The 72,089-nt window shown below is 32.1% G+C and overlaps 2 protein-coding genes and 1 long non-coding RNA gene across 3 annotated transcripts; all 3 read left to right on the top strand.

The window, feature by feature from the left end:
• Positions 1 to 42,175: 42,175 nt before the first annotated feature.
• On the top strand, positions 42,176 to 42,590 carry LOC114581359. The gene is made up of 2 exons (XR_003703280.1): positions 42,176 to 42,277; positions 42,356 to 42,590. It is a non-coding gene; the product is annotated as an uncharacterized LOC114581359 (long non-coding RNA).
• A 5,256-nt stretch (positions 42,591 to 47,846) lies between these two features.
• Positions 47,847 to 48,296, top strand: LOC110096822 (B3 domain-containing protein At1g05920-like). The gene has a single exon (XM_020822945.1). It carries the CDS (start codon positions 47,847 to 47,849, stop codon positions 48,294 to 48,296), a length of 450 nt encoding a protein of 149 aa, XP_020678604.1.
• An 11,454-nt stretch (positions 48,297 to 59,750) lies between these two features.
• Positions 59,751 to 60,218, top strand: LOC110096821 (B3 domain-containing protein At1g05920-like). Its single transcript, XM_020822944.1, has one exon. It carries the CDS (start codon positions 59,751 to 59,753, stop codon positions 60,216 to 60,218), a length of 468 nt encoding a protein of 155 aa, XP_020678603.1.
• The last annotated feature ends 11,871 nt before the right edge of the window (positions 60,219 to 72,089 follow it).

Here is a 72,089-nt window from a genome sequence, read left to right as displayed (position 1 = left end):
ACTTGTCGCCAATAAAATTTAGGTAAGTATTTTAATATTTTATTTTTAACAGATCATATTGTATGAACATATTTATATTGTATGATATTTAAATGTTACTAAATTTAATCCACGTGATTAGTAAATCAAATCAAGGTTAAATAAATATGGAAGATTGTACAATACAATGTAGATTACATTTGATGATTGTCAGAGATGTAGAACTATTATCCCAAGGATTGTCCTAGATGAAACCTTAATTTTTGAACTAATAATGCCATGCAATATATATCGTCTTGATGATTAGTAGAGACAATTTATAATCATCCTAGAGTTCATCTTGTATGATCTTATGATGAATGTCTAATTATATTATACGATCCAATGATTATATTGTATGATTGGTATGTAATTTACAAATATAAATGATATATTTAAGCTGTGCTAGATGAAATAAGTTTTTGACCTAATTATACTATATAAACCCAGAACGTACTATACAAACAAAAATGATAGAATAAAAAATTAAGATTTTTTGAAAGCCTCATATTTAAACAATGTTATTAGACTTTGAAGAAGTCTTTGACTATTGAGAGAGTTCTATATGAGTCCCTTCAGAGGTCTTAAAACTTGAAGAGGGAAAATGAGAAGTAGTGAGGGGGTTCACATGGCTGCTCCAAGCAAGCTTCAATATTAGTTCCTCCAAGTGTCTTTATCATTCTTTTTAATAGCTATGGGGAAAAATCTTCAAGGCTAAAGATCTCAGCTCTCTGCCTCACAAGAAGGGACAAAAATGTTCCAGGTTCCCTGCCTCATCAGAAGGGTGAAAAGGATTGCAGGTTCTTTGTCTCACCTGGAGGATGGAAAGGATTTAGGTTCTCAGTTGAATTGTGGAAGGGTGGAAGTAATATTATAAGGGCTTCTTCACCTTGTTGTGTGAGCTAAAGGAGAGACACTAAGGATTTAGTGCAATACCCAAAGATGAGTACTCCGAGGAGTGGACGTTGGTCAAAGTTTAAACGAACCACTATTAAATTTTTGTTGTGTTTGTTATTATTTTTACTTTATATTTTAATATTTTCATTTCTTATTTTAATTATTAAAAATATGTGATATATGATTTTTACTTTGCATAAATTTAATATCTGGGTGTTAGGTCAAAAAGAAAAACAAAAAAAAATTAACTTTGCAAGTTTTTGCTTAAAATCTAAAAATTAAATAAAAAAAATTCTTATGAGTTATTCTTTAAAATAAAACCTAAATTACTTATGAAAATCGAGTTGGTAAATTAGAATCACCAATTCACCCCCCCCTATTGGTGTGCCTAGGGTAGTAAAAAATCTTTAACAACTTCTCTTAAACTTTCACATCAAATTCAGTAACTCATCACAAGAGGTTGACAATAGAACACTAACTTCAACATCAGCCTCTAATCCCTCGATCTCACACATTGATGAGTGTGAAGAGTGCAACCTACTAGCATGTTAAGTTAGAGGACCCTAACCTAAATTGGCCAATTCCTTCTTTAGGGAGATAATAGAAGCCGGGCAGCCTCTCAGGTACAAGAGAATACATTTGGAAACCTAAAGAGACACGACTAATCTAGTGGACCATATAGTCATTTTTTATTCAATGAACTCTCTACTAGACAAGGATTATGCCCTCAAGAGCTTCCAACATGACACTCATGGAATCTACATTGAAATTTCCTCTTGATTTTGCAATTGAAAGAGACTCACTTTAGCATTATTAAGACTAGTAAGACTGTCAATAATAGGAATATCTAAATACACCTTATCCAACTCAATCACCTTATTTTCAACCTTCTTAATATTAGTAAAAATGTTTTTGAAAATATTTTTATTCCACCACCTTCGGACCTACAACCTACTCATTTTGACCCATAATCTAGACATACCATTAATATTTTTATTAGGAAAAATAGGAGCTTGCTAGTTAGTATGAATTACATTCATAAAATTATTATGAGATAACCACATATTTTGAAATCTGAATGTAGGAGTAGGAGCTAGATCTATTAGCATTAATAGTCAAAAGTAAGGGAGCATGATCAGAACTAGTTCTACTCAAATGTTCCACATGAGTCATAGCAAAATTAGCAATCCAGTCATTATTGAATAAGATTCTATCTAGTTTTTTCCACAAAGTGGCTCTACTCCAAGTAAATATACCCCCAGAAAAACCAATGTCATGTAAATTGCAATCAGTAATCATGGAGTTGAAGTCCTCCATGGCATTAATGTTGGGGGGATTACCCCCCAATCTCTTAAAAGCATTAGAAATAATATTAAAATCTCCACACATGCACCATGGACCATTAGTGTTCAGAGCAAAATAAGTTAAGTTCTCCCAAAGGGGAAGCCGACCCAACCTAGATTACACGACATACATAAAAGAGGCATTACACTTGAAATTAAGGAAAGATAGTTGAACATGAACAACTTGATATAAGTCAGAAATAATATTCACATTAATATCACTATTCAACATAATCCAAATTTTATTAGAATAGTTAACATACTTCATGAAAAAATCCAAACGAGAGACAACAAAATTAAGCTTATCAAAGGATATAAAAGGCTTAATCAAAACCAACAACTGGATATTATGCACTCTACATAAATTTATAACTCTAACTCTAGAATCTACTCCCCCAATACCCCTCACATTCCATATAAGAGCATTAACTATTACAATCATTAGAAGTAGTTTGAACTTTAGTAGAACATGGCGTAGAAGGTAATGGAGCTTTCATATTTTTCCTTTCTTTTTACTAACCTTAGCAAAACCATCTTCATCATTAGTTTTAGAAGCAGTGTCAATATGATTGGAAGAAATATAATCCACTTTTTCAATAATATTTATATGATCCTCCCTCATAGGATTCGGTATAGATTTAGGAATAAATTCCCCTTCTTCACAATCCTCATTAGGAACATCCCTGATTCCAAAATTCTTTTAGTATTATCCACTTCTTTATTAGGATCAAGAAGTGATTGAGAATGGGGCTATAAAGGATTATTAGCATTTTGAAGCATCGAATCAATTGAAACATAAATGTTAGGGACTTTCTCACCCTCATTACAAACATTCATGCTAGAAGAACACTTCTCAGCTATAACAATTTCTCTATTTTATGGAAGGTCTGATTTGAAATTAACATCATTCTCATGAATTTCCTTAGGAGAATGAGGCTATACATGATCCAAAACAATTAGATTGTTATCATTCCCCTTGGAAAAAATATCTCTCAAATTAGAATCAGCCTTCCCCATTGACTAGTTTGATGTTTTTTTTTTTCAAATTTGGATTTAATTTAAAGCATTAAGATAAAGAATGACCATGAACCTTATAATGAGAACAAAAATTAGACACTTTTTCATATTCCACTTTTTGTAAATAACCAAAACGCTTAGGATCCAACCCAAATCTCCTTCGTATACTTTTTTATAATATCGACATCTACTAGTAAAACCCTAGCCACAGAAGGTCGGATCCTAGAAGAGGTCGCCTGGTCGGTCTGCAACAGATGACCAAATAATTGAGTCGAGAGCATGTAAAACCTTCATATTGAAAAAATATAAACACAAATTATGAAAGAAAATCCAAATCGGCACTATGGGAGATTCCTCTCTAGTGTCAAAAAATGGAGTCCATTTAAGAATACACATTTGACAATTCTTGATAAAGTAAGCTCTTCTCTAAAAAATCTCACTGTAATCCAAATCGTTCGAAAGCTGAATCGCAATATATCGAGAGTCTAACAAACCTTAGAGTAAAAACTAGACAATTTTAGGCTACCAAGAAAATGACGAATTGTATAAAAGTTCGGGCGACACAAGCCAAATTTACCAACTAATGTAAATTTAAATGGAGAGGCAAGTTTAAGAACCTCTTCATCAGATAGAAGCATAGATGGCACACCATTGAAAACATATTGGGTTAAAGTTGGAAGAGTATCATCTACCAAAGAATTTCAAGAGAGAACATCTTTGAAGGAGCGAGAACGAGACGGAGATTTCTCGTCACCCTCCAAGCTAAAAAAATTCTTGTTATTACCCCGAGCCGGGATGGATGCCTTTCCCCATGAAGTGGAAGACCAGGCACCCGCCATTGAAAAATAGCTCTAGCAGGTCAACAACACAAAAGAAATGCCAAAACACAATTTGGAAGGAGATCTGAATGAACACATGCAAAAGAAGGAAAGACGAGGCAAGGATCGACAGAGGAAAAAGAGGAACCCTAAAATCGCTAGAAACAGCACATTATATGATGATGACGACGACGACGATGACGACGACGACGACGACGATGATGATGATGATTTGATCCTTTCCTCCTTACACATTACTTTATGATTGAAATATATTTATTGATGTTTAATCTTATCCTCGAGTTTTTTATGTATGACTGTAGGGTCGAGAAAAATATTTAAAGATATCCCTATACAACTAGGAATGTCTTCTAATGTGTGACTACCACATAATTGTACTATTTTTTATTAGCTTCTTGATTAACTTTTGGATATTAATAGTATAATTGTACCTTATTTCTTCTAACGATATTAATTTGTGGTTACACGTATATTTAAATTTTCATATAATCTACTATCGATCATTGGAGAATTATTTGCATAATGTTAGTAATGTTTTCTTGTAAAGTGAGCCAAATTATTACATATTGTAAAATTTATAACAAATAAAGAGTTTATCATCTTGACAAAAGTTTTACATGAAAAACATTAAAAATAAGAAAGAAGTCGCAAATAATTATAGTGAATTCCTACATTTAAATTTCAATTCAAGAAATTCTCTATTAAAATGCTTAATTGAATATCCATCTATTCTTTCTCTAAGTATAGCTATGCAAGTTCTCTTCATCTGAATATATTTGAATATTAATATTGAAAATATTATCAATTTTCTATTCTGCATGCACATATTTATGTTTGACAATAATTCTTCAATAATGGAAAATTAATAATCATTAATTACAAATTAATTTTAGAAAGTTAAAAAAATTTACTTTTCTTTCTATATAAAATTTTCTAGATGCTCGTATGAAGATTCACCCTTTGATTTTCTCTCTATATATTCTCCACATGCATGCATGCATTTCCGCACCATTAAATGAGAACACGCTCATTTTGGAAAATAATTAGCATCTTACAAATTTAGGCTTCGTTTGGAACAGTTTCTTACTGTTTTCTAAAATAACTTTTTAGTATAAATTTTTTTTTGAACTGAAAATTTTTATATTAAAAAACTGCTTTAAAAATTAATAAAAAAGCTATCCCAAACGAAACCTTAATAAACAGCAGTATTTCTTCTCCATTATATACACAAACCACCCCACATGGTGAGTTAAGAAAACTTAACAAAAAATTAATGGAGATCCCAGAATTCCCACCTTGGGCTCAAAGAGTGGCTGAAGATAACCAAGCTATTGGGATCAAGTTTTTAACAGTGAAGACATTAGATGTTTCAGACGCTCTAAGCGACCTTCCCCGCATCCTAATCCCCCTGGAGGCTAGTGCAGTCCTCCGTAATTACCTTACCCTTAAAGAGATTAAGATAGTAGATCATATGGCGACCATGGAAACTTCAGCCTCGATAGCAAAATGGGTGATTAAAGGACTGCATGTGTTTGTTTTCGTCCCTGAAGGGAAGTTGGAGCTGCGACTAACAAGTTGGGATGGACATGTATTTGCCACCAATATTAAAGGGCTTGAATGGAAGGAACCTTTTTGGAACCTCAAAGTGGGAGACAATGTGGCTATTTGGATGTTTCGGTGTCCTTACAATGAAAACAATGAAAAGCTTTGCTTCATTTTTCATAATCTGTCGTGAATGTTTCGATGATTGGGGAAGCATAAACTTATCACTACAAGCAAAATTGTTATTCTATTGTAATAGTATATTTCAAAATATTTATGGGTTTGTTAAGAACTGTTGTAAAGAGTCAGTTATAAACTAAAATATGTGGCAATATCTTTATAATTTAATTAAAATTAATATTAAATGCAATGTATCTTTAAACTAAAATATTAAATGCAATTAATATTATTAAATGCAATGTAACATATATATATATATATATATGGTTATTTTTATCCTATAAAAAAAAGGGTACAAAGTCCAAATATAAATAAGCCACGAGCATAGACCAATCAACAAGCCGCAGCAATCCAGCAGCAAGATAAGAAGAGATAGAAATATAAGATGCAGGCAAGAAAACACAGGTATACAGAAAAGAGAGAAAAGAATAGTAAGTAAATCACCAATCTAAATAGAATGGTAAACCTGCACAAAATATAAGAAATAATGATTGATGTGAAAACCAAAATGACACAATAAATATTCTCCATTCAAACCAGAAAAGCTAATCCCAAAATGGCAAAAAATATATTCTCCATTTCAACCAAAAAAGCTAATCTCCACTCGAGACAACAAAAAAGGATAGACCAAAAGAAAAAATTTCCTCCCCCTATAAAGCCAAATAAATTACATACAAAATGATCAACATGATAAGATGAAAATAAAAGCTCAAAGGGAAAACCAAAGGTGCCAGAAGAGAACCCAAAACAGTAATAAGAATAACCAAATGTAGAGCAAACGACAATAGAAGATTGCCTCTTGAGATTATGGGCCCCAAGGCAGATGAGTTTGTAGATAAGACACTACCCAGAGTACCCTCATTTTGCGAGGACTTTATGATCTGAGTTCTGGTTTCCTATAGGCGCATGCTGCTATAGCTAATTACCCCTCTGGATCATAAGAAATAACTTTCAATTAAGGCTAGTCGTTGAAGAATACGTCGTACCCGTAGATACATGATATCTGACATATAGTAGTAGCATGGATTTGAGTATTTAAAAAGTTTGATATTTAAAATTTGAAAATTTCACCATCTTGTACTTAACGCGGATGGTGGGGGGAGTGATGATGAGCCCGATCAAGATCCCATGGATCCGTCGTCCCGGGCCATCATGGTCCCTGGTCTACTTAGTCAGAGGAGGTAGTTGACCGAACCTGACAAAAGGATCCTTGTCATCATCTATGAGTTGCTTTGTTAAAGGGTAAATACCTTATAGACGTGGGGTGGATATTTGTCTAAGGGGATAAATTTTAATCCACCTTAACTACTAGAGGGCTTTGTGCCCTAACAATTATATCATATTTATTCATTGCTCATTGATTTGATGCCATTGGGGAGCATGCGGGCGTTGACCATGACCATAATTTAATGGTGCCATTTCGTGGCAAATCACCTATTTCAGAGGGTCTCGGTCATAACCCTTTAACTACTATGCAACTTGATGACAAAACCGTAGGTGCATGTGGTGCCATTTGATGGCGAAATCACCGGCTAGAGGAGACATATCACGTCCTTACTAGCAAGAGACATATTAAGAATGGATCCTAGTAATATTTTCAAATAGACATTAGCTCTGTTGTGTGCTGGGATAGTTTTTAGATTTGTCCACCTCACAAACAACTGTGGAGGATGGATGAGTGTTTTCTTTAAGTATTTGATGATTTAATTTTAATTTTAAATATTTGGATTTTAGTATTTTAAAAATTTTGAATTTTATGAGCATTTGACGACCTTTTGAAATATTATAAATTAACCCTTCCGATTGAGTTATGCATTCAACATGGCCACCATCAGGGTGTACGAGCATTTTAATTTGTGAACCGAACATTGTCAACTCTTTTGAGCTATCGATAAAGGATCGAGTTTCATAGGCTTTATGCATTTGTTGATGAATTTCTCTTATCATCGACCTTGAAGGAATTATATGAATTATAAAATGTTCAGAAAGAGAGAGGAGGTCGAAGGTCGACAACTTCCTCTCTTCAGCCCTTTGAGGAGAAGGATGCAACACAGTCATTGTCAGTAGTTAACTGATATAATAAGCGTAGATTAAAAGAAAGATTTTCTACATGAAGAATTTTATGAAGATAATGGTTACCTGTTGGGGTAGGTAGGAGTCCTTTACTTATATTTTGAATTGGCAGTTGTTGTCCATTGCCAAGAATAACTTGAGATGAACATGTATATAGTTTAGTTGCACTTAATTGGGATGAGTCAAATTTAAGATGTGTGGAAGCACCACTATCAAGATACCAATCCGCTTGGTAAAACATATACGGTGATTTGAAAAATAAATTATGTGAGTTCTCTATATATGTTGGATTAGTCTGATACCAATAGTGAAGAGCAGAGTGACTTATTTTGGTGCAAATTTGACATATAGTATTAAAATGAGCATTTTTATCTCTGCATCCAGCTTGTGGGGATGATCTTCGACCGTGGTTTCCACAGTGATTGTTGAATCGCCCATGACCTTGACTACGAGATGTTGTGAATGCCATATAGTTATCCGTCAAATGTAAAGATTGAAGATCTTTTGTTGCTTCATTTGTTGGGTTATGTTCTTCACTGCACAATAGACTATAAAGTTAATCCAGGTTTAAAGGTTGCAGATTTGTGCGGATTGCCATCTTGAACTACTAATAGGAGGGAAGCGTGTTTAGCATATAAAGAATCACATCTTCAGGATCAATCATGTTACCAGCTGTTGTAATAGCATCAACTTTAGATTTTACATTTAGGAGATATTGTGTCATGGTTTTGTCTCCCTTTGACAAGTGATATAATTCATTTTTCACTTGATGATCCTGAAACATATCGTAGCTTGAAGACGATGTGCAAGAGTCATCCAAATTTCATGGAAATGTGTCAAAGTGAGCACATACTATAAAATTGAAGGCAAAATTACCGAATATTGTGCAGCTGCAAGATTTTGATCCATGAGTAGTGGGTAGTGAAGATTCCTCTGTAGTAGAGAGATGCTGAGAGCACATAAACGTGCCATCAAGATATCCTTTAAACCTATTGGCATTAACACTTTTTCAACTTGGGAATGCCAGATCAGGTAATTATTAGCAGCTAAAGAGTTAGGAACCAGGTTCTTTATATTGCTTGTCAAATAATTGAGTTGCGGTAAGAAGGTGATATAGTTAAACAAAGAAGTTAAATCCACCATGGGTGGGGAGGCAGAGGATCCAGCCATGACCTCGAAGGAACGGAACTGAGAGATTTGAGTGACGAGTGAGAAAAAAATGCTATCCATCGTTGTTAAGCTATGATACCATGTTAACCTACAAATGTGATTAATCTAACATGGAAGTAGGGATAGAGAAATAAAATAGATAATAGAGAGAAGATTAGAAATATTTCATTAAGATTAACTCCTTGTTTAGAGAGATACAACCAGTATTTATAGATTCTTACAACAGGTTGTCCATACATGTTATAGAAAAAATAATGGCTATACTCGACCTTTCTTATTAGGTTACCATTTACTTATCTTTGTCTATTATCACTAATGATCTCCCAATGCTTTGCATCGAAAACATTGACGTATCCAAACTTGAGCTAGCCGAGTATGGTCTCCCTCTACCTACTTGTTCAAATTCCACCATGGTTGCTTATGTTCTCCATGGTAAGAAATGAACTAGGTTCAGTGATGATGACTGAGTAATTTTATTTTTTGAAGGAATAAAGCTATGCTATTGATGAAGAAGTAAAATTTTTTATAATCTTAATTCATTTATTATTTGCTCCGTCGTATGCTTCAGGGTTTTGAAATGAAAAGAATTGGTTTGTTTTGATTTAGGGATTTTGGATCAACCAAACCCAAGAATTAGCGATTTAGTGGTGTATCGAGCTGGTAATGTCTCTGCCAAATTTTTGGATCAACTTTTGTTTTTTTATTGTGTAATGTCTCAGCAAGCTAATTTTAGATACTACATGTTGTTGAAAAAATGTCTCTTTATTGCAGGGAATCCAATTAGTGTTATTTGGGAGTTACATAAATTAGAAAATTAGGATCAACACTAATAATTTTAAACATTATTTTTTTGTAATGTGTCTTCAATTAATATTCAAATGTAAACAGTTGGTTTTAAGTGATACTGATAACTTCCTATTATCATTATAATTTGCATTTATAGATATGAATTTGAATAAATTTTGCTTTGTTGTGTTCAAATTTGGTGGATATTGGAGTGTGGTGAAGGGCCATAATAAAATGAAGTATATTGGTGGAAGTCAAAAAACTATAAATCTTAAGAGATTTGAGATTAGTTTATTGTTCTTGAAAGAACAAACTCATTTACTTTGTCCATGGCTTAGGGGTCTCACCTTTGAGTTACAGTATCATATCAATGGAACATCTCCTAAATTTTACATGTCAATAATAAGTGATACCAATGTACTTGAAATGCTTTAAAAATTCTTCTAAAGGAGGTATAGTTGAGGTGGTGGTTGCATTAGATCGATTTGCAAAATTGCATCAGACATAAGTTGAAATTGTCAATCAATTCATGGAAGTGCATCATTCAATTCGATAGAGTAGTGAGTCAATGACATAATGTTATATGGTTTCTATAATGACTTATTTCCAACTCAAACTAAAGATGCAAATTCTTTGTTTCGATTTATGTTATGAAGATGTAGTAAGTTTTAAACAAGCAATCGATCTAATGCAATTTTGCATAACTTTACTGTTAACATAAAGGCTAGTGATAAATCCATAGTAATTATTACTTGTACATATTATGGTTGTCCGTGGAGAATACATGCTTCATTATGTGTAAATGGTCGTTCCTTTGAAATTAGAAAGTTTCTCCCCATGCATTTGTGTCAAGGAGTTAGTCAGGCTAGAAACAAACACGCTACTAAAAGTTGGGTAGCTCATAAAAAATTAAGGACATTGTGAAGAAGAATCCTAATATTATAACAAGGGACATCAACAATAACTTGGAGAGTATTTTTGGATTGTCATTTCCATACATAAGATATGGTGATCTAGAGAGTTGGAAAGAGATCTCATGTTCAACTTGGTAAATGATAACCTACATGTGGGTGGTGCCATGAGGTCAGAATTAATCAACAGAAATTCATGCTCATACATAACATACATGTGTGACACTCATAATAACTCATTCAAATGATTCATTGATAATTTCAAGGTTTTTATTGATGGTTTCCTTGATGGATGCAGATAGCTTGTTGGTATTGATCCATGTCTCCTAAAGTTTAAGTATTTAGGTTTACTGCTTGTTATAAATTATTTGGATGCAATAATGGTCTCTTTACAATAGCATGTGCCATAGATGAAAGTGAATCCAAAAAATATATGGGAGTGGTACATGAGAAATTTGGCTGAAGCTTTTAATGGTGATATCGAACATCTGACATTCATATCAGATATGGAGAAGGGACTAGGTGAGGCTGTAAAGAGTATTTTTTCTAGAGCTGAACATAGGATCTGCATGAGACACCTTTGAAAGAATATGAAGAAATAATTCCACTTTAATGATAGATAGAAGCTACAAAATTTGGTGTGGAGAGTAGCAAATTATTATAATATATTTGAATTTAATGTTAAAATGCAAGAGATATTCAGTACTAGTCTAGAATGAAAGTCTGAATAGGTTGTTAGACATATTACTATTGTCCCAATGCTAACCGAGAGGGGGGGGGGGGGAAGGGATGGGGGGGGGGTGGGAAGTGATAATTTAAAAACTTGTAAATTATAGAAAACTGATTTATAATTTTAACACAATTTGATTTTTTTTCAAAATAAACTTTTCAACCACAAAATAAAAAGTGAAAAAAAAAAATAAAATGTAGTAGAAACAAAAAACTAAAGAATACAAAAATTTATAGTGGTTCGGTCCAACTAGACTCTCGTCCACTCCCTGAAGACTCTCTCTTCAGGTATTGCACTATACCAAAGTGACTCTCATTTTGCTCCCATGACAAGGAGGTTACACTTAACATTTCTTCCACCAATCCCCTGTGTGGCAGAGTACCATCATCCTTTCACACCCTTTTGGTGTTGGCAGAGAATCGTCATTCTTTTACACCCTCCTGGTGTCGGCAGAGAATTATAGTCCTTTCACACCCTCCTGGTGTCGGTAGAGAACTATCATCCTTTCACACCCTCTTGGCATCGACAGACAACCATATCTCCTATAGAGCATCTTTAAAGAAGTATGGAAGAGATTTGACAAACATACAAAGAGATCCTTAACTTTGGACAACATTATGAACCTTTCACAAATTCCATATGCAAGATGTCTCTATCCACACTCTCCCAAAGCACTCTCATTCTTTCTATTAAAGAAAATATGAAGAAGCATTCCTTGACAGTGAGTTTTTAGGACCTTATATATGAAAGACACGAAAAACTATCCAAAAAACTGAAAATTTCAATTTGACTGTCCATGATCATATAATATCATTGTACATCATACGTACAATCAGTTTAAAAATTGCTTGTACGATCCTGTATGAACTTGTTTCGTACCCTGGCAGTCATATGTATGAGTCACCATCATACAATATGATTAGTTCAAAATTGAACCAGATCATCCAGTATGATTATGTACGAACAGTTTCGTACTATGGATAACATACTGTACGAACCCCATATCTTACAGTACAATCTGTTTTAACCAAATCATGCTTCATTCAGTATGAAAATGGATAAGTCCATTTTATACTCTTGAAGTCGTCTTTACAAACCTAAGATCGTAAAGTACGATCAATTCAAAAAAATTACCTGTTCGTATGGACGAATTTGAACACACCCATTTCGTATTATGGATGTCGTCTATATGAACATATGTTCGTACATCACGATTAGTTTAGAAAAAATTTAAGTTCGTTTGGTATGAACTTGTACGTGTCCATTTCGTACTATGGATATCATATGTATAAATATAACTTCGTACAATACATATAAGACTTAGAAAATTTTCCATACATGATTTAATTAACTCCGTTCTAGAGGAACACTCTGGACAAATCATCCTGTATAAACTTAAGATCGTACAATACAATTAGTTTAAAAAAATTTTATACTCCCCCAGTGTGTGTGTATATGATTACTCAATTACAATCACACTCTCTCAGACTCAAGAAAAATATAAAAAATATAGACTCCAATTATAATAAATCCTAATCTAATCTATCTTGAAGTCTTTAGTAGTTTAGAGTATAATTTTCCTGAAACTTTAGTACAGACAAACAACAAAAGCAATATTTTTAATCCATGTTAAGAGAAATAGTAATCAATACAATAAGATTTTGGAATCATAAAAAATACACATGATATAAAAGCATAATTATGAAAACTAAGTTACAATAATCTCCCCCTTTTTTATGATAACAAAATAATTATTTTTGAGTTAACATTTATAGCATATTTTCTTCTTAGCTCCCCCTAAATGAATGACCAATTTAAATCAAGAGATTCTCATAAAGATAAAAAAAAACTAAAATTGAAACTAAAACAATAAACAACAACTACTACAATAAGAAATAGCTAAAAAAAAAAAAATATACATGCTAGACAGATTTAACATAAAGGAAAGTACATCAATCATTAAACAATATTATGACTCCCCACACGAACATTCAAAACATACACACATTCACAATACAACTTGTAGTTACACATAACAAACATACATCAATCATTAAACAATATTATGACTCCCCTTTTGACAATAGTAAAAAGGAAAGTACATCTTAAAATGAAATATTTCTATAGAAAAACCAAAAGAGTTGAAGAAGAAAAGGATTTTAAACCAATTACAAATATAATATTAACTTCGTAATACTAAAAGAAATTTTTTAATATTTTAAATTAAAAAATAACTAAGATAAAAAAAGTCAACCAGGTTCATGATTCATGCTAGACAGATTAAAGAAAGAATGTTATTGTAAAAATGACAAAATAAAGATTAATTCATTTTGAATTCAATAGTGAATATGATTGTTAAATAGATGGATTTGGATTAAATATAGAATGATAAAAGTAAAAAATAATATAAATATTTTCAATTGGCGACATTGCATATCTTTTCAAATATTTGTGGCATACTTTGTGCATATTTTCTTTTTAGTCTAATTTTGTGCATCTTTTACCTTTGTAAACCATTGTGCATCTTTTTTTTTCGCACGCTTTATACATTTTTTTTTTAATTTTTTTTAACTTTTAGGGACTTTCCAATACCAGTAATCTAAATTCAAATTTCACTAATAATAAAAGTAAGCATATTAAAAAAGAAATAAAAATAATAAGACATCAATCTTATAATAATTATGGCTTAGATATGCTTGTCTATAAAAACATGAAATTTATCTCCTTTCTACATCCAATAAGAATTTAATTTAAATTTTTGAAAAATTTAATTTTGTAAGGAAATTATTTTGTAGAGCAAAGTAATTGAGAATCCATTCCAATAATCAACTACAAAAAATTTTCCATTAAAAATATAAACATTTCAAGAAATGAAATTCAATGCAAGTGAACAAAATATTCCATCATTTCATTGATATCAAGGAGCACAAATAAACATATTTCTCATTTCATATCATTCAACATAATATCATCCAACTAACATTAACTCAAAAATTTAAAATAACACATGATAACACTAAACTCATAAGAGAAACATCACAACATCAAACACAAAAACTCATAAGTAACAATAACATAAAGTACATCTAGTAATTAGAGGGCCTTGATCTGGAGGAGGAGGTGGATTGAACATTGAAAAATAACTACTGATTGTAGCTACATTCATGTTCATTGATTCAAACTACCCTCGGATCCATCCCATGTCTTCATTATACTTAGCATCCTACTAATTAAGATGATTCTTAATTTGATCAAAATGAGTTTCCATTTTATCAAAGCACTAGACAATTTCCTGATAGAAGTTTTGGTCAGGTGCAGGTGCTGAAGCAGGAGCTTCCCCTTCTTTCTCAAAATCATCTCCCATAGAGCTTTGATCCCTCCCAAAGTGTGCCTGAAAAGAGGCATTAATAAAGTTAACAAGGAGTTCAATGGGAGGTTCATGATGAATAAGATTGTACTTCTTGTCTAGGATATAAGAAACTAGATGTCCTAAAGCCACATTTTTCTTTCTCTTATGATGAGAAAGTCCAACTTTAGAAATATTATAAATATAATCCATGATCTGTTGGGCTTCATCAAATGATTTTTCAGTCATTATCAAATAGGTGACTGTGGATAAAAGATGAGTCGTGTTTATATAATCACAAGCTTTTGAAATAATAAAAGTTCTCAAAACATATTGGATGATCTAAGAATTTTGATTCAAAGTGTAAACATGATCCAAATGACACACTTGGGAGACACCTCTAAGAGTTTGATTCATTTTGGACCAATCAAAGTTGGCTCCAGAGGTTAAATTTTTCACCTAATCCCTTGGGTTCTTAGATGGAGAAAGTTGTCAAGATCATCCTTTGTGATTTCGACATGGTGCATAAAGACATAGGAAGTAATTCTAGTGTGATCCTGTTTAACTTTCATGTTGGCGAAAAAAGTTTGGAATGTTTCTTTATGGTAGGCGTAAATAACAATTAGGATAAACGACAACTGAGTTGAAGTGAATAAGGGCATGAAAGATAAATGGATGTCGCCCTAAATGAGAAGTTAGGAAGCGATAATTTTAGCTGAGAATATCTAAAGAAAGCATCTTCACATTCTTTATATAGAAAATTTTCATCCCTACCAGCTCTAGAAGAAGATCCCTTAGAGAGACGGGGTCATTTGCTGCTACTTGCCATTCCTAAGATGTGGGCTCTAGAAGGTTTGGAAATGAATAAGAAAGTGGTGAAAAACCTATCCAAAAACCCTTCTATTTAAAGAAAAATGACTTATCGTACAGTATGAAATTTAGATCGTATGTATGACTTTAAAATTGTACAGGATGAAAAGAATTTTATACATACTAATGGATATGACCAAAAATAAAATTCCTTTTTATAAAACTCCATTTTCAACGCATCCTTTCGTATAGACTTTTTGACCATACGATCGTACGGATGAACATGTGTTATTTCAGGACAATCAATATATTAAAGATCATTTTATGATAGTTAGGTTTTTCCAGCATAGAAATTGACAACTGGATCATATAGATAAAATACAACTCGTATGTACGATCTCCAATTAATAACTAACACCAACTGGAAAGTCATCCCCACTCGTGCAGATGAAACTACATGTATCGTACAGTACGATGACATCATCATACAATACGAACCCTATAAAAAACTAAGTTTTGCATGCTCAACTCAAAAACCTATCATGTACAAGCTACATAATTCATACAGGATAAAAAAAAATTTTATACAATACAAAAAGAACACTTAGACAACAAGACATGTTAATAAAAAATCTTCTCAAAACCAATCATCTTAAATCAAATGATAAGCTTCCAGTAAAATAAAAAACAAAATTAAAAAAATACATAACTAAAAAAAATAAACAAATAAATAAATAGAGATAAACTAAACAAACACATATTCACAACAAATCAAGTTTATAGAATTTTCAATTTAAGCATTAAGGTCAATCACACCTAATCAGATTCTTAAGATTCTAAATGTGTCAAAGGCTATCAGTTTTGTAAAAATGTCAGTAAGTTGATTTTCTGTAGCAACATGATGCAATTCAATTTCTCCTTTAGTTACATGATCTCTAATGAAATGATGTTTTATGCTATGTGATTGGTCCTAGAATATTGACTAAGATTCTTTCAAATTCAAATATCACTGTTATTATCACAAAAAATTATAATTGTGCCAATAGAAAATCTTAAATCAATCAATTATTATTTTAACCAAAGTACTTGTGCCACATAACTATCCAAGGTAATATATTCTGCTTCAACAGTAAATAGGGATACTGAATTCTGTATCCTACTGGACCAAGAAACTAAAGAGTTTTCTATGAATTGATAAGTTTCATATGTACTTTTTTTATCAACCCTGCATCCTACAAAATTTGAATCATAATATCTAATTATTTCAAATAAAGAGTTATGCTTAGGATACCAAATTTCTAAGCATTGAGTTCGCAAAAGATATCTTAGAATTTGTTTAACTACTCTCAAATATGATTTCTTTGGATCAGATTGAAATCTAGTACACAAATAAATACTAAATATGATATATGGTCTGCTAGTAGTCAAGTAAAGTAATGATCCAATTATTCCTCTAATTTTTTTTTATAAATAGATTTTTTCTGTCCTTATCTAATTGAATTGAGGAATTCATTAGTGTAGTTACTGGTTTAACATTATTTATTTTATATTTTAGAGGATGTCCTTAATATACTTTGACTAAGTAAAAAAAGTTCATTCCTCATTTTGCTTTATACTAAAACAAAGAAAATAACTCAAATCTCCCATTAAACTCTTCTCAAATTCACTACTCTTTTTTTTTTTTGAAAAATCATCACAAAGTTTATTTATAGATCCAAATAAGATATTATCAATATATATATTTGAACAATGAGTATGTCATCTCCTATACTTTTCAAAAAAATAGTAGTGCCCACACTTCTTTTAACAAATAATCTCTCTAACAGGAAAGTGCTTAACCTCTCATACCAAATCCTAGGTGCTTGTTTCAATCCATATAATGCCTTTTTCAATTTGAACACATGATTAAGGAATTTAAAATTTTCAAAATCTAGAGGTTGCTCAACATAAATATCCTCTTGTATCATCCCATTCAAAAAGATACTCTTAACATCCATTTGATATATTTAAAACATTTAAAATAGGAAAGGTCAAACAAAACTCTAATTGCTTCAAGTCTGACTATAGGGATAAAAGTCTCTTCAAATTCAATTCCTTATATTTGATTATATCTCTTGACCACAAATCTTGCCTTATTTCAAATCACAACTCTTTAATCATTCATTTTATTTTTTAACACCCACTTAGTTCCATCAATAATTTGATTCTTAAGCCTTTCATTCAAATCCCTAACATCATTTCTTACAAATTAATTAATTCTTCTTGCATGGCTAAAATTCAAAATTCATCCAAAAGTATTTTATTTATATTAGTGGGTTCAATCATCAATATAAAAGTAGAATGGTTCACTTCTTTTCTAAGTCCATGTCTAGTTCTAACTCCCTCACTGGGTTCACTTAAAATCAATTCCTTAGGATGATTCTTAGAAAATTTTCATTCTCTATGCAAAAGGTTTTCTTTTTCCACAATATTTTCTTCCACTTTTATCTTTTCAATTTCTTTTGAGATATTTTCAATATGATCATCTTCCAACTTTATCTCTTCCAAAATACCAAATTCACCAAACACAACATAGTGGTCTCCTCAACTACCAAAGATCTCTTGTTAAAAACTATATAAGATTTTTCAACATTAAAATATTTAAGAAAAACTACTTCATCAAATTTTGGATCAAATTTTCTTAGTGGAGTTTTTTCATTAATATGAATGAACACCTTACATCCAAAAACATACAAATATATCATATTTGGCATTCTTCCCTTAAGAAGTTCATAGGGTATCTTATTCAATTTTCATATAATGTTTATCATATTCAGAACATAATAAGCTGTATTAATCACTTCAGCCCAAAAATATTTTACAAGTGAGTATTATGCTAACATCAATCTAACAACTTCAATTAATGTTATGTTCTTTCTTTCTACTATCCTATTTTGTTGAGGGGTCCTACGTGCTAAAAAATTGTGATCAATTTTTTTCTCTTTACAAAAATCTTTAACTTTCGTATTTTTAAATTCTCCTCCATGATCAATTTAAATTGACAAAAGCTCACACCCTAACTTTCTTTGAATCCAAGTTGGAAAAATTCTAAATTTCTCAAATGATTCTCTCTTATGAAATAAAAATTTAATACAAGTGAATCTAAAAAAATAATAAACTATAACAAATCTAAGCACTTTGCCTCTTAGATTTACAGTGCTAACCGGTCCAAAAAGATCTATGTAAATGATTTCTAACAGTTTTTTAGTTCTAAGATATTTAATGAAATAAAAAGAGGACTTCACCTATTTTCTTAATTGACATGCATCACATAATTGATTCTTAGTAAAGTCTAGTTTGGGTGTTCCTCTAATCAGTTCATTTTGGATAATTTTCTTAAGATTTTTGTTGCTAGCATGATAAAGTCTCATATGCCACAACAATGATTCATCAAAATATTTTGAGATAAAAAGCATTAGAAGATTTAATATAATTCAAATCAAGTATGTACACATTATTTACCCAAAGTCTATGCAAAACATCAATTCCAATTTGGCTTTTTATGTAGCTAGTGGAAATAAATTTTATATTATAACCCTTATCACATAGTTGACTAATACTTAACAAATTGTGCTTTAAGCCTTCTACTAATAAAACATTCTCAGTGAAAAAATTGTTCAGAATTCATATCATACATATGCCTACCACTTTTTAAATGGTATTGTCTTCCAAGTATAACCTTGCCTCCATTCCTATCTTCCAATGATATGAATTATGTTGTATCTCTAGTCATATACTTCGAAAATCCTTTCAAGTTTAGTGTGGGATGATTTTAATAGTTCATGCTATTTGATAAATTCATCAAGCTCATCTAATAGTTTCATGTGGTTGCTATCAATCAGTGCATGATATTTTTTAAGGATTTCATGCTCTTTTTATAATTCTAAAAATTCTATGTTTAACCTAGCATGCATCTTTTTGAGTTTTCTATAGGAAGTATAAATTTTCTCAGAAACATCAAATAACTCTTTATATGTTAAGTCATATACCTCTTCTTGATCTAATTGATCAAGTTTGTCAGCCATCAAGCACAAGTTGGTGACTTTCTCATGTACTTATATTTTTGAAGAATCTAAAGCTGAGTCCACCCAAAAGATTTATTGCAATCTCTTCTTGCCCTTCCTTACATTGCTTTTCTCCTTAACCTTCTCCTTGGTATGATTAGGTTTAAGTTTAGGGCATTTAGATTTGATGTGTCTAGCTTCCAACATTCATAGTAAATTACTTCATTAGAAGCCTAAGTATTTTTGAGGAACTTACCTTTATTTCACTACTAATGTCTCCTTTTCTTCCTCTTTAAAAAACTTTTGAATTACCTTTGTCATCAAGGCAATGTCATCTTCATTCTCAGGCTGAGAATGATCACTCATTGAGTCGTCCACTTTCAATGTTATATTTTTGTCCTTCTAGTTCTCACATGCATATATGTCTTTTAGTCACTCCTTGCTAGTATGCAATTAATGATTCAAGAAGATTGTCAATATAATAAATATTTAAGTCTTTCAACTTCGTTGTAGCAATTATCTTTATATCATATATAGTATGTAAATAATAAATAATCTTATTTACTTTCTCAGCATTCATTAGTTTCCTACCTAAAGCATAGAATGAGGTGACTATTTGTGTGAAATGTGTATACATGTCAGTGATTGATTCATTTAGTTTCTTGCTAAATAATTCATAATTGTGTAGCAAAATATTTAATCTAGATTACTTCCCCATGTTAATCCCTTTATATGTGATATAAATTCTATCCCAATTTTTTTTCTAGTTCTATAGGTAGAGGCATGCATATAATCTTCAAATTTAAATGCATAGGAAAAATTTTCAAATATTTAGCATTTAACTAAGCAAATTCTTTTTCTTCTACTGTCCAGTCAATAAATGGTGTTTTAGTTCTAATGCAATTTACAAGTTTAGTTGGCCTAGTGTATCCTTCATGTACTAAAATCTACATGCGATAGTCAAGCGATTGAAGAAAAGTAAACATATATGTTTTCCAAAAATTGAAAGGGATGTTATCAAACAATGGAGGTCTTGTGATCGAATACCCTACAAATGTGTTATGGTTTCTAAAAGTAGCCATGAACATTTTAAAAAAAGTTGTCTAAATCTTAATTTTCGATAGTAGGCTCTGATACCACTTGATAGTTCATATTAGTTCTTAGGCCTATTATAATTATTCCAATGCTAATCAAGAGGGGAGGAGTGAACTGGTAATTTTAAAAACTCTTGGTAAATTATAAAAAACCTTATTTATAATTTTAACACAATTTGATTTTTTTTGAAATAAACTTTTTAACCATAAAATAAAAAGTTCAGAAAAATAAAAATGAAATAAAATAAAAAAAAATAAAGAATACAAAAATTTGTAGTGGTTCAATCTAACTAGACCTACCACATCTTCAAGCAGGAAGTAGACCAGCCAAGCCGTCCACTCTCTGAAGACTCCCTCTTCATGTATTTCACTATACCTAAGTGACTCTCGTTTTGCTCCTACGGTAAAGAGGAGAAGCCTTTACACTTAACCTCTCTTCTACCAATCCCCGGTGTGGCAGAGTACCATCATCCTTTTACACCCTTTTGGTGTCAGTAGAGAACTATCATCCTTTCACATCCTATTGGTGTCGATAGAGAACCGTCATCCTTTTAAACCCTTTTAGTGTCGGCATAGAGATGGATCTTCTCCAAAGATCTTCTCTAAAGCATCTTCAAAGAAGTAAGGAAGAGATTTGTCAAACTTACAAAGAGATCCTTATCTTTGGGAAATCTTGTGAACCCTTCACAAATTCCACTTGTAAGATCTCTCTATCTATACTCTCAAACACTCTCCCAAAGCACTCTCACTCTTTCTCTCAAAGAAAATATGAAAAAGCATTCCTAGACACTCAGTTTTTAGGACCTTATATATAAAAGACACAAAAAATCATCCAAAAAATTAAAAAATTCAATTTAACCATCCATGATCATACAGTACGATCGTACATTATATATACGATCACTTCAAAAATTATTCATACATTCCTATAGGAACTGGTTTCCTACTTTGGCAGTCATATGTTTGAACTGCCATCATATAGTATGATCAGTTCAAAATTAATCCATATCATCCGGTATGATTCTATACGAACTAGTTTCATACTCTAGATAATGTATTCTATGAACCCCATATCGTATAGAACGATCTGTTTTAACCAAATCATGCTTCATTTGGTATGAAAATGTACGATTCCATTTTGTACTCTGGAAGTCATCTGTATGAACCTAAGATCGTACAGTTTGATCAATTCAAAAAATTTACCTATTCATATGGATGAACTGGAACTCTCCCATTTCATACTTTGGATGTCGTCTGTATGAACATATGATCGTATATTACGATCAGTTCAGAAAAATTTTGAGTTCATTTGAGACAAACTTGTACGTGTCCATTTCATACTCTGGACATCATTTGTATGAATGTAACTTTATATATTATGAATAAGACTTAGTAAATTTTCCAAGCATAATTTGATTAAATCTGTTATGGATGAACACTCAAGACAAATCATCTTGTACGAACCTAAGATCATACAGTATGATTAGTTTTAAAAATTTTTATACTCCCCTACTGTATGTGTGCATAGTTACACAATTACAATCACACTCTCTCAGACTCAAAAATAAAAATAAAAAGTATATACTCCAATTACAATAAACCATATGTGAGAAATTTTTTCTTTTAAGGGCTTTTTATTTCCCACATGATTTGCTTTATTTATATTTAAGTGTTTTTTTTTACAATTAAATCTACATAGTTAGATATTATACCGCTTAGAAGGGTAGACTGATATCATTCTATCGATTTGAAAAAAAGAAAGCTATAATTTATTTTCCTAATCAGATGCACCATAATGAATGTATAAATTATCCTTAAGGACGATAAACACATTCTCCTATCATTCCAATTAGGAGAATAAATCATAGATTTATTTTTATAATCAAGTATAGAGGATATTTGATCTGCCCATAAGAGCAATTTAACTATCTACCTATCCTTTGATTATGAAAATAAATTTTAAAATTTACATAAAGTAAGGTTTACTTTAACAAATCTTCCCCTATCTTAGAAATGAAACTAAGATAGGGTTTAAATTATTCTAGGATCTAGACTCTCTATAAGGGCAGACCCCTATATTTAATTACATCTCCTAAGAGAATACTCTCAATTTAAATGAAGACTAATTAATTTCAAAATTTATATATAAATTTAACTAAATATTTGGGATAATTTAAATTTTCATTATTAGGCTTTAGATTATAGACTTTAAAACTAGATTTGGAGATTTAGACTTGAATTAGAAGAAAGAATATACAAAGAGAAGAGTGTATATAATCTGAACTTACTACCTACCTAGAGTGGGTTTCCAGCTAATAATCTTAATCACAACAATCATCGAGGAATGCAAGATTTATGATAACTCTATCATGGGAATCAAAGAATGGTTATAGAACTTGAATCAAATGCAATAAGATATGTTTACAAAAAACTAAAAATATGCTCATATGCTAATGATGCATGAATTAAAAATTAATATAAAAGAGCTAATTTTATTAATATAAAATTTACAAAGTATAACCCAGGGTCTATAGTAAAGTAAAAGTGGCCAGGCCCCACTAATAATAAACCTGGGTTCTAAGCCTATAAAAGAACTGGAATCAAATATAACGAGTTGTACGGTCTTCAGGCTCCAAATATTCTATGGAATTCCAAAAAAGGAACATCCCCCTTTGAGAAGAGATATTACTTTTTGGAGCCCCACTTATATATATACAAGCAATTACCTTTGACTCTTTACAACTCAAGACACTTTACAACTCAATCTATATACAAAAATCTATGAATTTAAAATTATATTTCTTTATAAGTACATCAGTCTCTAAGAACATTCTACTTTGCAAAAATATAAAGAAGGTAAATAAAAGTAGTTATGTAATTATGAGTGCATTGTAAGCAGTTATAAATGCAGGAAAGTAAACACAGGAAAATAAAGTACATGTCCCTCACTCATTCACTCCTCTCTCTGGTGCACTAATAGGAACGTAAATATGCATACTATGAGTCACAGAAAATTAAGCAGACAAACATAGGTGGCCTCTAGGAAAGACACCCACAATCAAATCACAACAAACCACCGGCCAAGCCTAGGCTAAAGTTGGTTATCCTAACAAGCATCTAAGTGTGTGAAAGAGATTGTGTAGCTATGATAGGTCCTATAGGAATTTATGTTTGAATTACATGTATTATTAAGGTTTATCATTAAAGGCTAAAAGGGAATTTAGTTGAAGTTAAGTGTATATTTGACTTTTAAAATTATTCCAATTTTAGATGTTAGAGTTGTTGATTTAATTTTAAAAAAACTTATAGATTGATAACTCTCTAAGTGCAGGAAGTAATCAATTTATAAATCCTAGGACTTTCAGAATGAACACCCATCTTATATGAAAGATATGTGTACATTTGAGAGTCCCCAAAATTTTATTAGAAAGAGAGAAAGAGACCTTACAATGCAATGTAACATACCTTCCCGAAGGAGTCACATATGTTACATAAGGTTGGCATATTATTAAGGGTTTGAAGATCTCTCAAATCCAATGTATTAGTACGTTCCTAACAGGAGTCATGCACACTACATAAGAGATCTCTTGGTTATTTAAGTGTATTAAGGGTCTTTTAAAATAAGAATGTCTAAAGCCCTCCAAAAGGAATCAAGATTTAGGCATAAATAACCTTAATTCATTTAATCTAAATTGATAATCAAATTTGACCGACTAAGATAAACATTAATCAATTAAAATATCAAACTAATTTAATTTAAATGAATTATAACTTAATTTAAAATTTTATGAATTTTATTATAATATTTAGAATTTTTAATTATTTATTGATTTTTTAATGATTTTTAATTAAAAGTGGATGATTTATTAATTAAATTAAATTAGAAGTTTTTTTAAAAAAATTATATAAGTTAAATTATTAATATTTAACTTTTATTTGATTTAGAATGAATTTAATGAATTTTAGAATTTATTTATTATTTTTAATTAATTATTTATAGAGAATGAGTTATTTAATGAATGAATATTTAAAAATTATTAAAAATTTTATTTTTAAATAAAATTATGACTCTATGATTTTATTTGATTTTATTTGAATTTTTAATGAATTTTGGATTTTATTTATTATACTTAATCAATTATTAATGAAATTGTTTAATTAGTGAATTATTAAAGAATTTTTAATTAAGAATTTTTTAAAAATTTAAATTTGATATTTTTATGATTTTTGTTTGACTTCAATTGAATTTCTTTTATGTTTTTGATATTATTTTAATTTTATTTGTTTTTTTTTTATGAATTTTATTGCATTTATTTAAATGAAGGTTAATTAAGGGTATTTTAGGGATTAATTGAAATTAATGAGACTTGGATTTTATTTTTAATTTTTGAATAATTGTATATTTGTTTTGAAATTGGTTGGAGTTAATGAAGTTGATTATGGATTTTTAGGGAAATTATTTGACTTATTGGGATTTATTAAAAAAAAAAAACAAGACCCTTAATGAAGGATCACCTAAATGTTATAGTTGTTTGAATGTTGATTAATGTCAAATCAAGGTATATTTGATTAAGGGGTATATGACACTAATTTTCTAAATTTGAGTTTCATCCCAAAAGAGATGTGTGTAGTTCATCCTAGATTTGGCTAAGTTTACTACGACACATCTTAATTTTTATCCTTAATGGTGTCATTAGGTTATAGGATAACAATCAATATTCTACTAACCCTTGGACACTAATTACAATCACACCAATCATGAACAAGTGCACTAAATCTAAGAGAAAGTAAATGCAATGAATTTTTAAAGATGATACCTAAAACATGCTTTTATTTATTCAAATATTTATATAAAGAACAATCAAATTCTTGGCTTAACTCAATGAAACAATGACGTATGAAGGATACAACATAGCATATTGAAGTTTATTGGAAACTAAATCATTGAAGACTTTGAGGATAATCAAGAGGGATTGGAAAAGCATGATTAGAGTGATTACTCTCTAAATACTCAATGAATATTAAAAGCACTTGAATATAATTATTCTCTAATATGCTAGAATATTTACATGGGAGTATTGAATCATCTTTTGATTCATAATGAATACACTTGAAAAACACATGCTAAGTCATAGTTAGTGTTTTTTCAAGAAAAAATCAATTACAAGTTCAATGAGGGTTCAAATACACTCATATAAAACGATCACCATTCATATACATCTTTTGATCATGCCATTTAAAACAACATCATGCCATTAAATTTTTTTTTATTTAAATAGATATTTAATTAAAAAATAATTCAAAGAAATTAGGAAAATCTAGGGTTTAAAATATATTTTTTTTAAAATAATGCAAATTAGGCCTTGATTTTATTTTTATAAAATAGGAAATTTTATTCCGTGAAAAATGAGTGGTTGTGTGAAAATTTTGGCTTAATATTTTATTTTCTATGATTTTTACAAGTTCTAACATTAAATTTTATTCCGTTGATGCACGATCAAGAAGCAGATGGATGGGATCTGATCCTCCCACGATTACAAGAGATCATATCCAATCAAATAATCCAATGAAATCCTGACCGTCCGAGATAAATAGAGAAGACGGACGGTCTTGATTTCATCACTGAGTTCAGGAGCCCGCAAACCTTAAGTTCAAAAATAATTTTAAACTCTATTTATAGAAGATTAAATGGCATGATCACTAAGATCTAGATGACAGTCATTGATATAAAGAATGGGGAATGATTTTTATGATTTAAATTCCCTATGTAGATGTTTATTTATAAAGCTAGATAAGAGCCCAGGGTTTAGGATTTACCAAGCTATAGATGAGGACTCTGAATGGTCTAGATATTTCTAAACTTGTAGATTTTTTTGCATTTAATTTCCTTGAAGGCTTCAACATTGAAGGAATATTTTACAGGGAGTTCTATCGGTTGGAATGAAAGTCCTCTTGGTTTGTTGATGATCTCGCTGCCTGTAGCCACCAAATGCTAAGAAATCACTTGGAGGATGAAGAGTAGTAACTAGGGATTCAAAATGAAATACTAGAGCTCTTTGGGAGTGAGTGAGTTGGGAGATGGGTTGGAATGAAGGTATCTCGTCCCATTTTTCCTATGCAGCTATTTGAAGCCAAAAGAAACGGTCTGGATTGCTCAGGCAAATCACTGGGATAGAGGACATCTGTCCCAAACAGTTCGGGGGCCGGGGGAATGGTTGTACTAGTGGCAAGGATAGATTATCCTTCTCACATGGAGGGGGACCACTCAATTTGGTTGAACTGTTTTGGATTGAACCCAAGGCTGGGTTGGTTTGGGTTGAGTCCAGAGAAGCTTCTGGAATGCATTTGGACGAATGGATAGGCCTAGTTTGAAGAGAGATTCATTTGAATGTGTTTGACCATGAGAGCTTATTTGAGCACTTCTTGAATTTTGACCATTCCACAAGGGTCAAAGTAGCTAGGCTAGAGTCTAGGTGAGTCTATGTTTCATTTGGATAGTTGAATAGGTTTGGGTTCGAGCTAAACAACTTTGGTGGGAGAGTTTGACCAAGCAATGGTTTTGAACCTTGAATTGACTTTATTTGACTAGTCAAATAGTAAAAGTATGGTGGGGAAAGTTTGAGGGGATGAATAGTAGTTATTTGAGTAGTTTATAAGGAGCTAAGGTGATTCATGCATTGTATGAAGTGGAGGGGCCATGCATGGTTGGTTTGACCAAATATTTTGACTTGACCAAATCAAAATCACCATAGGTTGAGTTGAGAAATGTTTGGGTAGATTTAGAATATAAATTATAATCATTATATGAGATCAAAATGCTTGATATGATTGGATATATGATGACTAGTTAAGTTTATTTCACTAAGAGAAATACTTAAAGAAGTTTGATGGGGTTTAGAATCCATTTGGTGATGGATTGAAGGGTAATAAGAGTTTGATGTTCAACTGAGGTGGCTCAATTAATCACCTTGATTAATATTATTTCAGGGGAGATGTTAGGTTTGATGTCTATAACTCTTAGTGAAATGGATTGAATCTGATTGAGGTCATGATGGCTAAGGCAATGTGTTAGGTAGTACACTAGATCTTGATATGATTGTGGAATGGTTGCAAGATATCTAAATGATTGAAGATTGACTGGGTTTTGAGTGATTAAAATTTTCATTAGATAGAAGATTATTAATTATATTATTAAATGCACGTATGATACAAGATTGATTTATGCAGTTTGGCTAGAAGCTGGGTGCTTGCAATGTGAGGCAACAACAATAGGTGATTGAAACTTGAGTATTTGTTGAATGTCGGATTGAGATGATTAAAGTTTGATTGATTTAATAAAATATATGGTTGATTGATTGATAGATTGATTTGAATGCAGATTGATTGAGTGATTGAATATTAACTAATTGATTGAGTAGATATAGGTAGAACTGAATGATTAATTAAATGTTTGAAAGTTTAGGATTTAATGCTGGATTTGAATTTGATTTAAATCTGGATTTGATTAAAGTCTTGATAGATTGAGAAATGAATTGGATTGAATTTGAATTGATAAAAAAATTAGATTGATTTGAATCTAGATTAATTTTAGGATTCTAGTGACCTCATACAAAAATGAGGTCAACACCCTAATCTAATTTGCCTTGAAGTCTTCAACAACCTGGAGTATGATTTCCCTGAAATATTAGGTACAAACAAACAACAAAAGCAATATTTTCAATATATGTTAGAAGAAATAGTAATCAATACAATAAAATTTTGAAATGATCAAAAACATAAATGATATAAAAACATAGTTATGAAAACTAAGTTGCGACACAAAAGTTTATTCATATCTAAATTCGTTGACATGCAAGTGGTCCAGGGTGACTTTCTTGAATTCTATCAGTAATCACCATAACACAGACAACATGTTAGAGTCCTTCAATGCATGGGTAGAAGAAGCTAGAAGTATGCCTATTATTGATTTAGTCAGTAAGATTAGAGGGATGCTTATGGAGCTGCATTCTGAGTAGAGAATAAGTTCTAGTTTATCGAAAGGGGCACTCATTCCTCATGTAGAGGAATACATCAGAGATATTACCACAAGCACTACAGGAAAACCAGTGATTTGTGGCAAATTTGCAGTGGACTTTATGACAGGAATTTTTTTTTTTATAAAATTGCGGCGAATTTGGGGTGGAAAATTTTGTCAAAAATTTTGTGATGGAATTGCGGTGGATTTTTTATGGAAAACTAATCACAAATTTATGATTTTTTTTTTCCACAAATCTGTCACAAGTCCGTCACAAATTTGCTACAACCCTGCCATAAATAATTATTTCTAAGCAATATCTAGCTCATTTCTTTCATTCACTCGACCTATCTTTATCTCCTTCTTCATTGACATTCCTTTCTCATGAGTTCTCACCGATGTTCTCTCATTTCTTTAACCACACCCTCGCTGACGTTCTTCATCTCCTTCTTCACTGTTTGATATTACTCCATTAATGAAAGAGACGACCGGAGCTCGTTTTCTATGAAGGTAACCATGATTCAAACTTGAGATAACTAAAGCATCCACTCTTTTTAATAACTTGATCACTCAATTCCACAAACTCACCACTAAATCTATTACAACTAAAATTTAACTATTATATATATATATATATATATATAACAAAAAACTTTAGAATCTAAGGTTGACCTCCATAATTCAATTTTTTTTAAAATTTCCACTCTTGTTTTAACAATAAGAAGAATATAATCAACAAAAAGTATACATCATGATACATTCTCTTGCAAATGTCTCATAAGAAAATCATTGACTAAAGTAAAAAAGATACGGGATCTTTGAAGTAATCCAACCAAAATAAGAAAATACTTTGTCAATCCATATTGTATTTTTCTAAAACTTTCCGTAGCACTTCTCTTGTAACTTTATCATATGCCTACTCCAAATTAATAAATATCACATGTAAATCCTCTTTACTCTCTCTGTAGTTCTCCATTAAACCTCAAAGCAAATGTATAGCTTTAATAATAGACCTAACCTCATGAATCTAAACTAATTTTGAGAAATATTAGTATCAATTAGTTGCATAAGCATTTCTACACTTACTTTAAAATTTAGTAAGCCATTGAAATCATTGATTTCCTAAGCATTTCTATAATGCTTTTAGAGTATCATCATATGGTCATACTACTTTTCCATATTTCATTTTCTTTAAAAGCCTGTCCAACTTCTATAAGAGACAAGAGAGGGAAAACTTAAAATAGGGAGAAAGTACGATGTCTTGCCCAATGTTTCAAATTGATATAATAGATCCAATACCAATGATGAACTTATTTGAGCATTATTATGGTGTTAAGTTTTATAAATAGTCAACAATGGGAGTTAGGAAAGAGGAAGTATTAATGCCTTGGTACCAATTAGTTAAAGAGGTCATACGAACTTTGATTTTAACAAACTTATAGTTAGATTGGATGTCTATAAAAGATGGACCCAATGACATCTAATTCAACCTAATTTGAACCCAAATTGGTCCAAATCAATGACCCAAAGCACATTAGGAAAGTAGTGAAAGTTCAAGTAGGTTGTAAGACCATAATGGGCTATCCCAAGGTGAACCAAAGGCTAAAATAAGGAGGGGTTTTTTTTTTTTTTGGGGGGGGGGGGGGGGGGGGGGGGGTGAATTTGCACTTTAAAAAATTACTGTGACAATAAAAAATTCTTGTTAGAAAATGATTTTGAAAATAATTCTAAATAAGTAACTTAGCACATGAAGAGTTAAATCAGAGTTTAAACTATTTTAGATTTGAGGCACAATTACATCAATCAAAACTACACAATTTTTTATTTAATTAATGATGAGTTAATCTAACTACAAATTGTAATAAAGGATGAAATTCATGAAGGAAATTTAAAGAAAAGAAATGAAAATTTAGAAAAGTAAAACATGAAAGAGAACTTAAAGTATAGAAACTAAAATTAAAAAAAAGTAAAATAAGAAAGAGCACACTAGATTTTTATAGTGGTTCAATCAAACCATGACCTACGTCCACTCCCCGGAGTCCTCTCTAGGTATTGCACTAAACTTTTAGTGATTCTCCTTTAACCCCCATAGCTTGGTGGGGAAGTCCTTACAAAATCTCGTCCACCAAATTGGTATGATAGAGGATCGTAATCTTTTCACCCTCTTGGTGAGGAAGAGAATCTAGAAAGTTTTTTCACCCTCCTGGTGAAGGCAGAGAACCTGAAATCCTTTTTAAACTTCCTAGTGAAGGAAGAGAACCTTACATCACTTTCATCTTCCCCGGTGTGGTGGAGTAGTCAGGGCTTTGACACCAAAGAGATCTTCTTCCCAAAGCTTCTCTCAAGATAAACATTGACACATGGAGGAAATCAGGTGCAAGTTTTTCAGAGCAATAGTGTGAAACCCCTTCTCACACTCTCTTGAAATCCACAAGGATTTTCTCCCTCTCTCACAAACTCCACCCTTTTTCTCTAAAGCTCTAGGCTCTCTCTTCAAGTTTTTTCAAAAGAAAACAACTCAATGAATGTCAAAAAGTCTCTTACAAAGTCTTATGAGTAAGCTTAAATAGAAGGTTTCAAGAAGCCCAAAAAATTCAATTTGACCGTCAAAGTTCGTACAATATGATTGTCAAGTATGATGCCCAAAATTTGACATATTAGTAATGATAAATCACCAGTTAGTACAATATAATTAGATCAAATATTCATTGCTTATACTACAAGATTAGGATTTAGTACAGTATGTACTGTTCAAATCGTACAGTATAAATGAATAGTAATATAATATGATTATTTCAACTAAATTATAATTCATAAAGGATGAATCCTATGACGTCTAAGTATCATCTCTATTAATCATATAGTATAATCTAGTTCATATAGTATGATCAAAATTAAGCATATTTGATTGATTAATCACAAGATTAATTAGGCACTATTTTAAATATCGTACAATATGATTAGATCTGTATAGTACAAATAAAACAACATTTAAAATTCAAATATTTACCTAATTTAATAAATGGCATGTTTTCTTATTAAAATAAATAATATAGTATAATGTGGTGTTCATACTATAAGATTAGTTATATTTCAATTTTCTTTTTCAAATAAAAAAATATTTTAATTAATTTACATAACAACAGATTATACAGTACGATCTATGTCATAAAGTATTATGTACAAAAAATTAAAAATTAAAAATATTTTTACTCCACTTATGTGTGTGTACGATCACTAGGCTAGCATACACTTTTATAGGACTTGATTCAAAAAATAAAAAGTAAATAAATAAAAATTACATACAATTTAACACTCTTTTTTATCCAATCTTGAGCCCTTAATCTTCAAAGAATGGTGCATGTTGTACCTAAAATATTAGTCAACAAACAAAAAAATATGCACTACAAATACTTGGAGAAATAAAAAGGAAATCAATAATATTTATTATCATCAAAATCATAAACTCGAGAGCCCGAGTTGCAACAAGAAGATGTATGAATAAGCAACACAACTATACATGAAAACTTCTAAAATCATCACCATAACACATTATTTTAAATTTTTTAAACTTAATATAAATCTCATTATTTGGTTGTAGGAATTTATAGCTCAAATCTGTGATGGATATTTGAAATTATAGAAGTTGGATGTATCATCGGCTATTTCCTGGATGCGGGACATTAGCATTTGATATCATTTGATATATAAGTTATCTTTAAATGATAACAATGTTATAACTTATGTTGAATTTTATTGAATATGGTTGTTTGTTCATTAATTCGCATAGTTTACATAGTATTATTTGATTATATTTGCTTTGCATAACTATTTTCTGATAACTGCTTGGATTGTAAATGTTGGAAAACCCAAATAATTATTGTAGGAGCTTTTTTTTTTATGATACATGTTTGCAGCGAACTTGTGGCTAAAAATCCACCACAAATGTTGTTAAAACACTCTGGTATTGATGTTTGTGACAAAACTATCCATCACAATTTATGACTGTTTATCCACCACAATTTGTGACAGAATTTGTGGTGAACTACAAAAATGGAGCCATCATTTTATTCCTTTACAAATCCGTTGCAAACTCTCCACAAAAAAAAAATGCAATGGATGTTGTCTGTCTCAAATATGTTTGTGATGTTAATTTTAGCATTGAAATCATATTCATCACAAATCCACCGCATATAGCTGATTTTCCTGTAGTGAAATAATGAACGTTTTATTATTTGTTAGACAATCCACAACTATGAAAGCTGAAGTTAAAGGTTGTCATGAATGTCATGAGGTCTACACAACATAGAGACAGTGCATCTACGAATTTTGGCAATTAACTGGACTTCCTTGTGTTCATAATGCTGATTTTATTGGAACAAAATAACACAACCTATGGCCTATCTACATTGACGAATACTGCTACTCTTATAGATTTGTGTTATGCTTTTATTTTAAATGTTATGCTTATTTAGTTTGGCTTAAATACTTTGTTTTATGGATATGTACAAAAAGTTGTATGATGGAGCAATTTCAACACTACCGGGGAAGGAGATGTGGACCGTGGCTAATGATGGTGAGCAAGTAGGTACACCAAATTCACTTTGGTCACGTGGAAGATCCAAAAAAAAGGCAATTGAAAAAAAAATTTAGAAGCTGGAAAGAAGTGAAAGCTAGGCCATAAATGTAGCCGATGCAATTTATGGGGCATCATTGAAGCACATGAAAAAATTTGTTAACTATGGAAGCTCAAAATATCTAAGAGGGGAACAAGCATGGCGATCAATTGTCTAATGAATCCGATTTCGACCTAAACTACCTATTCGACGTACGTACATATTTTGTAAGGTTAGATTAGAATAGAAACTTTTTTGTTATCTTTTGTAATATTTCCTTTTTGTAAGCTACACTTATTTTTTGAAAGGGCAATGCAAAATTTACAAAACAGATTATAATTGAAACAGTTTTGCAATGTTTACAGTTACAATAAAAATGTTTAGTGTTGTCTTTTGCAATGTTAACTGCTACCGCAAATTCTTATTTGAAATACTTTGTTCAAAATTTTTTGAAAGAAAGTTAAAATGTGTCATGGATTCTTTTCCATCAGAGAGAGTAGCAAGTGCTTCTCCTCCTAACCATGTGAAGGAAACTGTAAATGCCATCATGATTATATTATGAACTTATGGTATTATGTTAGCTGATTAGGATGATGCAAAAAGTAAATTTCAGTATGCATGTGACATATGCAATATCAATATTATATGTAATTATGCATGTTATAATATAACCACTAACCTCGTGCTTATAAGTTCATTCAACCCATGGCTTCCATACATCTTAAATTGATTGGATGGAAAGACTCAATCATTACTCACACCTCCATCACAAGTTAAGTGGTCTTATACTTACACACAAGGCGAACAATAATCAATTGATTGTAAATAGGTGGACATGCAAATTTTCTAAAAATAAAAAAATGAATATTATCAAATAGTGGTGGTCGAGTGATTGAATATCATTCGGCTGTATTATGATTACCAAAGTTAATCAAAAATCTTTTTTCAAAAGTTTTCTAACACTTAATTTATGAATCATTCTCTAATATCACTTGAAAGTTCGTGAGGGTTATTAAACCATTATAAACTAGCCCGAAGCTAATCAAGAGAAGGGGGGAAAGGGGGTGAATTGGTTATTCAAAATATTTCTTAAGGCAAAAAGAAAATCTTTTGAAATCTTTTTGAATATTTTAAAATAAATAAATTATGTGTAAGCAAAACTAATTTCACAATAAAAAAAATAGATATTTCAACCACTAAACAAATCACAGAATGATGTAAAAATTAAATGTGAAAAGATAAATAGAAATAACACACTAGAATTATAGTGGTTCGGTTAAATTGACCAACATCCACTCCCCAGAAACCTCCTTTCTAGACATTGCATTAAAAGTAGTCTCTCCTTTTTCCCCCCAGCAAGGCGGTGAAGCTCTTACAAAATCTTTTCACCAACTTGATGAGGCAAAGTAGCTTAAATCCTTTTATTCTCCTAGAGTAAGGAAGTATATCTGAACTCAATATTGATTTATTCTCCTCAATCATTTATACTTTAAGCACTACTATAAAGTTAGATTTTTTGCACTAGTTGTTAGGAGCGGTTTTAGAACTGCTTCTAAAAATCTCTTTTAGCACCGGTTTTTACCGGTGCAATTAGCATCGGTTTTAACTGGTGCTATTTGCACCAGTTTTAACCGATGCAAATAATACCTCATTTAACATCCTGCTAAAGCCCTAATTCCCAATATATATGCATGAAACTAAACTTCGTGATTCGTCTCCGATCCCTAGCTTTCTCCTTCCTCCGCGTAACTCAAGCGAAGCCTTCGAGGGTTCGTATCCGATCCCTCTTCTCCTTTCTGTGCGTGACTCAAGCGGACCATTCAAAGGTTTAACTCTGATCCATATTCTCCCTCCTGTGCACGACTCAAGCGGATCGATCAAACCACACATCCCACTCGCATTTTGCTCGGTATTCTCCTCATGCGATGACACATCCAACTAGCTTAATTGTGAGTCTCCTCTGCTTCTTCCTCTTCTTCGTATTCTGTTAATGTAATCCCTAAAATCAGGAAGGATCAACATTCAACAAAATGGATGGTTCACAAATTATGTTAAAGGAGGAAGATGAAATCGAAACTACTTTTTCTCTTTATTTCAGTATTGTTGCTATACCATATGAATTCTTAAAAAAATGACCATTGTAAGATAGGATCAAACCTTGGGAAAAACCTCATGAAATAAAATTTTATCTAGCATAGAGAATGCTCTCAGAGAATATTCAAATACTGAGCCAAATTTTGTGGGAGGAACTAGTCAAGGCCACTTCTAAGCTACGACCTTTTTTACATCCTTTGCTAAGTTTGACCCTGTTTGAAGTATGTTTTTAGGGAAATTTGGAAATATAAACAGAGATGGTTCTAAATTAAAATTTAGTACTTCTGTTCTTATCTTTTGTTTTTATTTGTTATTTTTTACATTTGGATGCTTCTTTTTTTTTTTTGCAAATAAATTACCATGTTTCCTTCAACAATCACATAGAGTGATACTTTTCTATACTTTAGAGTTTGTACATGCAAGTGTTTACTTTTTATCCATTAATAAGTCTGATTTACAGGATTTCATGTTTCATTTTATAGTTGTATGGAAATTGGATCTTGGTTTGAGTTGTGGATTGGTATCTTAAATATTATTTCTATGTTCAACGTCTCATATGCATGATATTCTGCCTTACTGATTAGATTTTCTTTCTCATTCCACAAGAAAAATAAAGAAAGATACACTGTAATTAGTGCTAAAGGTGGTCGTCCAATGCAGTATTCCATGCATAATTTCAAACTTTTGATCCTATTCTACATGTGGCAAACCTTCTGACTAGACAAAATCAGATTGTTCATGATCAGATAGAGACAAAAAATATTGTTAAGCATCTTAAGAAATTTAAGATAATATATTAATTTATTAATTTGTTTTTATATAGTAAATAGGCAATGGCATATCAATCTATCCAAAGAGACAAGAACATATCTATGGTTGTTGAGGCAATCAAAAATACTCTAATATTTAAAAGGGTCGTATAAATAATTACTGAAGATTAATCCTTGGCAACTATCATACAACTGATCTTTCAGGGTTATATTGTAATAATAAGGCATAACAGTAATAAAAAAGTGTGAATTAAATAAATAAATAAAGCTTAGGTGATGGTGAAGTTGCATAACCCTTAACTAATAGATGATTTAAAAAGAGAAAAGGATTTTGATATCCACACAGATATCAATATAGTTTTAATATTATTTATAATAAAAAGAATATAAAATATGTGATCGATCATATTGATCGATCACGTTAACTTCTCAGACAAGCTGAACTTCTTCAATCTAATATGATATCAGAAAATATGGCAAAGATATGTTGATTTTATGGATTTGTAAAGCAGTTCATCAAATATAAACGCCTTATAAACTTTTGTAACATAGCTCGACATATTGGATGATTATTTATTAAGGGATTTAGAACTTTTGTGTGTGCAAAAATAGTATTTTTAGAACATAAGGATAAAGGGATTTTTTTTGAAGTGTGTATTCTTGGACGACAAGATCCTTTGATATGCTACTTGAGTTACTGGTTGATGCCTTTCCTAAAGTGGTGTTGTTGCCTAAAAGTACATATGAAGTGAAGAAGATGATGAAAGCATTTGATCTTGGATATACGAAGATAGATGCATGTCCTAATGATTGTATGTTATTCTGGAAAGATAGATCTGATCAGAATATATGTCGCATATGTGGAACATCAAGATGGTCAACTATAATAAATAATACTTCTAGAGGGGAAAAACTCACATGAAGTTAGCTAAAATTGTTAGATATTTTCCATTAATTCCAAGACTTTAAAGATTTTTTAAAACAAAGAAATCGGCTGAAGAGTTGATTTGGCATGCTAAACATAGAAATGTAGATGGATTGCTACGACATCCAGCTGATGGAGAACCATGGAAAGCTTTTGACTCTTAATACCCTGACTTTGCTTTGGACCCATGTAATATTCATTTTGGTTTGGCTAGTGATGGGTTTAATCCATTCAATATTATGAGTAGTACATATATTATTTGGCCTATACTTCTAGTTCGATATAATATATCACCTTGGGTTGGGATGAAACATGATTCTTTTATCCTATCAACTATAATACTTAGGGAGAGAAGTCCAGAAAATGCTATTGATATTTACCTTCAACCTTTGATTCAAGAGTTATGTGAATTATGGCATGGAGTTCAATATTATGATGCAGCAAGTGGACAAACTTTCAGTATGCGAGCTGTATTACTATGGACAATTAATGATTTTCCAGCATACAGTATGTTGTCTGGGTGGAGCACGAAAGGAAGATTTTCTTATCCTTGTGTGTGCAAAATACATAATCGTTGTGGTTATACAAAGGCAAGAAATTCTCTTACATGGGTCATCGTCGTTGGCTTCCAGATAATCATATTTTATGTCGAAAAATAAAATACTTTGGTAACACTGAGGAAGTTCGAAGAGAACCTAGAAGGAGAATTGGCACAGAAGTTCTGTCATAATTACATAATATAGAATTTCCAATTGCATCCTTAAGTAAAGCTGGTCAAAAAATAGGACTTGTTGTACAGTGAATTGAAGGCTGGAAGAAAAAATCTTTTTTTTTTACCTACCTTATTGGGAGTATAACTTACGGCCACATAACTTGGATGTTATGTATATTGAGAAGAACATTTGTGATAATTTTATTGGAACTTTAATTGATTTGAAAAAATCAAGGGATAACTTACAAGCAAGACAAGATTTTGTTGATATTGGAATTAAAAATGAATTGCATCCACATACTCTAAAAGTTGGTAGTTATTCATTGCCACGAGCTCCTTTCATAATGTCAAAGAAAGACAAAGTGATGTTCTGTGAAGTTTTGAAGAATTCAAAATTCCCTAAAGGCTATGCATCAAACATATCAAGATGTGTCAATGTTACTGATTGTAAAATTATGGGCTTAAAAAGTCTTGAGTGTCATATTCTAATAGAAGACATTCTACCCATTGTGCTTCAGTCATGTGCACCTTTAGATGAAGTTATGTGCATTGTGGTGGAGATATCACATTTCCTAAAAGTAATTTGTGCAAAGGTTGTTATGACTTTATGTAAGATGGAAAAAACATTCCTTCCATCATTCTTCACGATCATGATTCATCTTCTTGTACACTTAGCGAAGGAAGTTAAATTAGGTGGTCTTGTTCAATACCGCTGGATGTACCCATTTGAAAGGTAACATATAACATATTATCTCTATTTACTCACATATATGATAAATATTTTTAGAGTTTATATCATTTGCAGATTCATCTCGATATTAAAGAATTATGTTGGAAATAAAGCACAACCTGAGGGCTCCATTGTAGAGGGATTTATTGCTGAGAAAGGTATTTCATTTTGTTCCAAATATTTGGAGGTATAGCCAAAATATTAGAACAAATGAATTATCACTTTAAAAGGAAGATGTGTTTATGTTCTCCAGTGGTGGTATTTCATTGGGGAAGGTCTCTTCACTTGTACTAGATGAGAAAATCATTAACCCAAGCACATAGATATGTGCTATGTCATTGTGATAGTCTTATACCATTAAGAAAACATTTCAAAGATTGTGAGAAAAGAAAGAGGCGCGCGCACACACATCTTAAAACTTGGGATGTCGATAAACTTATTAACGAAAAATTTAATGAATGGTTGAGAATAATAGTAAGCTTTAAGCTTGATGTTTTTATTTAATATTTAATATTTACACTTGTGTAAAGGCTAATATTTTTTTGTAGGTTATGGGTGATGGTGGTCCAGAAGTAACAGAAGAAATTAAGGTCCTGGCCAAGGGGCCCAATAAAATTGCACGTACATATAAAGTTTTTTTTATTAATGGATATACCTTTCATATAAAAACCTGAGATGAGAATAAGAAAACTCAGAATTATGGTGTTGTTAATAGCACAGAAATTGGAAATTTCAATTATTATGGGAAAATTAATGATATTATTGAGATAAATTATTCAGATAAGTTCAAAGTGATGTTATTCAAATGCGATTGAGCGAACACAATTGGCACCGGTGTAAAGCAAGATCAGTTTGGTTACACTTTGGTGAATTTTTCACGTCTTATTCACACTAGTGATAAATTAGAAGATGATCCATTTGTTTTCTCTTCGCAAGTTGAACCAGTCTACTACATTCATGATCCTAAAAATACAAACTGGAATTTTGTTGTTCGTATGAGGTCTAGAGATGTATATGATTCAAGTATTTCTCGTAGTAAATAAATGTAAATTGGGATACTTAAATGTTTTCTAATATTTCATGCTTTGTTATATGCAATTCTACATCCAAATGTTTTCTAGTATTTCTCTTACTAGCAAAATCATACACTGAGACAATGGCATATGCATAGAAGATCATGAGCTGCAAGTATAATGTGACCATCTAAATGAATGTGTGATGGTGATTTATTAATTATTGCATGTTACACCGGGCATATATGGATGGACATTGTAAACTATTTAAACTTAATATTTAAACAATATCCGCATATTTAATCCATGAATATATTATTTGCCACACTCCTGTAGTATCATTATGTTATTTAAGATGTTTTGGATTATATGGGATGGCATGCATATTTAATCCATGAATATATGATTTGCCACACTTCTCGCTATGGATGGCAAATTTTCTATCTATTTTAGAATATTTTCCTACATGACAACATGAAGTAGTTTTCTCCATCTACTCATTGTATACAGCAAGTTTGCTTCTAGTCTTTAATCTTTCCTTTGCTGGACAACAACTTATTGGATGATTTCCTTCTCTATTTTTTTGTTCACAGCAATCTGATTTTATTATTTCCTTGAAGTAGCACATAGGGTCCCTTGAAAAAACAGAGGCACTAATCATTACAAGCAGTAACAAAACAAGTGGAATTAGTAGCTTTGGTAAAGTGTCGATTACTATAGCTACAGCCAATAGAAAGGTAATATACATTTTTTGTTGCAGTAAAAAGTTGATGCTACGGATTGCTAAGAAGAGATTTCTGATTAAATTTATTAATAAGACATTCATAAAGGACAAAAAAAAGTTTTGGGAAGAGATTTTTAAATAAATTTATTAAGGAATAAAAGTATAGAATCTCGTTAATGAGGCAACTAATTTGCATGGATGCAGGTTGCTCTTCAGTTACTGGTAAATCATCTTATCAGTATGTTCTAACTAAACATTGTTTCTATATTTTTGTTATGCTTCAAATCGAATGCTTTGGCTCTTTTGTGAGTTTTGATATTATACTACATTTTCAGGAAATGACAGGAAGAAATACATACAGGCGAGCTAAGAAGGTTGTTTCAAGAGGCGGGTCTAGTAGAGGATCTGAAACCCCTTCTACTCCAATTCACCCAGATTCTACTTGTGACCAAAGTCAAGAGGAGAATGAGTTCAACGGCACTCAACAATCACCACGTCATTCTACTTGTGAGCAGATTCAGACTCCAAATTATGGGATATTGCTCATAGGTTTGATTTTAATCTTTTCTATGAATAAGTACAAGTAACAGTGTAATTATTCTTATGAAATGTGTTATGCACAAATGAGCAAGGTGTACATGTACGTCATAGGGGGCGCACCACATGCATTGACGTACAAAACATGCCGCCAGGTACACGTGTTCATATAGAGGTGAATGAGAATAATGTGCCAAGCAATATTTCAGTGTCCGTCCTATTAGGATCATATCTAGGTGTCATTGCTAGAGATCCTGTACTGGCACCCTTATCCTTTCCAGATTGGAGAAATAAGGATCTGAAGCCCTTTTAGAAAAAAATGTTAGCTGAAGTGGAGGTAAGTAAAATATTAAATAAATTTTCAATATTAAGGTTTATGCTGTGATTAAGAAAATATTTGTTTATATTGCAGTCAAAGTTTGCATTTACTGGATATATACGTCACTGAATTCTTCAATCCCTTGGAGTTAAGTGGCGAAACCATAAGACTAATTTAAAAGCTAAGCATTGGGATAGCCGTCCTATTGAGGAAATTATGGAGTCTATTCCAGTTGGTGTTGATGCAACATAGTGGTGTCATCTAGTCGCCCAGTGGTCACAATCGAAAGACAAGGTTAGTACCATCATTATATTTAATTAAAATTTTCATAACAAATCAACATAGAGTTAGATTCATATGTAACAGGAGAGGGCTGCCACAAATGCTGCAAATGCAAAGAAATAGACTTGTCCTCACACTATGGGGCGTGTGAGTTCTGTTCGAAGGCAACAAGAGATGGTATATATTTAAATTTATATAAATTTTATGTTCAAATTTATTAACTAATTGCCTAATGATGAAATTTGTTGATATAGGCTATCAAGGATAGATTATTATTATGGAGAGTTAACAATAGATTGCGTAAAGATGGCACCTGGTCAACTGAAGATGCTAAACAGAGATGGGTAATTTTAGTCTAGATATAATTTTTTTATACGTAATTCATTATTATTTTTTGTTTATTTAAAAAAAAATAACTAAATTTATTATAACATAGATACAAGCTTGCGAGCTTTTGGCTAAGGATGGACTTACACCAGAGGATGGGAATGTGGAGGCTAACGAAAGGGTGTTCAGTATAGTAATGGGACCTGAACACCCAGGCAGAGTTAGAAACCAAGGTTTTGGTGTCACGCCTACACGATATTTCCTTCATAACACAAATGATGGCATGAGTAGTTGTGGAAGCAATTTAAGTCAAATAGTAAAACTCAAAGAGGAGGTCAACTCATTACGTACTGAAACGAGGCAATTCATGTAAGAAATTTGAATGCAGCATCCACCTCAAGGAAGCTCACAAATGGTATGTAAAATTTCACATTCTAATTTCAATGTTGGTTATTTGAATACTAATACTTTACAATCTTCTTATAATTTATAGGGTGACAATGAAACTTCTTCCGAAAGATGATGTCATAGAAGAAAGAGAATATCGTTTTGAAGATAACCCATGTTTGTGCAAATTATTTTGAAGTGCATCTTGGTATGGAAGTCTACTGTTTTGGGATGTTGTTTAAAATTACGATATTGTAGATTACCATATATGAATGATGAATGTTCTACTCTTTTTGGGATTATTAGGTTTTACCATATATTAATGATGATTTTTTGCTGTTTGGTTCAGGTGTTAAACTTTATAAATTTTGAATTTTCCAAGTTGCTTTCTTTTTTTAAAAGAACAACAAAATTTAATAAGTTATTATTCATTAGCATAGCATTATGGTTAAGGGATGGATGCAAGTGATCATTAATATGCATGTCATCCAAATAAATGAGTTGGTGGATGACTGTATGTGAGTATTGCCGTTGGTTTTTGGGAGCAAGTTTAATGGTGTGATTCTGAAGCGGCTTTTTATGAGCAAGATTAATAAGCCTCCCCTCTCTCAGGAAGCTTATCCACCTCATGAAGGGAAAAGTGAATAATATTGCTGTGTCGGCTGAGAGGGAGGTGACCTGCAATAGAGGAGAAACTGAGGCTTGAGAGAGCTTACGAACAGGAGCAAAATGATGGATAGAGGCGTAAAAAATAGGAGAATGAGATAGAGACTTGGGTTTTATTATGTTTGATTTTATTATTTAATAGGATAAGGCGGTTGAGAACATGTATCAGGATAGGTATGCAGAATGACCTGGGCGACAAATAAAATCCATCTGTATGAAAGAAATGAAAGCACACATTTTTTATTATTATTATAATTATCCATCAACCAGACATAGGCGGTGCAAAGCTCCCTTGTGTTGATTAAAGACACATAAGAATATGAAAAGTTGGAGGTGGCAGGAAAACATGAGGTGTTATCATATATATGGATATAGTACATGCAGGATAACGTGGAGTTATAGATGTATAGCAAGGTATATTAAAAGAAGAACTATCTGAAAGTATGATTTGGGAGATTGATGTTTGGAGATTTTGGTTTTGTTTCTGTCCAGATTGAGCGTGCTTCAGATTCATCTCCCCTGCTTCTTCATGGTTCATTCTTACTCTAGCAGGATCCTTGGCTGCTTGTTTTCTCGGTATCCTGTACTCCTGCTGCCTTTGGTCTTTCAGTTGGTTAGTGAACTTTTGGTTGGGTTCCTCTTTGTGATGGGTTTTTTCCTTTCTTTGAGTTTTGCTGTTTTTCTGTTTGAGCTGAGCCCTTTTTTGGATTTATTTTGTGTTTGCCTCTCTTTTGTTTGAGGCAGTTTTGACTTTCAAAATGTAACTTTTTTCTCTGATTTACATATACGGGCTATGCAATATTGTGAATGCAATTTGGATATGTGATTCTTTTTTAGTTTAGTATAAATGTTGATTGACAAGAATATAACCAAAGGTTGCATTATGATAATTTTATTTTAATGTATTAGATTTTGACTTATTATTATTGTTATGTGTAGTAATTTTTTTTCCCATCATACTCATGATTACGAAGGCTAAATGTTACTGATGTTGCTGATGATTGTAGAAAAAATAAGGATCGTTGCAAATAAATTTTGTGTTGCAGTGTGTAAACATTTAAGTTTCAAAATTTAAAAAAAAAATGTGTTCATTTGTGGCGGTTTTAACCGGTACCATACACCAGAATTGTACCGGTTAAAACCGCTACAATAGTAAAAACATGTTCATATATGACTAATTTGCATCGGTTTTAACCGATACAAAACTGGTTCTTTGTACCGGTTACAACCGCTGCAAATGTAAGCGGTTCGCACCTGCTACCCCGCCGGTTGTAAAACCGCTGTCGAATGACGTTGCAGCACATAGTAATTATAGCGTATTTGTGGCGGTCTAGAAACAGCTGTGAAGAAAATAGTAGCGGTTAAAACCGCCGCAATAGCTCAAAATTTGTGCTGCGATTACCTTAATTTTTGGTAGTGACTAATCGATTATAATCCATGATAAAAAAAAAAAATCAACACTAATTAACTCCAAAAGATGTAGATAAAAACATTATTTCAGATTTTAAATCATCACTGTTTAAAGCAAGCTTCTATTTAAAACTTTCAAACTAAAGTCTATATCATAAACCATGAAAAAACCAACGCACATGCAACCTTCTTGCTTGGAAATATCGAGAACCAACATGCTATTCCTCCTTGCTACCTTTTCTTGCAACTTTTCTCTTCAAATGAAATGAAGACCAGCAGCTCACAGCCATTGTGGAACCAAAAAAAAAAATCCCTTTATCTTATGTTCTAAAATTACTATTTTTGCACATAAACAGTTCTAAATTTCTTAATTAATAATCATCCAATATGCCTAACTATGTTATAGAAGTTTATAAAGCGTTGATATTTGATGAATTGTTTTACAAATCCATAAAATCAACATACCTTTGTCATATTTTCTGATATCATATTAGATTGGAGAAGTTCACATGATCGATCAATATGATCGATCACATATTTTATATTCTTTTTAATATAAATAATATTAAAACTATATTGATATCTGTGTGGATATCAAAATCCTTTTCTCTTTTTAAAACATCTATTAGTTATGGTTGCTGGAACTTCACCAACCCCTATGCTTTATTTATTTATTTTATTCGTGCTTTTTTATTACTATTATGCCTTATTATTACAATATAACCCCGAAAGATCAGTTTTATGGTAGTTACCTAGTATTAATCTTCAGTAATTATTTATACCACCCTTTTAAATATTAGAGTATTTATGATTGCCTCAACAACCCTAGATATGTCCTTGTCTCTTTGGATAGATTGATACGCCATTGTCTATTTAATATATAAAAACAAATTAATAATTTAATATATTATCTTATATTTCTTAAGATGCTTAACAATATTCTTTGTCTCTATCTGATAATGAACAACCCCATTTTGTCTAGTCAGAAGGTTTGCCACATGTAGAATAGGATCAAAAGTTTGAAATTATGCATGGAATACTGCATTAGACGACCAACTTTAGCACTAATTACAATGTATCTTTCTTTATTTTTCTTGTGGAATGAGAAAGAAAATCTAATTAGTAAGGCTGAATATCATGCATATGAGATGTTGAACATAGAAATAATATTTAAGATATCAATCCACTACTCAAACCAAGATCCAATTTCCATACAACTATAGAATAAAACATGAAATCATGTAAATCCGAATTATTAATGGATAAAAAGTAAACACTTGCTTGTACAAACTCTAAAGTATAGAAAAGTATCACTCTATGTGATTGTTGTAGGAAACATGGTAATTTATTTGCAGAAAAAAAAAACATCCAAATGTAAAAATAACAAATAAAAACAAAAGATCCGAATGGAAGTACTAAATTTTAATTTAGAACCATCTCTGTTTATATTTCGAAATTCCCCTAAAAACATTCTTCAAACAGGGTCAAACTTAGCAAAGGATGTAAAAAAGGTCGGAGCTTAGAAGTGGCCTTGACTAGTTCCTCCCACAAAATTTGGCTCGTTTGTAGCTAGATAGCATAATAAATATAGGAATATTCTCTGAGAGCATTCTCTATGGTAGATTAAATTTTATTTCATGAGGTTTTTCCCAAGGTTTGATCCTATCTTACAAAGGTCATTTTTAAAAAAATTCATATGGTATAGCAACAATAATAAAATAAAGAGAAAAAGCAGTTTTGATTTCATCTTCCTCCATTAACATAATTTGTGATCCATCCATTATGTTGAATGTTGATCCTTCCTGATTTTAGGGATTACATTAACAAAATAAGTAGAAAAATGATAAGAAGAAGAAGAGGAGGAAGAAGCAGAGGAGACTCACAATGAAGCCAGCTGGGTGTGTCATCGCATCAAGAGAAGACCGAGCAAAATGCGAGCTGGATGTGCGGTTTGATTGATCCGCTTGAGTCGCACGTAGGAGGGAGAAGAGGGATCGGAGACGAACCCTCGAATGGTCCTCTTGAGTCACACACAAGAAGGAGAAGAGGGATCAGAGATGAACCCTCGAATGCTCCTCTTGAGTCGCGCGCAGGAAGGAGAAAGCTAGGGATCAGAGACGAATCATGAAGTTTAGTTTCGTGCACATATATTGGGAATTAGGGCTTTAGCGGGATGTTAAATGAGGTATTATTTGCATCGGTTAAAACCGATGCTAATTGCACCGGTTAAAATCGGTGCAAAAAGAGATTTTTAGAAGCGATTCTAAAACTGCTCCTAACAACTGGTGCGAAAAATCTAACTTTCTAGTAGTGTATATATGCTCACTTAGTACATGTCAGTTTCTCAGTGGCAGTTTTAATTTCTTTCTTAATTTTATTCATGACCTTGAATTAATCTTCAAATAGATAAATTTTATTTTCAATTTATGATTCTTTTGTAAGAGTTTGGTACATAATGCTTCATCTGGAATAGTTTTTTTATAGTTTTCATAAGTTTATTTTTAGTATAATTTTTTTTTTAATGATGAAAATATAATGACCAAAAGCTATTCCAAACGAAGCTTAAATGCGTCGCATATATACTGACTCATTTTTTATGAAGTTTAACCCCACGTGCACATATTGTATGTTGATATAATTTCAAATATTAATCATAACTACCAAAAGTTAATTATTTTTTTGGAAATTTTATAAATTTATTTACTTATAAAATTAATGTTCAGTCCGAATTAATATGAACTTATGATTCTATTATTTTAAAGAGAATTTTTTTATTTTTTTTATTTTTTTAAGTTTTTTTTTTTTTGAATCAATAATAACTATTACTCTCAAAATAATCTCCTTCTATATATTATAATATTATAAAGAAATACTGAAAAATATCTTACAAGTTAATAAAATGCTTAAAAAGATTAACTTTAAATTTAAAATTTTTTCATTTGAATATTTTAAATATTAACAAGATTTGTTCTAAAAATAATTATCATTTTCCTATTTTTGCAAGTTTAATTTTCAAATCCATGCATGTGACAGATACATCATTAAATAGTTTTGTTTTTAATAAAACATACATGTGCATATCTTCTATAATGGAAAATTAATAACTGTTAATTATAAATTAATTTAGAAACTTCAGTAAATTTACTTTTCTTTCTAAATAAATTGTTCTAAACGCTCAAATAGAAATTCAATTCATTTCATACTTTCCATTCTCTCTATAATTTTCACATGCATGCATGCATGCCACTCCACACTACTCCATTAAATGGAAAAATTATTTTGTGCGAATACGCCATCTGCAGGCGAATCAGAACGCGCCGCATCACTTTTTTGTTGTATACCGTGGTTGTGTACCGGGTGATGTGACGCATTCTGATTCGCCTCGAGACGGTCCAATGTTCACACAGAATAATGACAGCATGTGAACTCATATGCTATAAAATAATTATCTTCCAAACTGTATATCCTCGATCTCCATTATATATACAAACGACCTCCAATGTGTGTTGTAATGAAATAAGATGGAATTGCCGCCTTGGACTCAACGAGTGGCTAATGATTACCATGCAGTTGGGCTCACTTTTTTAACGGTGAAGACATTAGATTCTACTGACGTTTCAGAGGAACATGCCCGCATCAGAATCCCAGAACTTCTGGCCAATGATATGCTCCGTATTTACCTTCCTCTAAAGGAGAGAGCAATAGTAGACAGCACAGAGGAAGATGGCCCTATAGGCATGTTAAATGATGGTTTGAATGTGCTTGTCTTCGTCCCCGGGATGAGGTTCGAGCTGAAACTAACAAGTTGGGATGTATGTGACATCGTCACCAACATTAAAGGATCAGACTGGCCGAGATGTGTTGAATATCTCAAACTCAAAGCAGGAGATAAGGTAGCCATTTGGATATTCCGAAGCCAGGAAAATAGCGATAAAAAAGACATGCCTTGCTTCATTTTTCATAAGCTCTAATGCTGTGCGTTTCAGAGTTACTTAGGTGAATCTTTCATTGATTTGTGAAGAATAAGCTTATTATAGGAAGCATTTGTTATTTTACTAGAATAATATGTTTCAAAATGTTTTTGGGTTTGTTAAGAGCTCATGTAATGAGTCACTTGTATTTGAGCTAAAATAGGTTGCAACATCTTTATTGTTTAGTTAAATTACTAAATGGAACTATTGCGTGCAAGAACATTCAAGAGTGGTAGAGTGCTAGAGTGTTTAACGTCTTATTTTTAAATGAAGATTCAACATGCATACGGATAAAAAAGAGAAGAGTGCAAGAGTTATAAAAACACTTGAATTTTTACATGAAAAACTTGAAAAGGGAAAAAAATCACCGGGCTTGGCCCTAATGAAATAAATCCATTGGTGTTTATTTACAAAGGATGCCCTTCTGTAGAAGAAGACGTACATTAGCATAACATAGCAAATATAGATCGTATAGAGCAAAGTGTATGTTTGGGGTTGGAAATTCAATGGCATGAGAGATGTTCTCAAGAGAACGTTGGTTTGTTTGTTTGGTCGGTTGGACCATAGTCGGACGATAGTAGTTATGGACTATAATCAGGCGAATGAGGATAGAGGCACCATACTCCATGAGGGAAGGAGGCCAAAAGGACCAAAAGCGGTCAAAGTGATTGTAGAGAAAACAAAATTATGAATTAGGTATAAAATATATGTTTATAATGCTTATAAGAAATTTTATAACAATTATTCAGTACAAGACAAATGCTTTGTAAACAAAATAATACAAAACTATTATTTTTCTTCAAAGATAATTTTGATATATTTTTTTTATGAATGATTCGTATATTTATATTTTAAATTTATTATAATTTTGTTAATTAATAATTTTAAACAAACTTATATGTTTAAATTAGGTTAAATTTTTACCATAACAATGAAGATTTTTTATTTCTGAAAGAATATATATATAAGAAATTGAGATAAATGAAATTTTTTTAAAAAAAAAATCTTGAGGAACTTCTATTTCTTAAAAAACGTCAATGACTATTTACTTCGACTATTTATTTCTAGAATTAGAAGTTTGAACATTATAAACTTAATTTAAATTGATTTTTTTATCCCTTATAAAGGGTTTTCTAAACGTAATACATTAACTGAAAAGCGAAGAACAAAAACCGAAGGAAAAACAATAATCCAAATTCACTTACAACTAATTTGCAGCAAAGCCATATTATGGTAACATTCTTCCCCTTTTCGGTTTTTTTTTTCAAGTTCTCTCGGACGATGCTATCACCTTCTCCTTGATTTTCCACATTTGATTATTTTGGATGGCGGTTAATCAAGTGTGCCTGAGGGATCCTGGCTTCCTCAACGACAAATCAAACTCTTGATCTTCTGTTGATGCTCTAGCTGGTTCATCTTTGGTCCCATTCTCGGATCTGAAATCTAATATTTTTCATGGTTTGCCATCTCTTTGGATATCCGAAGATGAGATTTTGGGTCCTGCAGCCCCTTTTCAAATTTCCTTGGTCGGTAAATTTCCGAGCCTCACCATGTTAAGATAATTCAGTATATAATTATGATTTAAGAGTTTAAAGATAATATTTTTTATAATAAAAAATTAATTTAATTTTTAATTCCTAATAAATTTAACCATGATCCTAAATTTTAATTTTGAAGCTAAAATTTATTTTTCCTTCAAAATTAAAATTTCTATAACAAATGGTTAAATATATATTCATCCTTGCCTTCTTCTATCAGTATAGCTATTCAAGTTCGCTTCATTTCGCTAACATAGTTACCGTCTCGGGCGATTCTAGGGTTCCCTTCCTTCCTCCGACTTTCTTGCGCCTCATGTCCTCTCTGGCGGTGCAATCGTGCGTTCTTTTTCCTTTTTTCCCACTGCTGGTGTTCGTTTTGCCTTACGCCCTATTAGGGATTTGTTGTTATGGCGGGGGGGTCGTCCTCGACGCCTTGGGGGAATGTCACCACCCAGGTTCAAGACACAAATAAGGGTTTTTTTAGCTTGGATTTGGAGGTTCCTACTCCTCCACAAACGTGTTCCTTTAAAGATGTTCTCTCTGGATCTTCGGCAGGTGATACCCTACCTTCTCTATCTCATTCTACTTTTAATGGTGTGCCGGCTGTTATGCTTTATGATGATGAAGTTCTAAACTTCCTTTGCCTTTTCGATTCACTTTGGTTGGTAAATTTGGCCTCCGACGGCCTAATCTTGATGCGATACGTGCTTTTTTTGGTAATCTTAAGTTGTCGGGTTTTTATTCGGTTGGTTTTTTAGATTCCAAACATGTTGCGATTCAGCTATCCAACGATCTTGACTATATTCGTGTGTTTGCCCGTAGATCTTATTTCATACTTAACTGTCAAATGTGTATTTTGAAGTGGACGCCTTTTTTTTATGTGAAAAAAGAATCCCCTATTGTGCCTATTTGGATTTCTTTTCCTACTATTAGACTTCATTTTTTTAACGCTAAAGTTTTGCATGCTTTTGGATAGATTTTTGGCCACCCTTTGCAAATGAACCAAGTGACTATTTCAAGAACCCGTCTGTCTGTGCCTAGGGTTTTAGTTGAAGTTGACATAGCTAAGAAACATGCTAAAGAAGTTTGGGTTGGATCTAAAGCTTTTGGTTATTTACAAAAGGAGGATTTTGAAAAAGTTCATTATTTCTGTAATCATTGTAAAACTCATGGTCATGCAGTTTCTAATTGTTTCAAATTATATCTGGAGCTTAAAAAAGTTTCCAACAACTTCATTGGAAAGGTGGTCACTACAATTACTTCTAACGGGAAGGTTGATGTCCTGATTCCTTTGAATCGAGATGACACCCCTTCAACTGTTGAGAAGGTTGGAAATGATTTTATCATTACTTCTGATAATGTTATGGTTTTGGATAATACTCCTAGCAATTCACCTGAGAAAGTGTTTCCTAATGATAAACCTATTGAGGAAGGTGAAAAGGTTCCTAATATTTTCATTTATATTGATTCCATGCTTCAAAATGAAGAGAACCCCACATTCTTGCTTAATGTGGATACTAATGATAAGAGAAAGGATAGTGTGGAGGATTGTGAAGAAGGGAAATTTATCCCTAGTAAAAATCCTGGCCCTCTTGATGTGGTTCATATTGATAATAAGGAGAATGGGGATTGTCCCTATATTGCCTCTTCATCTACTCATTTTGATAGTGGTTCTAAAACTAATGAGGAAGGAGCCTTTAAAGGTCAAAAGGAAAAAAAAAAAAAAGAAAAACGACAAAGTTCCTTTACCTAATACACCTCGTTCTACTAGGACTCAAGCTACTACTAAAAATTCCAATGATTAAAGCCCTTATTTGGAATGTGAGGGGGATTGGGGGGTTTGACTCTAAGACCCATGTTAGGAACTTATGTCGTGTGCACAACATTCATCTTTTGGTCTAAATTGAACCTTTTATCTCTTTTGATAAAATTGCTACTACTGCCTCTCGTTTGGGTTTTAACATGAGCTTTTCTAATTGTTCTAATAAAATTTAAATTTTGTGGAAGAGTCACTTCAACATCACTGTTATTTCTTATTTTCACCAAGTTGCATGTGCAAATTTCTTATTCCAATTTCATTTTTAATGCCTCTTTTGTATATGCTGCTTGTACTAGAATGGGTCAGCTTCCTCTTTGGGATCTTTTATCAGATTTTGCTCATAATTCTAATGGTCCTTGGTGTGTCGGTGGTGATTTTAAAATTATCTCTAATGCTAATGAAAGGATAGGGGGTAACCCCCCCTAATGTGAATGCTATGGATGATTTCAATCACATGATTTCTAATTGCAACTTATTTGATATTGGTTTTAATGGTAGTGCTTTTACTTGGAATAGATCTTTGATGTGGCAAATACTTGATAGAATTCTCTTTAATAATAATTGGATAAGAGATTTTCCTTTAACTTAAGTTCAGCACTTGAGTAGAACTTTATCTGATCATGCACCTCTTCTTTTGACCATTTCTGACAATAAAATTAATGCTTCTTTGGCCTTTAGATTTCAAAACATGTGGATTTCTTATTCTATTTTTTTAAATGTGGTTTCTAATAATTGGCAAGCCATTATCTCTCCTGACAATAATATTAAAGGCATGGCTCGCTCCTGGGCTAAGTTGAGTAGACTAAAACAAGTTCTTAGATGGTGGAATAAACATGTTTTCAAAAATATTTTTGCTAATATTAAGGAAGCTGAAGATCAAGTTTTGGAGTTGGACAAGCTATTTTTGGATAATCCTATTGGTGATAATCTTTCCAATCTTGATAATGCTAAAATTCATCTTTTTTAATTGCAAAATCAGGAAGAAATTTTTTGGAAACAAACGACTTCTACTACTATGATTTTGGAAGGGGATAGGAACACTTCTTTTTTCAATGCTCTAGATAATAAAAATAGAATTAATAGTCATATTCACAAAATGGTTGACAACCATGATTGTGTTTATGATACTGATGAGTTAATTGTTAGTTCTGGTGTGAATTATTTTAAAGAGGTTTTTAATAGTTCTACTTTAACCATTCCTATTACAAATTCTAAGGTGATCCCTAATGTTATTGGTGAGGAAGACAATCATTTACTCACTCAAGCCCCTATAAAGGATGAAATTTGGAGCACTGTTAAAAATATGAATGGCGATTCTGTTGCTGGCTCAGATGGTTTTACTACAAATTTTTTTATTAAAACTTGGGATATTATTAAAGTTGATGTGGTTGAAGCTGTGAATGACTTTTTTAATGGCAACCCTTACCATAAATTCTTTTCTTTCACTAATATTGTGCTTATCCCCAAAAAAGACTCTACTACGTACTAGAATGATTTTAGACATATTAATCTTTGTACTTTCTTTAACAAACTTGTGGCTAAAATCATTGCTTTTAAATTAATGCTCATCTTGCTGAGAATCATCCCCTTCAACCAAACTGGGTTTGTGAAAGGCAGGAGTATATTTGATAACATTTTACTGGCTAAAGAGATGGTTCATGATATTAATGCCAAAGGTACTGGATGTAATCTTATTTTTAAAGTTGATATTACTAAGGCTTATAATAATTTGAATAGGTAATTTCTTTATGAAGTGTTGTCTCTGTTTGGTTTAAATCAGTCTTTTATCAAGCTTATTAAGAATAGTATTGAAAATTGTTTCTTTTATGTTATCATTAATGGTCGTAACCATGGTTTTTTTAAAATATGAGCATGGGCTAAGACAAGGGGATCCATTGTCTCCTTCTCTGTTTATTATTGCCATGGAATACCTCTCCAAAGGTCTTGAGGATCTTTATAGAAGGTATCCTAACCTCTTTTTTCATATTGTTGGTGGTATTCCTATTACTCATCTCAGTTTTGCTGATGACTTTATTATTTTCTCGAATGCCTCTATTAAAAATGTTAAATTCTTATTCATTTTCTATCCCATTTCTAGAATATTATTGGTTTATCTATTAACAAGGATAAGAGTAATTTCATTACTGACAAATCTGTGAATCACACCAGAATGAGTAAGATTAAAAGAGTGAGTGGCTTTAATTCTTTTTTGCTTCCTATTAAGTATTTAGGCACCCCTCTTTTTAAAGGTAGGAAAAAAATCATTTGTTTGACACTATTTTCACTATCTTCCAAAGGAAACTTCTTAATTGGTCATCTAGTCTTGAGTTCTATTCTTATATTTATTTTTCACACTCTATAACCTTCCTCCACGGTTTGTACTAGAATGGAAAGAATGATCAATAAGTTTTTTTGGGAGCTAAAAACAACAAGTCTTGTATGAATTGGATGACTTGGAGCAAAGTCTATGGGGTTTATAATGAGGGCTCTTTGAGTTACAAGACTATCCTTGACACTGGCATGCTTTTTCTCATAAATTATGGTTTGCTTTTAGATCTAATAACAGTTTATGGGCCCAATTTATGAATGTTAAATATTGTAAAGATCTTAATCTTTTGGTTTGTCACTATAAATCTTCTGCTTCTTTTATTTGGAAAAGGCTTTGCAATATCAAATGGGAGGATGAACAGTATATCTAATGGGGCCTTAGCCAAAGTGATGTTTCTTTTTGGCAAGACAATTGGTTGGGTACGTCTTCTATTGATAGTTATCTTAATACCCATACTATTGAAAATTCTAGAGTTAATTCTTTCATTCAAAATGGTGATTGGAACATTAGCAAACTCTTGGAGGTTGTTCCGAATGACATAGTTGAGAAAATTGTACAAATTCCTTTATATTTATAGTACAAGGATAAAATTCTTTTCAATTTATCCTCTTATGGTAACTTCAGCATTAAAAAGGTGTGGGAGGCTAATAAATTTAAAGGCGAGTTTTCTCAAAACTTTGCTTCTCTTTGGCATAATAATATTCTATTATCCTACTCTATATTAATGTGGAGATGTCTTAAAGGCTATTTGCATGTGGATAATCTTTTATGGAAAAAAGGTTTCATCTTTGCTTCTAAATATCAATGTTGCTTTAATATTGAAAGTAGTAAGCATGTGTTTATTAATGGTGTGATTGCTCAAAAGGTTTGGTACCATTTCTTTAATCTTGCTGATATTGATTTCTTTAATGCTAATTGTGATGTTGCTGATATTCGTAAACTGTGGTTTTCTAAAGACAAATGTCATATCCATACTTTACTTTTTATTTTGAATATTTGGTACCTTTGGAAGGACATGAATGATTCTAATTATAATGAGATCAAGATGGTTGCTAACCAAATCATTACCAATGTTGGAAATAAAATTTTGCAGTTGCATTCTGTCTATCTTATTTCGATAAAAAATTTTAAAAATTGTCGTCAGTTAGTTACTCATTTTGGTTTTAATAGTGATAGTGGCTCTTTGGATAAATGTGATCGTGTTGTGAGATGGCTTAAACCCACTTTACCTTATGTCAAACTTAACTTGGATTGGTCGGTTGGTGCTACTGCTACTGGTATGGGTGGCATCATCCATAACCATAATGGTAGTCCTGTTACTGCTTTTTCTAGCCCTTTGACTTTCTGTTCTGTCATTACTACTGAAATTATGGGCTTATCTCATGGTTTAAACATTTGTTTGTGATTGGGTTTGGATAATGTGGTCATTGAGGTTGATGTTAAACTCTTAATTCATATTATTACTAATGATAATGATGGTAATCCTCATGATTTTTACACTATTAGAAAAATCAAGATGTCCCTATCTAAGCTTAATTACTTTATTTCTCATATATATCGTGACGGTAATGCTTGTGCGGATTGGTTGGCAAAATATGGTTGTCAACTTGATACTTATCATGAACTTACTGTGTGTAATATGCCCTCTCCTCTTAAAGGGCTTATTACTCTGGATAAAGGAGGGCTTCCTTACCTTCGACATGCTTGAATGCCTTGTCTTGGTGTTTCTGCCATTTTCTGGCAGTTTGTGTGGTCTTCTCTATTTCTGTTTTTGGAGGTCTAGGAGTTTATTCTATTTTGTCATATATAATGGTTTGTTGTGGCTGTTAAGTGAATTTTCTTTTCTAGTTTGGGGGTTGTCTGGAGGTGTGTTAGGGAGCGGGTTTATGTGGGCTACTGTCTTATGGTGTCTCTTTCAGATGTAGGTGATTGCCAATCATAGTTGGCTAGTAAGCTTTTTTTATTTGTATTTTTCTTACCCCTCTAATATCTATTTTACTGGTGATAATTTGGTGATTGTTTATGAGCCGATCCATGTTTTTAGTAATATTGGGTTACCTATGAGGATTTTTACTATTACTACTATCTCTGTTATGCCTGCTGCTCTCATCCAAGTTATCAACTTAAATGTTTGGGGAATTACCTATATGAGACTTTTATTTCTTTACCTGCTTGCATTAGCTTTTTTCTTTTGTTTTGTGGTAACTCGGTAACCGGCAACCTTATTTCCTTTTCCAATTGGTTAAATATTTACTGCTTACAATTCTGCACCCTTATTAACCTTTTGTTTTGGAGTATTTCTTACATGCATATATTCTCTTCAGATTTTTGGCCATACAAATTTTGCAAAGAATTCATGACTCTTACTTTTCAAAGCTCTTTGAGGTTTGCTTTTTTTTTTTGCAGGAAGACTGTGATGAACGTGATTATTCTGCTCTTCCTTTTTTGGGTTCTGTCTACTTGCAGCCTTAGAATGTGCTTAGGTTTTTTTTTTGTAATTCTTAGAAAAAGGAACCACCGGCTCTTAGGTTTTATTTTGTTTTCTCTTGTAGCTCTTCTGAGCATTAGCGAGCTGGAGGTTCCTTCTAAGGACCTTGTAACCTTTTTTTTTGATATTAAAGCATAGACCCCTCCAAGTGTTTTAACTAAAAAAAAAAGAGCTCACTTCATTTGAATATTTTAAATTTTAACAGTATCTCATCTAGGTAAAAGTTACCATTATTTTTATAATGTATCTATATAATTTTCACATATTTTCAAGTTAAAATTATATAATTTTATTTGATAATAGTTATCGTTTTCCTGAAATATGCACATATATGCTCTAGAGTATTTATGCAATAAAACTATTGTCATTGATTATTGATTAGAAATTAATTTGAGGTGGTTCCTAAATTTTCCCTTCTTAATAAAATGTTCTAAACGCTTTAATGGAGATTCATCCTTTCCATTTCTCGTTGTGTACTTATAAATGCTCTATGCATTTGAAATTTTAGGATTAAGTAGCTTTATTTGGGAAATAATTATCATTTTCCTACTTATCTCTGTAAATTTTACATGCATGCATGCCACCCCACTCCAATAAACAACAATCATTTTATAAAAGAAAAAAAATCGTTTTACTAATTTGATCAAGAATCTTGCTCACTTCCTAATTTGTATCTTAAAAAATTAAGAAGACATTAATGGAGACCCATGCATTGTCGCCTTGCGCTAAAAGTATGACTACTGATAACTATGCACATAATAGGAAAATCGTGTAATATTGGCGGCCCAAATCCACCGAAAATTATAAAATTCAGCCGGAAGATGTGCATTTCTGGTGAATTTTTAGTGGAAATGTAGCCGATGGTAAAATGCATGTCGAAAACTTTATTCCGACGGATTATTTCTGGCAGAATTATTTTCAGTGGATTTATTGATGGAATTTCAGTGAAATATAGAAGCAATATTCGTCGTTTATGAGTCACTATTACCGATAATTTATTTGCCATAAATTCTGACGAAAAATTTTAGACAAAAGTTCCAGCGGATAACTCGTCGGAAAGTCTGTCGAACACGGACCGACAAAAATTTCCGACAGTTTATCCGCCGGAGCTTCCAAAGGAATTTTCTGTTAGAAATATGATACATTTTTGTCATATCTCCAATTACGCCGAAAACCTGTAGTGTAAACAAAAAAATATAGCTCTCCTCTTATGTTTTTAACAACACAACAAACCTGTATAAAAATATACAAATATCATATTCATTTAAATATTGAGCATAAAGACATGCATGTGATAATAGATTTGATCATTTCAAGTTGATTGAATATTCACCAAACTGTTTAAATTAAATATGAAGTTCGTTCTTTACATAATTAAAAACAGACAATAAAATAAACAAACATACCAATGAAATGCCCAACATTTAAATGAAATGTCGAGTAATAACAAAAAAAATATCTAATCATAATCAATCTCCTTCTCTATTGATGCATCCTTCTTTCCACTAAATTGCCCCTTCAATTTCTATTACTCATCCAATAATTGAATTTGCTACATCTTCATATGTATCTACATCTGCATGTTAGATTGTGATTTCACTAATTGCTCTACCTCAATTGTATGGATAGCTACCTGTTGGCTATATAATATAATGACTCCCAGCTACTTGCTGAGAATTTGGAGCCACTAGAGGTTTTCCCCTTATATGTGTAGGCTTGCGAGCCTAAACTAAAAACCCGACCCTTCTGTATTCATCCAACCGCCTACGACCAAGTGCAGTAGTCAGCTATTTCAAACGAAGCTTAAATGTTTTTTTTTTTTTTGGAGAAACCCACAGAGGGACCTACGCGTTAACTAAATTAAATAAGTACATAGTCCTTAAGGGGACCTCAAACTCACTAATGCTCAAAGAGCTACAAAAATTAAGAAAAAAGAAACCTAGAAGCTCAAGTTCCCCACTAGAATTTAGTACAATAATCCCTAAGTACATGCTACGGTGCTTAAGGAGAAGCACCCAAAAAGAAGGAGCTATCAAAAAACAACCAAAATGCTCCCAGCTTCCAATCTTCTTGAAAGCATTGCTATCATCCTCCCACAAAAAAATTTGCATAAACAACTAATAGGCAAGAGAACTAAAACAATAATTAAAGCAGGAAAAATTCCTAAGCTTGATCTTAGGACAACCCAAAGAAAGATACGATCGAACAAACAAAAGCCACCCCCAAACCAAAAAAGAACAAATACCATAACAAAAATTCACCCAAAAAGGATACATTCCAAATCTCTCATCATGAATAGCATACCAGACGTTACATTCAACCAGCATTGCAAAAACGAAGCTTAAATGTGTTGCATATACAATGACTCTTTTTTTTTAATGAAGTTTAACCCCACGTGCACAAATTGTACGTTAACATAATTTCAAATATTAATCATAACTATCAAAAGTTAATTATTTTTTGTAATTTTTATAAATTTATTTACTTATAAAATTAAAGTTAAGGCCGAATTAATATGTACTTATGATTCTATTATTTTAAAGAGAATATTACTATTGAATCAATAATAACTATTACTCTCAAAATAATCTCCTTTTATATATTATAATATTATAAAGAAATACTGAAAAGTACCTTACAAACTAAGAAAATACTTAAAAAGATTAACTTGAAATTTAAAATTTCTTCATTTGAATATTTTAAATATTAACAAGATTCGTTCTAAAAATAATTCTCATTTTCCTATTTTTGCATGTATAATTTTCAAATCCATGCATGTGACAGATACATCATTAAATTGTTTTGTTTTAAATAAAACATACATAATCATATCTTCTATAATGGAAAATTAATAACTGTTAATTATAAATTAATTTAGAAAGTTCAGTAAATTTTCTTTTCTTTCTATATTAAATGTTCTAAACGCTCAAATAGAGATTCAATTCATTTCATCCTTTCAATTCTCTCTATAATTTTCAAATGCATGCATGCATGCCACTCCACACTACTCCATTAAATGGACAAATTATTCTATGTGAATATGCCGTCTGGAGGCGAATCAGAACACGCCACTTCACTTTTTTGTTGTATGCCGCAACTATGTACCGTTGTGTACCGGGTAACGTGGCACGTCCTGATTCGCCTCTAAGCGATCTAGTATTTGCACAGAATAATGACATCATGAACTCTTATACTGGAAGATAATTATCTTCTGAACTATATCTCCTCGATCTCCATCATATATATAAATGGCCTACAATGTGTGTTGTAATGAATTAAGATGGAAATACTTGATGCCCCAAAATTGCCTCCATGGACGCAACGAGTGGCTAATGATTACTGTGCATTTGGGCTCAATTTTTTAACGGTGAAGATATTAGATTCTACAGACGTTTCAGAGGAACATGGCCGCATCAGTATTCCAGAACTTCTGGCCAACGATATGCTCCGTATTTACCTTTCTCTAAATGAGAGGGCAATAGTAGACAGCACAGAGAAAGATGGCCCTATAGGAATGTTAAATGATGGTTTGAATGTGCTTGTCTTCATCCCTGGGATGAGGTTGGAGCTGAAACTAACAAGTTGGGATGTATTTGACATTGTCACAAACATTAAAGGATCAGACTGGCCGAGATGTGTTGAATACCTCAAACTCAAAGAAGGAGATAAGGTGGCGATTTGGATATTCCGAAGCCAGGAAAATAGCGATAAAAAAGACATGCCTTGCTTCATTTTTCATAAGCTCTAATGTTGTGCATTTCAGAGTTAGTTTGCTGAATCTTTCATTGATTTGTGAAGCACAAGGTAATTATAGGAAGCATTTGTTATTTTACTAGAATAATATATTTAAAAATGTTTTTGGGGTTTTTAAGAGCTGTTGTAATAAGTCACTTGAATATGAGTTAAAATAGGTTGCAAGATCTTCATTGTTTAGTTAAATTGCTAAATGGAACTATTGCGTGTCAAAACATTCAACATCCATGGAGAGCTGAAGCATTTAACGTTTTAGCTTTAAACGAAGATCTAGTATATATACATATAGATAAAAGAGAGAAGAGTGCAAGAGTTATAAGAGACACTTGAATTTTTACGTGGAAAACCTGAATAGGGGACAAAATCATTGGGCTTGGCTGTATTGAAATAAATCCAATTATGCTTATTCATTGATTACAAATGATACCCTTTCGCAGAAGAAGACATTAAATAGCATAACATAGCAAATATACATTGTATTGAGCACATTATATGTTTGGGGTTGGAAATTCAATGGCATGAGAGATGTTCGCAAGAGAAAGTTGGTTTTGTGAATAATTACTTGGTTACTTTATTGGATCCTAAACATGTTTTAATAAAACTTTGTAATGATATGGATTACTATAGGACATTTTCTCATCGCTCATATTTTGTGAATAATGGCTTCATGAAATCGATTAAATGGTTTCATAATTTAGATCTCATTGAGGAATCCCCAATCATACCTATTTTGGTTTCCTTTCTCAATCTCTGACCACATATGTTCTCTCCTTGTATCTTGCACTGGCTGGGATCTTTATTCGGTTGTCCTTTACGAATTGATATTGCAACTTCAATTAGATCTCACTGCTCAATAGCTCGTGTTAGTTGAGTTGGACATCACTAAAAGATATCTTGAGAAAGTTTAAGTTGATCCTGAAAAGTTTGGGTATATATATTCAAAACGTTGAAATGGAAGATTTCCCCTCTTTTCATGATCAATTCAAATCTTTGGGTCATTATAAACTTGAATGCCCTTCACTTCAACCCCAGATTCACTAGGAAACATTGGTTAACATTGAAACTATGACTATTATTGACAAGGAAAATTCATATTTTGATCACCTTGTTGATATCCTTGTTACTATTTTTTCCCTATTCATATGAATACTAAGGATAATATAAATGTTATGGTTGTTTCTCCTTTATCAAATTTTGTTTCTATTAATGATGGCATTCAAGTTCCTCCTCCCTATGGGGAGGAGTTTGTTGCGGATCTTTCGCAGGTTCAAACGAACATTTTATAGGACATGTGGTTGCTCTTATTTTTATGATTATTTCTAATATGGTTCCTATAATTTATATTCCATTTCTCCTATACCTGAGGGCATCTCCAACCAAAAATTTCTTTTTTTCACTCCAAAATATCGTGAAACTAAAAATGTCGTGATTCATCTCCAATCGAACTCCATTTTGCCCCCTTTTGCCAAGGTAAGGGTTGTTCTTTTATTTCGTACGTTTATTCGACAAGTTCGACAGAGATAGAGAAATGACAAAGATGAATAGTTCAATATTAATATTTGCGTCCCACTGTTCACTCGCAACCAAATAGCAGAAGTTTTACCGTTCGGCTGGAGCTTGCGAGGGACGCCATTCAAGCATTTGGTGTTCGGTTGGAGGTGCTTTGATGAGCTGGCTTTGGGTATGGGGAATAAGCAAGTGCGTGGTATTCCTATTTGTAATTATGATGACGAGTCTGACAGGTTAAATCTTGATCAAAATGTTGTTAATGTTCTGGATGGGAAGCTTAATGTCGCTATAAGTTGTGATTTGTAGGATAATATTGACTTGAATGTGGTTATTAATGATAATGATGGTTACGCCTCTAATATTGGCAAGAAAAATAAAAATAAAAATCTAAAATGAAGGATGAAAACTTCAAGTATGTTGTTGGTAAACCATCGAGATCTAAAGCTTCTCCTAACATACTTTTTTCCTTAATCAACATGTAGACACCTTTGATGATTTTATCCCGAAAAAACAACCTATCAAACCATATAAAAAAATTTCCCCAACAAAACACTCCAAGATTTATTCAAAATCATGCATAATTAAAACTCATAATCATGGAACCAATATTGACATTGTGGAGCTAATACTTGCATTGTGGCACAATGGTTATATATTCAAAAGATATAATGGGTAAACCTAAGCATGGTAGTTATTGTATACTGAAATATTCACAACAGTATATAGATATAGAGTTTTATGTCTTAACTTTGCATGAAGATACAGTACACACATAGAAAAGAGAGAAGTGCACGAATTAAAAGAGATACTAGAGTTTTTATGAGAAAAATCCTGAAAAGGGAAAAAATACATGGATTGACCCAGTTAAAAGTATTTTATTAGTATTTAGATTTGATTGCAAGTGAAGCTAGCCCTTCTTTAGGAAGGCAATGATACACTATTGGATGAGCCCTTTTGTAAGAATTCAACATAAATCTAAGTGATGCAGTTGGGAAACAAAGTTGATGTCAATGACATGCATCAATCTTCTAAGTGATCGTGTGTATGATGGGATTCTAGTGATGTCAGAGTAGCCATGCAATAATAGTAAGAAGATTATAAGTTGATGGGCATTTATCACGCGATGGTGGGTGGGAGATAATAGTCAAACGAAAGTGATCAAACTTCATAGTCAACAATGGAGATCATAGGACCATAGCCCACTGATTGTGGTCAAAGAATTATAATCAAACTATTGTGGTCATAAGGACTAGGCAACGTTGGTCATATGATTACATACTAGAAACAAAGGTCAGATGATTATAGTATATTGATGGTGGTTAAAGGATCATAGTTAGATGATGGTGGTTTAAGGGCTATAATCAAGAAATGATGATTGGAGGGATGGTAGTTTGACTTTTATCGACAATGGTTGGATGATTGCAGTCAGCTAACATCAAAGGTCAAAGGACTATAATCGATGTTTAATGAAGGTCAGAAGGATCATAGTCAATAGGATATGAGACATTGGAGGATTGCAATTAATGGGCTATGGCGGTCAAAAGGGCCGTAGTTAGACAATAATAGTCTAAAGAGCATAGTTAATGAATGATAAATGTCAAAAGACGATAATGGGTGGGCGATGGAGGTCAGAAGGAATGTACGTAGTAGACAAAAAATGGAAGTTAGAAGAGATTGTAGGCAAAGAGATCATAGACGGGCAACGATGGCCCATGGATAATAATTAGATGATAGTGGTTTGAGGATTGTAGTGGGGTGATGATATTCCAAGAATTGTGGTTAGGAGATGATTGTCTGAGGACCATAATCAGTGGGTTATGCTAAGCGAAGGGGCCACATTAGGGAGACTGATGTCCGACGATCATACTTGAGCGATGGTGATCAGCAAACCATAATTGGGTTATGTTGGTCCAAGGATCATAATTGAGCAAAGATCGCCCAAAGATCATACTATTTGGCCGATAAAAGCTTGTCAATGCATGGTCGAGTGGTGGCCTAATTTTAGTGCTCTAGGATCCTCAAATCCCTAAACCTCCCTTGATTATCAATCCCAAGCCTAAGTTCTAAGTCACAACCCGCCTCCCCATGTAGAAAGTGAGGACCTATTTATAGAATTTTAAGAGTTATATACCTAGCCTATATTGATTCCCAAGATCATAAAGTATTTATTTAGCATTTAAGTGCCTAATTAATATCAAAACTATGCAATATTGGATTTGTTGGATTTATCTCATCGACCTGCTCAATTCAACTACAAGCGTGCCAAAATTGTAGATTAGTTGATTATGCAATTAATGTATAAAATTTATAATTATGTTTTAGATCCTTGATTTGGGCTCATTTAAGCTCAGATTAGACTACTTTTGTTATCATTAAATTTGTCTCGAAAAGATGTTTAGTTCAACTATAGGTTTATTGAAATCAAAGCTAGAATGATCCTTAATATAATTGTGAAAGTTTCTCATTGAAATATGAATCAAGATTTGTGCTCGATCAAAGATGATCTTTTATGGTATATCAATTGCACCCTATATTATGATGTCGAAGCTCATGGAGTTTAGAAATATATTTTCAAGCCTTTGAAAAACATTGTGAAGCAAACTAATATTTTTAAAAAAATTATGAGGCATGATTGCGGCATGGATGATAGCATGAACCTTCCATTTAGGCAATGAACCAAGTAAAATTCCTTTAATTATAATTTTTTTATTTCTTAAAGTTAGCGAGTCAATCGAACAAAAAAGTCAAAAAAAAATCACTCCAAAATCCTCATAATTTACTGTAAAGGACATGTTCAGCTTCGAAAGAGCAAAATTTTATATAGAATAACAAAAGATTAAAAAATTAGAATCAAAGTGTCTGGGCCAAAAATTGAGCCCAAATATGACTTAGTGGCTGAATAAAATAATTGTCGGCGAGCCGCCGGCCCAATGCATTACAATTCATGTACTCAATTTGGGCCCCTTTTGTGCTATGAACAACTTATGTGAGCCCTCGAACCCTTGTGAGAAAATTTTCTTAATAAATTTCTTTACTTTTTTTTCTTTAGTAGGAAAAAAAATTGCCTTTCAAAAAATTTTGAAATTTTTTTAAAAGTCCAAAAAAAATAATCTTACAACCATAATAACAATATAAAGCCTTTATCTGATCACTATGTGGGGTCGACTACATGAATCCTTTTTCTCCATTGTGAAAGAGAAACAATTGTTTTGCTAATTTGATCAAGAATCATGCACTCTTCCTAATTTGTGTCTTAAAAAATTAAGAAGACATTAATGGAGGCCCATGCATTGTAACCTTGCGCAAAAAGCATGGCTAATGATAACCATGCACACAACAGGAAAATCGTGTAATATCTGCGGCCCAAATCCACCAAAAATCATAAAATTCCACCAAAAGATGTGCATTTCTAATGAATTTTTAGTGGAAATATAGTCGATGGTAAAACACTCGTCGAAAACCTTATTCCGGTGGATTATTTCTGCTAGAATTATTTGTGGATTTACTGATGGAATTGAAGCGAAACATAGAAGAAATATTTGTCGTTTATGAGTCACTATTATCGGTGATTTATCAGCAAAAAATTATGGCGAAAAAATTCAGCCTGAAGTTTCGGCGGATAACTCGTCGAAAAATTGTTGGACACGGACCGGCGAAAATTTCCGACAGTTTATCTGTCGGAGATTCAAGAGGAATTTTCTATTGGAAATATGATACAATTTTTTCATATCTCCATTTTCGCTAGAAACCTATAGCAAAAACAAAAAATTACAACTCTCCTCATATGTTTTTAACAACACAACAAATATGTATAAAAATATATAAATATCATATTCATTTAGACATTGAACATAAAAACATTCTACACGCATGTAATAACAGATTTGATCATTCAAGTTTATTGAATATTCACCAAATAGTTTAAATTAAATATAATGTTCGTTCGTTACATAATTAAAAACTAACAATAAAATAAACAAACAAACAAATGAAATGCCCAACATTTAAATGAAATGTCGAGTAATAACAAAAAAAAAAATCTAATCAGAATCAATCTCCATCTCTGCTGATGCATCTTGCTTTCCACTAAATTGCTCCCTCAATTTTTGTAACTCATCCAATAGTTGAGTTTGCTACATCTGTATATGTATATACATCTGCATGTTAGATTGTGATTTCCCTAGTTTCTTTTGCTCGGTTGTATAGACACCTACCTATTGGCTATATAATGACTTCTGCTTGCATGCTGAGAAGCTGGAACCACTAGAGGTTTCCCCTCATATGTGTAGGCTTGTGAGCCTAAACAATAAACCCGACATTTTTGCATTCCTTCTACCATTTGCGACTAAGTGTGGTAGTCAGAATAATCTATTAATCCTCCAGAAGATCCCTCAGTTACTCCTGGCTAGCTCTCCTAAAGTCGTGTATGCTCATCCTATATAATTTAATACAAGATTAAGCAATTTACATATGACACAAAATATTAAACTTATATACTCACATAAGCTCTCCTTGTTTGCTCATCTACTCATTGCTGATCCTCTTGCCTCTTGTGCGTATGACTATGTAACTTAACACCGGTCAGTTATATACCCATCACGTATTTTTGTAATATACTTACATTAGTATTCATATCTAAGTAAATTATTAAAATCTTTTAAAATTTCTTACCAAACGTCGCTTGTGCTCATTATGTAGAACTGAGCCCCCAGTATGGGGGAAACTACCCAAGCCCCCAACATCAAAAGCTCATTTTTATCTATTCTAGTCCCTCCTTGTATAATATGGACTATCCTAAGTGGTCACTCACCTGACTTTCTAATGTCTGTAAACATGTCTTATATGTGAGTCGACCTGTGCTTCTCAAAATTTTTTCTGATTTTATCATTTTGCTCGAGCAACCAATAAATTTTTTTGGGGGGGGGGTGGAGGGGGATACAATGGTGGATATGGATATGTGGGAGGGCTTCCATGAGAAAGTGTGGGGTTATTAAGGGTAAAAGAGAGTACTGTGAGTGCTGTCTGGCGAAGGAAAGCTGGGGTCTGGTGAGTAAAAATGTGGGCTACGAGCTGGAGGGGTAGGTAAAGATAGGCTATCTTAACTCTGATAAGCAGGCTGAGAAGGAAGGGTCCCCTCAATACGTACAGACCTACTAGCTGAGCTACTAGTCATCTTCTTGCACTTAAAAAAAATATTTTTAATCAATCCTCAATAAGGCTCATCAGTTAAATTTATCTCGAAAAAAATATTGAAGAAATATTAGCAACATAAATTATAACAAACATTTATTACAAAATAGAGGGAAAACTCATTGGAGGGCTTTGGCTTCTTGCACAGGTCCTTATAAGGCAAGGGTGGTATTGGTTATAAGTCCAACTTAGATATGATAAAATGTTTTTTTATTAAGCATTGGAGGAAATTTCATATAAATACCTCTCTTTGGCCTAAATTTATGAACTCTAAATATTTTTTTTTAAAAAAGCATCCTTCTTATTGTTACTAAGAAGGGCCAATCTTCTGGATAAATGAGACTTTGCAAAGTCAAATGGATTGGTGAACAAATGATTCAATGGGACATTGGGAATGGTTCCATGTTCTTTTGGCAAGATAATTAGATTAGGTTTGGCTTGCTTGACTCTATTTTAAATACTCATACTATTTTTGATTTCAAAGTTCATAACTTTATTTTGTATGGTAGTTGGAATATCAACCTTTTGAGTGATATTGTTCTAACTAATATTGTTGATGTTATTTGTGATATTCCCATCAATTTTGATTATGTTGATAAACTTATCTTTAATCTCTGCAACAATGGAGAATTTTCCACTAATGATGTTTGGAATTGTATTGGGCATACTACCACTAGCAATGATGTCTTGATTAAAATTTGAAATTTGGTCATTCTGACTTCCTTTTTTGGGTTTTGAGAATTATTAATGGTCTGATTCTTGTTGATGAGATATTGAATAAGAAAGGTTTTTACAATATTACTTATAAATGTCAATGATGCTTCCAATTGGAAACTATAAAGCATGATTTTTATTGATGGGCCGATTGCTATAAATGTTTGGTATCGTCTTAACAATGTTTTGGGGATTAACTTGTGTTACTTTAATGTTTCTTGTTTAAATATTCTTGATCAATGGTTTCATCTTAGACCTGCTCGTCATATTTTAATTGTTATTCCTATGTTGGTGTTTTGGCTTATTTGGATTGAAAGAATTAATAACAAACATCATAGTATCAAGATGAGCTTGGAGAGAATCATCATTGCTCTCAAGAATTAAATTCATCTTATGGTGTCAGCCAAGATTCTTAAATCCAAACATTTTAAGGGTAAGAATGTATTGGCGTCTTATTTTACCTTATTTTATTCTCTAATGAGAGATAGGATGTTGTTTCTAGAGTTATGGATTGGAATAAACCATCTCTGTTTCGACTCAAATTGAATGTTGATGGCTTTGTCTCGAAGTTTGGTGTGGGTGGGGATGGCATTCGGAGAGACTTAAAAGGTACTATGATGTTTACTTTTGCTTCTTGTATTCATACTCGTAAGGTTATTGTTGCGAAGGCCTCTACCTTTTATTGGGCCTTAAGTTTTGTTTGGATAATAACTCTGATAAGATTTGAGTTGAATCTGATTCTATGATTTTGGTCAATCTTATCAAGACTAATTTTTGTATGAATGCTGATATGATTTATATCTTCATGAATATTATTAACATCCTTGAAAAGTTTGATTTTGAAATTTCTCACATTCCTATATAGGGGAACGTTTGTGTGGACCTGCATTCTAAAAAAGGCTCCACTATCTCTTCTACTTAAGTTTATTATGATACGAGCAGACCTCATGAGTTAAGAGGTCAGATCCATATGGACCAGTTGGGTTTCCTCACCTTAGGAAGTTTAGAATTCTCTATTCATTGTTTGTGCTCCTCATGTGTTGTGGTTGGTTTTGTGTGTTTCTATTGGTGTCATATCTTTCTGATAGTTCATGTTAGTTGGTTAATCTTCCTAGGTTAGGTTTTTGGTAATTTCTCCCTTTGGTTATTGATCCTTCGGCCAGTTGGATTTTTGTTGTGTGACATTTTTTTTGGGTGGGGTTTTTTTTTTTTTTTTGGTGAACGGTTTATCCACCCACTATCATCATCGAACGGGCACTTTGGTGGTGTGACTAAACCTCGGCTAACCTAGAAGAGGCACCCACCCCAGAAAACTCCTAGCCTGCACTTGATTGAGCCCCACTTAAGAGGCGTTGCTGCTCGAGGGGAAACGAGCACGGGTTGGGGGGTTCCCAACCATACTCGCCCACCAACCAAGCTAAACATCGATGGGTGGGTCCTTTGTTTGGGTTGTGGAGTGTGTGGTTTCGTCACTTTCTGTTATTTCCTATTGGCTAGTTTCTCTTCCTGGAGTTGCGTTTCTAGTTGTTGGGTGCGTGTGCAGGGGTCTGGATTTTATTTAGTTTGGTTTTTTTGTTGGTCGTCTCCTGGCTAGTTTTTACTATCGGTGTTTTCCTGCAATAGGTATCTTCCTGGCTGGGTATTTTTGTTACTTTCTTTCTTCTAATTGGTTGATTGGTTTTGTTTCTTCTAGGTGCAGGCTCATCTTCTTTCATCCTTTTATGAGCTATTATTTTGTTTTACAATTTTTGTACTGGTATACTTTTGATTTGAATGTGCTACTTGGATCATTCGAGCATAGGTTTTTTTTTTCTTTTGTGAAGATTTTCTGTGGTGCTCTTTTTCTTCATTAGTGTTTCCTGCATTTTTATCTGTGCTTCATGATTATTCGAGCTTTGGTTTGGTCTATCATTTTGGGTTTAGCAACTTGCCTACCTTGTTGTTTCTTATTTTTACAATTGTAATTAGATAGGAATCTTTTAATTCTAGTGTTTTTTTTTTTAGTTAATGTGTATGCCCACCTTTGGGTTTTCTTGAAAAAAAAACTAAAAATTATCTCACAGCTAAAGAAAAATGTTGTAGATATAGTGGAAGAGAAAGGACAATGAACTGTGATGAATTCCACAGGACAATTGTGTGTAGAATGTTAGAAATTTTTCACCAAAAACTGAAGCAAACTATTATATGTTGGAAAACTTATGACAAAAGAAAGAGTTTATTGTCCTAGTTTTTCATGAATTCTTAAATTTAGATAAGAAAGTTTCCAATAGGCAATAATTTTTACTTGAAAAAATGAAAAAAAAAAAGAAAAAAAAATAATTTTAGTGAATTTTTTGAATTTTTAAATTTAAATTTACCTTCAAGCTAAAATCCTCTATTAAAATGCTCATAATGATATTCATCTTTTATTTCTTTTGGTTTATCTATGCAACCTTTCTTTATTTGAATATTTTGAATAATTACAATATTTATTGTAGAAAACAATTACCATTTTCCTCTTGTATGTGTATAATTTTCACATGCATGCATGTGAAAATTATAGAAATAAATAAAGTTATCATTTTCCATATATATATATATATATATATATATGCTCAAGAATATTTCATCAGTAAAGGAAAATTAATAATTGTTAATTACAAATTAACTTTATAAAGTTCATGTAATTAATTTTTGCTTCTACATAAAATGTTCTAAATGCTTGAATAGAGATTCATCCTTTCCTTTTCTTTCTATAATTTTCACTTGCATGCATGCCACTCCATTCCTTAAACATCAACACCTTTATAATAGAAATATAGCCATCATCTTCCAAATTTAATCAAGAATAGTTCTTCCTCTTCCTTATATATACAAACACCCCCATTAATATGTGTCTTAAAAAAGTAAAAAGGCATCAATGGAGACCCCAAAAACGAAGACGACCCAAAAAACGAAGACGACCCCGAAAAAGAAGACGACCCCAAAAACGGAGATCCCAGAATTGCCACCTTGGGCTCAAAGCGTGGCTATTGCTAACAATGCATATGGGATGCAATTCCTAACAATAAAGATAATAGAAGATTTAGACATTTCAGTGGAACATTCTCGCATCCAACTCCCCTTTAAGTCCATTGAAATCCTCCGTCAATACCTCACCCCTGTAGAGAGAGAAAAAGTAGACAGATTTGACGTTGAAGATGAAGATTATTCAGCCTCCAATGCAAGATGGTTGAATGAAGGATTGGATGTGATCGTCTTCATCCCCGATAGGATCATGGAACTGGAGCTAACAAATTGGGATGGATTTACATATGCCACAAATATTAAAGGACCTGAATTGGCGATATATCATGGATCCCTCAAAGTGGGAGACAATGTGGCAATTTGGATGTTTCGAGCTCAGGACGAAACAAGAAAGGAGAGGCTTTGCTTCATTTTTCATAATCTTTCATGAATCTTCCATGGCAAAGCATAAGCTTATTAGTTGAAGTAGTTGTTATTTTACTAGAATAATATGTTTCAAAATGTTTATGGGTTTGTTAAGAGCTCTTGTGATGACTTAGAACTAAAATGTATTAATTACAAGATCTATAATTTAGTAAAAATACTAATGTAATGTATCTTAATTCTAGAAAAGATCTTCATGCAAAAAAAGCCAAAACATCCCATTCTCTCCAAGCTTTCTAACACTTTTTATCTATGATGTCAAGAAGGGCGGATTCCCCGTCAGCTTAGAATGGGCAAATGCCCACCCTAAAAAAAAAGTAATGTATTAGAAGGGCTTTTTTGGAATTCCACCCTCCAAAAAAAAGCCATAAAATCCCATGCATGCCCATCCCGACATCCAACCGGTATTACGAGTTGTGAATCGAGTATCACAGACTCTCGGCATTCGACGTTGAAGTGTCTTCGTCTTTGCAGCCTCCTCGCTTCGTCATCGTTGCCCTAGACTTCTCACTTCGCTCAACCTTCTACTACTCAAAGAAGGCAATTAAAGACCCCTCTTTCTTCACTCCTTGGGTGAGCATCTCTACATTTTTCTTGAGCAGCATCTTTCGTTCTTTTTTTTTTTTTTAGCCCAACCTGAAAAATGAAGTTGGATTCGCGTCTGGGTGTAAAAAAAAAATGTTTTAAGCTAGGGCTAGAAGGCCCTGATATACCAAAATATACTGAAATAAGTATAAAATATTTTATTAAAATTATTGAATTTATACAAATTTATAGAAGTCAATTACTTTGAGTAAAAAAATAATGCAATTATTATTTTTTTAAATATAATTTTATTGTTTTTATAAAATATTAAATTATTTAAATTGTTGCATTAATCATAAATTTTTAACCTAAATTTGTAAATTAGGCTAAATTTCTTACCATAAGAGGAAGAAGATATTTTATTTCTCAATATATAATGTATATATATATATATATATATATATTGCACAGGTTGTAAGAATGTCGATGTAAAAATCAG

Source organism: Dendrobium catenatum, unplaced genomic scaffold (genome assembly GCF_001605985.2).
Source record: "Dendrobium catenatum unplaced genomic scaffold, ASM160598v2 fragScaff_scaffold_1676, whole genome shotgun sequence".
Classification (NCBI taxonomy): domain Eukaryota; kingdom Viridiplantae; phylum Streptophyta; class Magnoliopsida; order Asparagales; family Orchidaceae; genus Dendrobium; species Dendrobium catenatum.
The sequence above is the reverse complement of the archived record's forward strand: the minus strand, read 5'-3'. Positions and strand labels throughout refer to the sequence as shown.

Excerpts from the sequence above, each read along its gene's own strand:
- LOC110096822 (XM_020822945.1), top strand. The coding sequence starts at position 47,847 with ATGGAATTGCCGCCTTGGACTCAACGAGTGGCTAATGATTACCATGCA.
- LOC110096821 (XM_020822944.1), top strand. The coding sequence starts at position 59,751 with ATGGAAATACTTGATGCCCCAAAATTGCCTCCATGGACGCAACGAGTG.